The 71724-nt window shown below is 42.7% G+C and overlaps 6 protein-coding genes across 6 annotated transcripts; 5 read left to right on the top strand and 1 right to left on the bottom strand.

Annotated features, from left to right (window-relative positions):
* Nucleotides 1-4915: 4915 nt before the first annotated feature.
* On the bottom strand, nt 4916-5554 carry LOC110505326 (gamma-crystallin M3-like). The gene is made up of 2 exons (XM_021584505.2): nt 5300-5554; nt 4916-5197 (listed from the first exon to the last, which is right to left on the bottom strand). The coding sequence occupies exons 1-2, from the start codon at nt 5552-5554 to the stop codon at nt 4916-4918; spliced, it is 537 nt and encodes a 178-aa protein (XP_021440180.1).
* An 11248-nt stretch (nt 5555-16802) lies between these two features.
* On the top strand, nt 16803-18089 carry LOC110520254 (gamma-crystallin M3-like). The gene is made up of 3 exons (XM_021597431.3): nt 16803-16861; nt 17322-17564; nt 17695-18089. Exons 1-3 carry the CDS (start codon nt 16850-16852, stop codon nt 17995-17997), a joined length of 558 nt encoding a protein of 185 aa, XP_021453106.1. The 5' UTR covers nt 16803-16849; the 3' UTR covers nt 17998-18089.
* Nucleotides 18090-24235: 6146 nt separating this feature from the next.
* On the top strand, nt 24236-25143 carry LOC110520253 (gamma-crystallin M3-like). Its single transcript, XM_021597429.3, has 3 exons — nt 24236-24287; nt 24425-24667; nt 24791-25143. The coding sequence occupies exons 1-3, from the start codon at nt 24276-24278 to the stop codon at nt 25088-25090; spliced, it is 555 nt and encodes a 184-aa protein (XP_021453104.1). The 5' UTR covers nt 24236-24275; the 3' UTR covers nt 25091-25143.
* Nucleotides 25144-47483: 22340 nt separating this feature from the next.
* On the top strand, nt 47484-48647 carry LOC118936311 (gamma-crystallin M3-like). Its single transcript, XM_021597426.3, has 3 exons — nt 47484-47693; nt 47930-48172; nt 48293-48647. The coding sequence occupies exons 1-3, from the start codon at nt 47664-47666 to the stop codon at nt 48590-48592; spliced, it is 573 nt and encodes a 190-aa protein (XP_021453101.1). The 5' UTR covers nt 47484-47663; the 3' UTR covers nt 48593-48647.
* A 12495-nt stretch (nt 48648-61142) lies between these two features.
* LOC110520252 (gamma-crystallin M3-like) lies at nt 61143-62090 on the top strand. The gene is made up of 3 exons (XM_021597427.2): nt 61143-61222; nt 61360-61602; nt 61753-62090. Exons 1-3 carry the CDS (start codon nt 61193-61195, stop codon nt 62047-62049), a joined length of 570 nt encoding a protein of 189 aa, XP_021453102.1. The 5' UTR covers nt 61143-61192; the 3' UTR covers nt 62050-62090.
* Nucleotides 62091-67173: 5083 nt separating this feature from the next.
* Nucleotides 67174-68152, top strand: LOC110505323 (gamma-crystallin M3-like). Its single transcript, XM_021584491.3, has 3 exons — nt 67174-67257; nt 67480-67722; nt 67802-68152. Exons 1-3 carry the CDS (start codon nt 67246-67248, stop codon nt 68078-68080), a joined length of 534 nt encoding a protein of 177 aa, XP_021440166.1. The 5' UTR covers nt 67174-67245; the 3' UTR covers nt 68081-68152.
* The last annotated feature ends 3572 nt before the right edge of the window (nt 68153-71724 follow it).

The raw sequence follows: 71724 nt of genomic DNA, 5'->3' as shown, positions 1-71724 counted from the left end.
GACGACAAGGTCCACCCATGCGCGTATTTTTCTCATCGCCTGTCGCCGTTGGAACGTAACTATGATGTGGGTAACCGCGAACTGCTCGCCATCCGGTTAGCCCTAGGCGAATGGCGACAGTGGTTGGAGGGGGCGACCGTTCCTTTTGTCGTTTGGACTGACCATAGGAACCTTGAGTACATCCGTTCTGCCAAACGACTTAATGCGCGTCAGGCGCGTTGGGCGCTGTTTTTCGCTCGTTTCGAGTTCGTGATTTCTTATCGTCCGGGCTCTAAGAACACCAAGCCTGATGCTTTGTCTTGTCTCTTCAGTTCTTCAGTAGCCTCCACTGACCCCGAGGGGATTCTCCCTGAGGGGCGTGTTGTCGGGTTGACTGTCTGGGGAATTGAGAGGCAGGTAAAGCAAGCGCTCACTCACACTCCGTCGCCGCGCGCTTGTCCTAGGAACCTTCTTTTCGTTCCCGTTCCTACTCGTCTGGCCGTTCTTCAGTGGGCTCACTCTGCCAAGTTAGCCGGCCACCCTGGCGTTCGGGGTACGCTTGCTTCCATTCGCCAGCGTTTTTGGTGGCCCACCCGGGAGCATGACACGCGTCGTTTCGTGGCTGCTTGTTCGGTCTGCGCGCAGACTAAGTCCGGTAACTCTCCTCCTGCCGGCCGTCTCAGGCCGCTTCCTATTCCCTCTCGACCGTGGTCTCACATCGCCTTAGATTTTGTCACCGGACTGCCTTCGTCAGCGGGGAAGACTGTTATTCTTACGGTTGTCGATAGGTTCTCTAAGGCGGCTCATTTCATTCCCCTTGCTAAGCTTCCTTCTGCTAAAGAGACGGCACAAATCATCATCGAGAATGTTTTCAGAATTCATGGCCTTCCGTCAGACGTCGTTTCGGACAGAGGTCTGCAATTCACGTCTCAATTTTGGAGGGAGTTTTGCCGTTTGATTGGGGCTTCCGTCAGTCTCTCTTCCGGCTTTCACCCCCAGTCTAACGGTCAAGCAGAACGGGCCAATCAGACTATTGGTCGCATCTTACGCAGTCTTTCTTTTCGCAATCCTGCGTCTTGGTCAGAACAGCTCCCCTGGGCAGAATACGCCCACAACTCGCTTCCTTCGTCTGCGACCGGGCTATCTCCTTTTCAGAGTAGCCTCGGGTACCAGCCTCCGCTGTTCTCATCTCAGTTCGCCGAGTCCAGCGTCCCCTCCGCTCAGGCTTTTGTCCAACGTTGCGAGCGCACCTGGAAGAGGGTCAGGTCTGCACTTTGCCGTTATAGGACGCAGACTGTGAGGGCTGCTAATAAGCGTAGAACTAAGAGTCCTAGATATTGTCGCGGTCAGAGAGTTTGGCTCTCCACTCAGAACCTTCCCCTTAAGACGGCTTCTCGCAAGTTGACCCCGCGGTTCATTGGTCCGTTCCGTATTTCTCGGGTCATTAATCCTGTCGCAGTTCGACTTCTTCTTCCGCGATACCTTCGTCGCGTCCACCCGGTCTTCCATGTCTCCTGCATCAAGCCCGTCCTTCGCGCCCCCGCTCGTCTTCCCCCCCCCCCCCCATCCTTGTCGAGGGCGCACCCATCTACAGGGTCCGTAGAATTTTGGACATGCGTCCTCGGGGCCGTGGTCACCAGTACCTCGTAGATTGGGAGGGGTACGGTCCTGAGGAGAGGAGTTGGGTTCCCTCTCGGGACGTGCTGGACCGTGCGCTGATCGAGGATTTCCTCCGTTGCCGCCAGGTTTCCTCCTCGAGTGCGCCAGGAGGCGCTCGGTGAGTGGGGGGGTACTGTCATGTACTGTCATGTTGTGTCTTGTCTCTGTCCTTTCCCTTCACCCTGTCTCCCTCTGCTGGTCGTTGTTAGGTTACCTTTTCTCCCCCTCTTTCCCCCAGCTGTGCCTTGTCTCCTCCTAACCACCTCGTCACCCCTTTTCCCACCTGTTCCCTTTTTCCCTCTGATTAGGTCCCTATATCTCTCTCTGTTTCTGCTCCTGTCTTTGTCGGATTCTTGTTTGTTGTGTTTCATGCCTGAACCAGACTGTCGTCATGTTTGCTGTAACCTTGTCTTGTCCTGTCGGAATCTGCCGGTCCGTCTGAGCCTACCTATGTTTGGTAATTAAAGAAGCTCTGTTTAAGTTAATTCGCTTTTGGGTCCTCATTCACGCACCGTAACACTAGCCTACCTGGTTACATAAAGGTGAAAACATCAAACTATGAAATAACACATGGAATTATGTAGTAACCAAAAAAGTTTTAAACAAATCAAAATATATTTCAGATTTTAGAATCTTTAAAGTAGCCACCCTTGATCTTGATGACAGCTTTGCACATTGCTTTTCCAACAGTATTGAAGGAGTTCCCACATATGCTGAGCACTTGTTGGCTGCTTTTCCTTCACTCTGCGGTCCAACTCTTCCCAAATCATCTCAGTTGGGTCTAGGTCGGGGGATTGTAGAGGCCAGGTCATCTGATGCAGCACTCCATTGTAGTGGTTTCTTGGCAGAAATTTGACCATGAAGGGCTGATTCACACAGTCTCCTCTCAACAGTTGATCTTGAGATGTGTCTGTTACTTGAACTCTGTGAAGCATTTACTTGGGCTGCAATTTCGAGGGCTGGTAACTCTAATGAACTTATCCTCTGCAGCAGAGATAACTCAGGGTCTTCCTTTCCTGTGGTGATCCTCATGAGAGCCAGTTTCATCATAGCGCTTGATGGTTTTTGCAACTGCACTTGAAGAAACCTTTAAAGTTCTTGACATTTTTCTGATTGTCTTAAAGTTATGATGGACTGTCGTTTCTTGCTGCTTATTTGAGCTGTCCTTGCCATAATACGGACTTGGTCTTTTACCAAATAGGGCTATCTTCTGTATACCACCCCTACCTTGTCACAACACAAGTTATTGGCTCAAACACATTAGGAAGGAAAGAAATTCCACAAATTAACTTTTAACAAGGCACACCTGTTAATTGAAATGCATTCCAGGTGACTGCCTCATGAAGCTGGTTTAGAGAGTGCCAAGAGTGTGCAAAGCTGTCATCAAGACAAAATAAAATAAAGAAAAACTCTTGAATGAGTAGGTGTCCAAACTTTTGACTGGTACTTTCGAAGCCTTGTGGACCTAAACTTGCTAGTCCGGTACCACTTGCCATGCGGTAGCAGAGAGAACAGTCTTTGACTAGGGTGGCTGGAGTGTTTAACAATTTTAAGGGAGTTTTTGACAATTTTTAGGGCCTGCCTCTGACACCGCCTGGTATAGAGGTCCTGGATGGTAGGAAGCTTGGCCCTGGAGGAGTAGGTTTTGTCGTGCCCTCTTCACGACTGCCTTGGTGTGCTTGGACCATGTTAGTTTGTTGGTGATGTGGATACCAAGGAACTTGAAGCTCTCAACATGCTCCACTACAGCCCTGTCGATGAGAATGGGGGCTTGCTCGGTCCTCCTTTTCCTGTAGTCCATGATCATCTCCTTTGTCTTGATCACGTTGAGGGAGAGGTTGTTGTCCTTGCACCACACGGTCAGATCTCTGACCTCCTCCCTATAGTCTCATCGTTGTCGGTGATCAGAAGTAGCACTGGTGTGTCATCAGCAAGCTTAATGATGGTGTTGCAGTTGTGGGGGGCCTGTGCAGTTATGAGTGAACAAGGAGTACAGGAGGGGACTGAGCATGCAACTCTGAGGGGCCTGTCGTGGCAGAATCAGAAACCTTTAGGTAACATTTATAAATAAGATGTTTTATTAATTTTCATATGTAAACGTATATTTTAAACCATGTGAAAGGATGATTGAGGGGGAACCAATTATCTCTTGGCTCCACAATGTCTGTGTGCCAGTCACTCCCTACTTTCCCCATTGGGGAGAGGTTAGGCTTGTCTTCTTATGGGAATGTGTCTAACTATTTGCATGTCCCCTCTGAGGTTTCCCTTATCTTGATTTAGTATATGGCCTAGGAGGCTCACCGTCTCTGTGATCTTGTAAAGGAGGGGTGTATTTGATAAATGCTAGTGGATGAGGTTTTGTTTTTGGTCCTGAGTGGTACCAAGAGCGAGATAAGAACATAGTTTAGGAGACCAAAGCTGAACGATAATTTATAGCCAATGCTGTCTGGCTATGTGTGTCTTTGCTATAAAGGATCTCAGTTGCAATGTGTAAGCACCTTCAGAGAATTCATTTATAGACACTGAATTGATCTGAGAGTCACAGGGTTGTGATGGAGCTCATATAATTAAAGATGGACTTTATGATAACTCTGACTTGTGTGTGGGTTTTGCTCTCTCATGATTTGGTAATACATGAAATTTCCACTACAGGCCCCCGTGTTGAGGATCAGCGAGGCGGATGTATTGTTATCTACCCTTACCATCTGGGGTTGGCCCGTCAGGAAGCACAAGATCCAGTTGCAGAGGGAGGTGTTTAGTCTCAGCTTAGTCTTAGCTTAGTGATGAGCTTTGAGGGCACTATGGTAGCATTTTTGTAAAGCAACTTACATGATGAAAAAGTGGAGTGTTACAGTGAGTTAGCATTAACATTTAAATAACATTTAATTCACATTCAGATTATGTATCACTGTCTGAATAAGCATTGGATCAAAAGAAAACTTTAAAGATCCCTATCTTCCACGTCAAATAGGTACAGAGTTTTAGATGTACAGGTTTATTGTTTCTCCCTCATGTGACCAAATAGCATGTAAAGTAGTTACTTATGGACAGTCGATTTAGTGAGAGCACAGCTCTTTAGAGGAGAAAAATACCTATGGAAGTGCTGTAACTCCTATAAAATAGGTGTATGTGCACAGATCAACACTGTATAGTATGTCTTATGACATAATATATTATAAAATGAAAGTGATATTTCAAACTGAAGAGGGTGTATGTAATGAGTAAGACATACTGGTAGATACCGTTTAAAAAATGTTTTTATTGACAATCAGATGATTTAGCACATGTCAGTGATACGCCTCATGCTCATGAACCTCATGCCTTTGACACCCATGCCCATATCCCTAAAGCTCCTGTACTCTCCAGGCCTCATGTACATCATTCTTCCTCTGAAGTGGGGCTGCTCAAACATCAGCCAGTGTCCATCCATGACCTGGGCAGACTGGCAATCGGACATGCGGTAACGATCGTGGATGGAGTCACAATCGTCCATCAGCTCCATGTTCTGACCTCCAAAGTTCTCCTTCTCGTAGATTTTCATTCTGTAGGAGCCTCTGTGCTGTTGGTGGAGAATTTAAAACAATTTGTATTCATACCAAGGTCTGACATTTTAAGAAGCCTACTTTGTAATTTAAAGGAGGAAATGCTCTCTTTTCCTTACCATGGGGATCATACGGCTGGATCTGATGCAGTCACTCTGGCTCATGCCCATTAGGCGCTGGTTGTCAGGGTACTCTCCTCTTCTGACCAGCATCTGATGTCCCATGAAGTTGGGGCGCTCGTAGACCATGAAGCAGCCGCTCTCAACCCTGCAGGAGTTGCACCTGCTCAGGTGGGAAGATATGTCAGGGCAGTCCTGGCTGGTCTCATAGGAACGACCCTGGAAGTCCTTGTCCTCGTAGAAGATGATCTGCATGACAAGTTGTAAGAATGCGATACAACACCTATTGCAGCAGTAAGGTATAGTGAACACATATGTAAAGCACTCATTTAGTTAGAATGATTAAGAAAATAGTTGAAAATCCACCTACCCTGCCCATGGTCATGGTGGCTGTTGGTTTTTTAAGCTTGACTGTCAATGCTAGTGGCTCCCTTGTCCTTTTATACCTTGTTAGATATCCGCAGCATATGTGACCACATTGTGTTAAATTCCTGAGTCATCACCATGAAATGTAATGTAAACGAAAGCAGGTTCAATATTATTACTTTTAGTAGAACTTGCATAATGTTTCAATGAACTGTAGAAAATGAAACATGTCAATTACTTATGGCTTTGTTCATGGAACGTTAACTGTGCTTTATAATTCAAAACAATATGTACATGACCTAGAAGTAGAGATGGAGGTTGGCGCACCGCCAACTGTGCCAACTACAAAAGAAAACGGAGGTTCACTAGAACACTAAGTATGGGTCTGCCACTATTTTTTGTTATGTTGAAATCACTCTGTGATACCTGTGGTTGCAATCTCTGACACCTGTTGCTAAGGTTTTCAGTGTTTGGCCACAGAAAATGCACACAATTGTGATTATAACATCATTTTTGGTACTACATTGAGATCTTTAAACTTAAAATCGACCTAAAACTATAATTCAAAAAGGTTTGCAGTCATTCATACTGTATGTTGAAGTGTCTCAGCTAGGACTAGGTCTAAAGTACAAGAAGCCCTAGTCTAAGCTAGATCACTTGGAGTCAACAGTAATGTGTGGACTTCACTCAGAAGTAAATGCAAGCATTATGTACTCATTACGTAAATCTATTTAGTTCAAGAGACTGAGTTATTGTATTTCCTAAAATACCATCAACAGAAGCAAGGTTGGGAAGCTTTTAAGAAAGGATTTAAGGAAGTTTGTTTGGTATACAAGCCTACCCTAGTACCCTAGTACCCAATTATTCTATTAAATTCTAATTTGTGTTGTGCCTTTCTGCAAATATATAGCATCTGTCAATCCCTGACCTTAGATAGCCGTTTTATTTCTCTATTTGGTTAGGTCAGGGTGTGATGGGGGTGGGCATTCTATGTGTTGCGCTGTTAAGCGTCACGGTTGTTTCGTTTTTGTTGGCGACATTTCTAATAAAGAGGAATATGTACGCTCACCACGCTGCACCTTGGTCCGCTTCTTACGATCCCCGTGACCGCACCTTTGGAAAGTATTCAGAACCCTTGACTTTTCAAATAAAATCTGATCGTATTTGTCACATGCACAAAATAGAACAGGTGTAGTGAAATGCTTACAGTGAAATGCTTACTTACAAGCCCTTAACCAACAATGCAGTTTTATGAAATTCCACTTAAAAAAGTAAGAGCCAAGAAAAACAAATAACTAAATAACAATAGTGGGGCTATATTCAGGGAGTACCGGTACAGAGTCAATGTGTCAATGTGCAGGGGCACAGGTGTCAAATTAATTGTGGTAATTATGTACAGTTGAAGTTGGAGGTTTTACATACACCTTAGCAAAATACATTTCAACTCAGTTTTTCACAATTCCTGACATTTAATTATAGTAAAAATTCCCTGTTTTAGGTCAGTTAGGATAACCATTTTTTTGAAGAATGTCAAATGTCAAAATAATAGTAGAGAGAATGATTTATTTCAGCACACGCTTTTTCAGTTCTGCATATAAATGTTCTATAGGATTGAGGTCAGGGATTTGTGATGGCCACTCCAATACCTTGACATTATTGTCCTTCAGCCATTTTGCCACAACTTTGGAAGTATGCAATGGGTCAATGTTCATTTGGAAGACCCATTTGCGACCAAGCTTCAACCTTCCTGACGGATGTCTTGAGATGTTGCTTCAATATATTCACATACTTCTCCTCCCTCATGATGCCATCTATTTTGTGAAGTGCACCAGTCCCTCCTGCAGCAAAGCACCCCCACAACATGATGCTGCCACCCCCGTGCTTCACGGTTGGGATGGTGTTCTTCGGCTTGCAAGCCTACTCTTTTTCCTCCATACATAACGATGGTCATTATAGCCAAACAGTTCTAATTTTGTTTAATCAGACCAGAGGATATTTCTCCAAAAAGTACAATCTTTGTCCCCATGTGCAGTTGCAAACCGTAGTCTGGCTTTTTAATAGTGGTTTGGAGCAGTGGCTTCTTCCTTGCTCAGCGGCCTTTCAGGTTATGTCGATATATGACTCGTTTTACTGTGGATATAGATACTTTTGAACCTGTTTCCTTCAGCATCTTCACAAGGTCCTTTGCTGTTGTTCTAGGACTGATTTGCACTTTTCACACCAAAGTATGTCCATCTCTAGGAGACAGAACGCATCTCCTTCCTGAGCGGTATGACGGCTGCGTGGTCCCATGGTGTTTATATTTGCTTACTATTGTTTGTACAGATGAACGTGGTACCTTCAGGCGTTTGGAAATTTCTCCCAAGGATGAACAAGACTTGTGGAGGTCTACAATTTTTTTTCTGAGGTCTTGGCTGATTTAGTTTTATTTTCCCATGATGTCAAGCAAAGAGGCACTGAGTTTGAAGGTAGGCCTTGAAATACATCCACATATACACCTCCAATTGACTCAAGTGATGCCAATTATAATTATCAGAAGCTTCTAAAGCCATGACATCTTTTCTGGAATTTTCCAAGCTGTTTAAAGGCACAGTCAACTTAGTGCATGATAATTAAAATGTCTCAAACATACCAGTATTTCACCCCATTTTAAAGATACACTTGTAAATCCAGCCACAGTGTCCGATTTCAGAAAGGCTTTACGACGAAAGCACACCAAACGATTATGTTAGGTCAGTACCTAGTCACAGAAAAACACAGCCATACAGATATCCGCCATGTTGTGGAGTCAACAAAGTCAGAAATAGCATTATAAATAGTCACTTACCTTTGATGATCTTCATCAAAATGCACTCCCAGGAATCCCAGTTCCACAATAAATGTTTGATTTGTTTGATAAAGTCCATAATTTATATCCAAATACCTCCTTTTTTTGTGCGTTTAGCCCAGTAATCCAAATTCATGAGGCGTGAGCAGACAAAAAGTCAAAAAGTTCCATAACAGTCCGTAGAAACATGTCAAACAATGTATAGAATCAATCTTTAGGATGTTTTGATCATAAATCTTCAATAATGTTTCAACCGGAGAATTCCTTTGTCTGTAGAAATGCAATGGAATGCAAGCTAACTCTCTCTTGAACGCGCGTGGTCAGCTCAAGGCACTTCACAGTAGAAGCATCAAACAAGGTTCTAAAGACTGGTAACATCTAGTGGATGCCTTAGGAAGTGCAATATGACCCCATTTCCACTGTATCTTGGATAGGCAAAGAGTTGAAAAACTACAAACCTCAGATTTCCCACTTCCAGGTTGGATTTTTTCTCAAGTTTTTGCCTGCCATATGAGTTCTGTTATACTCACAGACATCATTCAAACCATTCAAAGTTTTAGCAACTTCAGAGTGTTTTCTATCCAAATCTACTAAATATATGCATATTCTAGCTTTTAGGACTGAATAGCAGGCAGTTTACTCTGGGCACCTTTTTATCCAAGCTACTCAATACCGCCCCCCTGTCCGAAAGAAGTTAAATGACTCCAAACAAAGTGCATGTAAACTTCCGACCTCACCTGTGCATGCTGGTAAGGGTTATTAAAGTGGCTATGCATAGATAATGACAGAGAATAGCAGCAGTGTATGGGAGGGGGTGTACAAATAGTCTGGGTAGCCATTTGATTAGCTGTTCAGGAGTCTTATGGCTTGGGGAGTAGAAGCTGTTAAGAAGCCTCTTGGACCTAGACTTGGTGCTCCGGTACCGCTTGCCGTGCAGTAGCAGAGAGAACACTCTATGACTAGGGTGGCTGGAGTTTTTGACAATTATTAGGGCCTTCCTCTGACATCGCCTGGTATAGAGGTCCTGGATGGCAGGAAGCTTGGCCCCGGTGATGTACTGGGCCATACGCACTACCCTCTGTAGTGCCTTGAGGTCGGAGGCCAAGCAGTTGCCATAGCAAGCAGTGATGCAACCCGTCAGAATGCTCTCGATGGTCTCTCCTGAAGGAGAATGGGTTTTGTTGTGGCCTCTTTACAACTTTCTTTTCCAAAATGTTGTTACGTTACATCCTTATTCTAAAATATATCAAATAAATTCACATCTTTAGCAATCTACACACAATACCCAATAAGGACAAAGCAAAAACAGGTTTTTAGACATTGTTATTGATTTATTAAAAATAAAAAACAGAAATATCATATTTACATAAGTATTCAGACCCTTTGCTATGAGACTCTGAAATTGAGCTCAGGTGCATCCTGTTTCTATTGATCATCCTTGAGATGTTTTGTACAACTTGGAGTCCACCTGTGGTAAATTAGATTGATTTGACATTATTTGGAAGGTCCCTCAGTCGAGCAGTGAAAAAATAACGACATTGAATATCCTTGTGAGCTTGGTGAACTTAATAATAACACTTTGGATGGTGTATCAATAACCCCGTCTTTACAAAGGTACAGGCGTCCTACCTAACTCAGTTGCCGGAGAGGATGGAAACCGCACAAGGATTTCACCATGAGACGAATGTGACTTTAAAACAGTTACAGAGTTTGATAGCTATAATAGGAGAAAACTGAGGATGGATCAACAATATTTTACTCCACAATTCTTACCTAATTGACAGAGTTAAAAGAAGGAAGCCTGTACAGAATAAAAATATTCCAAAACATGCATCCTGTTTGCAAGAAAGCACTAAAGTAATACTGCAAACAAATTGGCAAAGCAATTAACTTTTTGTCCTGAATACAACGTGTTGTGTTTGGGGTAAATCCAATAAAACACATTACTGAGTACCACTCGCCTTATTTTCAAGTATAATGATGGCTGCATCATGTTATGGGTATGCTTGTAATTGTTAAGGACTGAGGAGTTTTTCAACGTAAAAAATAAATGGAATGACACTTAGCACAGGCAAAATCCTAGAGAAAAACCTGGTTAAGTTTGCATTACACCAGACATTGGGAGATGAATTCACCTTTCAGCAGGACAATAACCTAAAACAGAAGGCAAAATATACACTGGAGATGCTTACCAAAACGACATTGAATGTTCCTAAGTGGCCTAGTTACAGTTTTAACTTAAATTGGCTTGAAAATCTGTGGCAAGACTTGAAAATGGCTGATCAACAACTGACTTGACAGAGCTTGAAGAATTTTAAATACAATAATAATGTGCAAATATTGTACAATTGAAGTGTGTAAAGCGCTTAGAGAGTTACCCAGAAAGACTCACAGCTGTAATCGCTGCCAAAGGTAATTCTAAGGTGTCAATACTTATGTTAATGAAATACTTCTGTATTTCAGTATTATAAAAAAATTATACGTGTACGCTGTTTACTTAAATGAATGTTCAACAAAAAAAAAAAAAATTGTCATGTGTTGCCGACTAGGACAGTTGAGGTCAGACACATTTGTGTTGGGCATTGTTCAAACCCTTTGCTACATCCCACTTCACTCCTACACTACTTTCACAGAGAGTATTTCTATTTCAATTTTTTATTTCCCCTTTATTTAACCAGGTAGGCAAGTTGAGAACAAGTTCCCATTTACAATTGTGACCTGGCCAAGATAAAGCAAAGAAGTTTGACACATACAACGACACAGAGTTACACATGGAGTAAAACAAACATACATTCAATAATACAGTAGAAAAATAAGTCTATATACAATGTGACCAAGTGAGGTGAGATAAGGGAGGTAAAGGCAAAAAAAGGCCATGGAATGGTTGATTTGCAGTGGAAGAATGTGCAAAGTAGAGATAGAAATAATGGGGTGCAAAGGAGCTAAATAAATACAGTAGGGAAAGAGGTAGTTGTTTGGGCTAAATTATAGATGGGCTATGTACGTATATATATATATATATATATATATATATATATATATATATATATATATATATATACAGTGCCTTGCGAAAGTATTCGGCCCCCTTGAACTTTGCGACCTTTTTCCACATTTCAGGCTTCAAACATAAAGATATAAAACTGTATTTTTTTGTGAAGAATCAACAACAAGTGGGACACAATCATGAAGTGGAACGACATTTATTGGATATTTCAAACTTTTTTAACAAATCAAAAACTGAAAAATTGAGCGTGCAAAATTATTCAGCCCCTTTACTTTCAGTGCAGCAAACTCTCTCCAGAAGTTCATTGAGGATCTCTGAATGATCCAATGTTGACCTAAAATGACTAATGATGATAAATACAATCCACCTGTGTGTAATCAAGTCTCCGTATAAATGCACCTGCACTGTGATAGTCTCAGAGGTCCGTTAAAAGCGCAGAGAGCATCATGAAGAACAAGGAACACACCAGGCAGGTCCGAGATACTGTTGTGAAGAAGTTTAAAGCCGGATTTGGATACAAAAAGATTTCCCAAGCTTTAAACATCCCAAGGAGCACTGTGCAAGCGATAATATTGAAATGGAAGGAGTATCAGACCACTGCAAATCTACCAAGACCTGGCCGTCCCTCTAAACTTTCAGCTCATACAAGGAGAAGACTGATCAGAGATGCAGCCAAGAGGCCCATGATCACTCTGGATGAACTGCAGAGATCTACAGCTGAGGTGGGAGACTCTGTCCATAGGACAACAATCAGTCGTATATTGCACAAATCTGGCCTTTATGGAAGAGTGGCAAGAAGAAAGCCATTTCTTAAAGATATCCATAAAAAGTGTTGTTTAAAGTTTGCCACAAGCCACCTGGGAGACACACCAAACATGTGGAAGAAGGTGCTCTGGTCAGATGAAACCAAAATTGAACTTTTTGGCAACAATGCAAAACGTTATGTTTGGCGTAAAAGCAACACAGCTGAACACACCATCCCCACTGTCAAACATGGTGGTGGCAGCATCATGGTTTGGGCCTGCTTTTCTTCAGCAGGGACAGGGAAGATGGTTAAAATTGATGGGAAGATGGATGGAGCCAAATACAGGACCATTCTGGAAGAAAACCTGATGGAGTCTGCAAAAGACCTGAGACTGGGACGGAGATTTGTCTTCCAACAAGACAATGATCCAAAACATAAAGCAAAATCTACAATGGAATGGTTCAAAAATAAACATATCCAGGTGTTAGAATGGCCAAGTCAAAGTCCAGACCTGAATCCAATCGAGAATCTGTGGAAAGAACTGAAAACTGCTGTTCACAAATGCTCTCCATCCAACCTTACTGAGCTCGAGCTGTTTTGCAAGGAGGAATGGGAAAAAATTTCAGTCTCTCGATGTGCAAAACTGATAGAGACATACCCCAAGCGACTTACAGCTGTAATCGCAGCAAAAGGTGGCGCTACAAAGTATTAACTTAAGGGGGCTGAATAATTTTGCACGCTCAATTTTTCAGTTTTTGATTTGTTAAAAAAGTTTGAAATATCCAATAAATGTCATTCCACTTCATGATTGTGTCCCACTTGTTGTTGATTCTTCACAAAAAAATACAGTTTTATATCTTTATGTTTGAAGCCTGAAATGTGGCAAAAGGTCGCAAAGTTCAAGGGGGCCGAATACTTTCGCAAGGCACTGTATATCAACGTGCTGTACAGAAACCCAACCTAAAACCCCAAACAGCAAGCAATGCAGGTGTAGAAGCACGGTGGCTAGGAAAAACTTCCTAGAAAGGCCAAAACCTAGGAAGAAACCTAGAGAAGAACCAGGCTATGAGGGGTGGCCAGTCCTCTTCTGGCTGTGCCGGGTGGAGATTATAACAGAACATGGCCAAGATGTTAAAATGTTCATAAATGACCAGCATGGTCAAATAATAATAATCACAGTAGTTGTCAAGGGTGCAGCAAGTCAGTTGGCTTTTCATAGCCGATCATTAAGAGTATCTTTACCATTCCTGTTGTCTCTAGAGAGTTGAAAACAGCAGGTCTGGGACAGGTAGCACGTCCGGTGAACAGGTCAGGATTCCTTAGCCGCAGGTATAACAGTTGAAACTGGAGCAGCAGCACGGCCAGGTGGACTGGGGACAGCAAGGAGTCATCATGCCAGGTAGTCCTGAGGCATGGTCCTAGGGCTCAGGTCCTCTGAGATAGAGAAAGAAAGAGACAAAGAGAGAATTAGAGAGAGCATACTTAAATTCACACAGGACACCAGATAAGACAGGAGAAGTACTCCAGATATAACAAACTGACCCTAGCCCCCCGACACATAAACTACTGCAGCAAAAATACTGGAGGCTGAGACAGGAGGGGTCAGGAGACACTGTGGCCCCATCCGATGATACCCCCGGACAGGGCCAAATAGGAAGGATATAACCCCACCCACTTTGACAAAGCACAGCCCCCACACCACTAGAGGGATATCTTCAACCAGAGACAAGGCCGAGTATAGCCCACAAAGATCTCCGCCACGGCACAACCCAAGGGGGGGGCGCCAACCTAGACAGGAAGATCACTTCAGTGACTCAACCCACTCAAGTGACGCACCCCTCTTAGGGACGGCATGAAAGAGCACCAGTAAGCCAGTGACTCAGCCCCTGTAATAGGGTTAGAGGCAGAGAATCCCAATGGAAAGAGGGGAAACGGCCAGGCAGAGACAGCAAGAGCGGTTCCTTGCTGCAGAGCCTTTCCGTTCACCTTCAGACTCCTGGGCCAGACTACACTCAATCATATGACCCACTGAAGAGATGAGTCTTCAGTAAAGACTTAACGGTTGAGACTGAGTTTGCGTCTCTCACATGGGTAGGCAGACCATTCCATAAAAATGGAGCTCTATAGGAGAAAGCCCTGCCTCCAGCTGTTTGCTTAGAAATTCTAGGGACAATTAGGAGGCCTGCGTCTTGTGACCGTAGCGTACGTGTAGGTACAGTATGTAGGACCAAATCAGAGAGATAGGTAGGAGCAAGCCCATGTAATGCTTTGTAGGTTAGTAGTAAAGCCCTTGCCTTAACAGGAAGCCAGTGTAGGGGGGCTAGCACTGGAGTGATATGATCAAATATTATGGTTCTAGTCAGGATTCTAGCAGCCGTATTTACCACTAACTGGTTTATTTAGTGCTTTATCCGGGTAGCCGGAAAGTAGAGCATTGCAGTAGTCTAACTTAGAAGTAACAAAAGCATGGATACATTTTTATGCATCATTTTTGGACAGAAAGTTTCTGATTTTTGCAATGTTACGTAGATGGAAAAAAGCTGTCCTTGAAACAGTCTTGATATGTTCGTCAAAAGAGAGATCAGGGTCCAGAGTAAGGCCGAGGTCCTTCACAGTTTTATTTGAGACGACTGTACAACCATTAAGATTAATTGTCAGAAGATCTCTTTGTTTATGCACAGTATTGTTTCTTATCGATGGTAGTTAAGATATCGTTTAGGGCCTTGAGCGTGGCTGAGGTGCACCCATGACCAGCTCTGAAACCAGATTGCATAGCGGAGAAGGTATGGTGGGATTCGAAATGGTCGGTAATCTGTTTGTTGACTTGGCTTTTGAAGACCTTAGAAAGGCAGGGTAGGATAGATATAGGTCTGTAGCAGTTTGGGTCAAGAGTGTCCCCCCCCTTTGAACAGGGGGATGACCGCAGCTCCTTTCCAATCTTTGGGAATCTTAGACGACACGAAAGAGAGGTTAAACAGGCTAGTAATAGGGGTGGCAACAATTTCGGCAGATAATTTTAGAAAGAAAGGGTCCAGATTGTCTAGCTTCATCTAGCTTCTTCACCTGTGGGATCGTCTGAGACCAGCCACCCGGACAACTGATGAAAATGTGGAATTGCTCAACTGAAGAGTTTCTGCACAAACTGTGAGAAACCATCACAGGGAAGCTCATCTGTGCGCTTGACATCCTACCAAGGGTCTTGACCTGACTACAGCTCAGCATCGTAACCTACTTCAGTGGGCAAATTGCTCACCTTTGATGGCCACTGGCACGCTGAAGAAGTGTGCTCTTCACGGATAAATCCCGCATTCAACAGTACCGGGCAGATGGCAGACAATGTGAATAATGCCATGTGGGCAAGTGGTTTGCTGATGTCAACATTGTGAACAGAGTGCCTCATGGTGGCGGTGGGGTTATGGTATGGGCAGGCATAAGCTATGGACAATGAAAACAATTGTATTTTATCTATGGCAATTTGAATGCACAGAGATACCGAGATGAGGTCCTGAGGCCCATTGTTGTGCCATTCATTTGCCGCCATCTCCTCATGTTTCAGCATGATACTGCAAGAACCTATGTTGTAAGTATCTGTACACAATTCCTGGAAGCTGAAAATGGCCCAGTTCTTCCATGGCCTGCATACCCTCCAGACATGTCACCCATTGGGCGTGTTTGGGATGCTCTGGATCAACATGTACCACAGCGTGTTCCAGTTCCTGACAATATCCAGCAACTTCGCACAGCCATTGAGGAGGGGTTGGATAACATTCCACAGGCCACAAACAACAGCCTGAGACAACAACTCTATGAGAAGGAGATGTATTGCGCTGCATGAGGCAAATGGTGGTCACACCAGATACTGACTGTTTTTTTAATCCACGCACCTACATTTTTTTTTAAAGGTATCTGTGATGTGACCAACAGATGCATATCTGTATTCCCAGTCATGTGAAATCTATAGATTAGGGCCTAATTTATTTATTTCAATTGACTGATTTCCTTATATGAACTGTAACTCAGTAAAATCTTTGAAGTTGTATTTGTATTTTTGCGTTTGTATTTTTGTATTTTTGTCCAGTGTTTAATCATCTTTAGGAGAGCCAATCCTTTTGCCAGCTATCTTTTTGAGAAAATAAAGTGTTACCTCTTAAACAAAATCTCCTTCTCTGAGCAATTTTATTAGTATAAAATAATAGTATTTTTCAATTTTTGGAAGCATACAATATAGCTCAGTATTTTAATTATTTATTTCATATGGTCTTTTTTGCTCATTCATATCAAGGGTGACAATAATTTTAGACCTGAATGTATGACAATGTGTTTTACATATACATGCAGGATGTTCAGAAGCTTCTGTTTTACTCTTTATGTGTAGAACACAATATGGCCACAACATGCATCTGTGACAGAAAAGCATACAGAGACAGAAATTAACCATTTAAAGTCCACATCGAGCAGTAGGCCCCTATGCTGTGTTGCTGTGTCAGGACTTTACACAATGAGAGGCCACAGATTCTTTTGGTTTTGGTCAGGTATAAAGGTAAGTGTTAAAACAGACAGGAATTCAGTGCAGTCACAGTGCAGTCCTGAAGAACAAACATCATTATGATGGGCAAGGTAGGCAAATTAAAATATTTTGCCCTCGGTTTCTTTTATCTACATTGCATACCTTATGTGATAGACTATTTGACATCTACAACAATTTCATAATGTCAGAAAGAGTTTCAGGTAAAATGTAGTTCAATGCAGATGTAGTTCATTATCATAGCTCAGTCGTGCATTATCAATTGTAGCTCCTCTGCTCTTTATGACAGTATTACTGACAAAATGTTTGTCATTCAAAGTTGTTGACTATTTGGGGCGGCAGGTAGCCTAGTGGTTAGAGCTTTGGGCCAGTAACCGAAAGGTTGGTGGATTGAATCTCTGAGCTGACGAGGTACAAATATGTTGTTCTGCCTCTGAACAAGGCAGTTAACCCACTGTTCCTAGGCAGTCATTGTAAATAAGAATTTGTTCTTAACTGACTTGCCTAGTTAAAAAAAATAATTTAATTTTTAAACATAAATTAAATTCCCAGATCATCTTCTACGAGGACAAGAACTTCCAGGGTGGTTCCTATGAGACCAGCTCCGATTGCCCTGAGCTGACCTCCTACCTAAGCAGGTGCCACTCCTGCAGAGTGGAGAGCGGCAACTTCATGGTGTACGATCGCCCCAACTTCATGGGAAACCAGTACTTCATGAGAAGGGGAGAGTACTCCGACTACATGAGCATGATGGGAATGAACGAGTGCATCAGGTCCTGCCGCATGATCCCCGTGGTAGGTTGATCATTTATATATCTAGTCTTTGAAAATAATGTTTTAATGGTAGTGTTCTACTACAACATGAGTTTGTTGATTATTTCACTAATCAATTAAGTAACCCTATACTGTACTTTCCTCTGTACAGCACTGTGGAAACTTTAGGATGAGGATCTACGAGAGGGAGAACTTCGGAGGTCAGATGCACGAGATGATGGACGACTGTGACTCCATCCAGGAGCGTTTCCGCATGTCTGACTGCCAGTCCTGCAACGTGATGGACGGCCACTGGCTGATGTACGAGCAGCCCCATTACAAAGGCAGGCAGATGTACATGAGGCCTGGAGAGTACAGGAGCTTCAGGGATATGGGCATGGGAATGGGAGGCATGAGCGGTGGCATGAGGTTCATGAGCATGAGACGTATCATGGACAACATGTCCATGATGTAAATGCTCCAATGTTGTATGAAAAATGTATTTTTGATTAGTCTCTGTAGGACAATTCATGGAAGCGAAAACAATAAAACTCTGAGTTTCAGTGATTTGTTATGAGTGACAGTATATTTATTTTAATTTAAATGCCACCGCACAATGTTTAAACATCAGAGTAATCTACTACAAAATACTACAAAATATATTGTTATACATAAAAAACTATATAATACATAAAAATAATAAGAAAATAGAATGAAAAAGGAGCATTTTTGTGATTTTTTTTTAAAGGCATACATTTTTCTTAAATTACTTATTCAAGTATCTGCAATATGGTTGCTTTTACAGCAAAAATGTCGGTAAATTGTATTCACACCGACAGAGTTACACCTATAGTAAAACAATTGTTTCTTAATGTTTTACATAAATTCAACAAACTCATATTTAAAACTAGCTAGATTCATCACCATACGATAGTTGCCTATGTTGCTTTTACCAAAATAGTTGGATGGTCAAGTACTATAGGAAGGCACAAAGACTATCTTAACATAAACAGAAAGTATGCATACATACTTGCAAGTAGGCTCTATTCAGAAAGCAGGGCTGTCAAAGTTCATGTGCTAATGAATGCAAATAATTAGAAGTTCTAAATATCCTAAAAAGTTTAACACAGTTAATCATGTTTCCTTATTTTGATCGTCACGTATCCCCACCACTCAAATACATGGATTAGACAGCTCTGAGAAACTATGTAACGGAACATTGTACTTTACTGAAACTGCAGTCGTTTCATATGTTCTTAGATGAAAAATAAAAAATATGTACTGTTTTACTGAAATAACCAACAACAATTAAATCGTGGCATGATGGCCATTCTAGAAGTGATGATATGTTGATTCTAGAAGGGATGATGACATCAGAACTGTTGAGCAGGTACACCACATAATATTGTTATTTTTAGTCATATCCATTTGCATGTCCTTTTTAATGTCAGTTAGACTAGCATGGGTGGAATTGGGAAGGGGACACACGGGAGTGGGAGTTCCGAAAAGTGGGTGATGAGAAGCTGTCAAACAATCTCACTGTAAAATATAAGCTTTTTCAACTTTAAAATATTTGTTTCAAGATTTACATAAAATGTTGGGTTGTATGAACTTGTATATTATAATGTTACAAATCTTTTGTTACCTTTTTTTCCAACTCAACTTGATTTACTGATTTGATCACTTTTGACAACCTTTTAAGAAAGCAGAGTATTTTATAAACTCAGCAAAAAAAGAAACGTCCTCTCACTGTCAGCACACTTAACATGTGTAAATATTTGTATGAACATAACAAGATTCAACAACTGAGACATAAACTGAACAAGTTCCACAGACATGTCACTAACAGAAATGGAAAAATGTGTCCTTGAACAAACGGGAGTCAAAATCAAAAGTAACAGTCAGTATCTGGTGTGGCCACCAGCTGCATTAATTACTGCAGTGCATCTCCTCCTCATGGACTGCACCAGATTTGCCAGTTCTTGCTGTGAGATGTTATCCCACTCTTCCACCAAGGCACCTGCAAGTTCCTGGGCATTTCTGGGGGGAATGGCCCTAGCCCTCACCCTCCGATCCAACAGGTCCCAGACGTGCTCAATGGGATTGAGATCCGGGCGCTTCGCTGGCCATGGCAAAACACTGACATTCCTGTCTTGCAGGAAATCATGCACAGAACGAGCAGTATGGCTCATGGTGACATTGTCATAATGGAGGGTCTTGTCAGGATGAGCCTGCAGGAGGGTACCACATGAGGGAGGAGGATGTCTTCCCTGTAACACACAGCTTTGAGATTACCTCCAATGACACAAGCTCAATCCGATGATACTGTGACACACCGCCCCAGACAATGACGGACCCGCTCCAGAGTACAGGTGTTGGTGTAACGCTCATTCCTTCAACGATAAACACGAATCCTACCATCACCCCTGGTGAGACAAAACCGTGACTCGTCAATGAAGAGCACGTTGTTGCCGGTGATGTCTGGTGAGGACTTACATACAAAAAAGGCTTACAAGCCCTCAGTCCAGCCTCTCTCTAGCCTATTGCGGACAGTCTGAGCACCGATGGAGGGATTGTGCGTTCCTGGTGTAACTCGGGCAGTTGTTGTTGCCATCCTGTACCTGTACCTGTTCGGATGTACAGATCCTGTGCAAATCAAATGTATTTATAAAGCCCTTCTTACATCAGCTGATATCTCAAAGTGCTGTCCAGAAACATAGCCTAAAACCCCAAGCAATGCAGGTGTAGAAGCACGGTGGCTAGGAAAAACTAACTAAAAAGACCAGAACCTAGGAAGAAACCAAGAGAGGAACCAGGCTATGAGGGGTGGCCAGCGGAGATTATAACAGAGTGGAGATTAACTTCAGTCAGGAAGTTAAAGCTTGGTCGCAAATGGGTCTTCCAAATGAACAATGACCCCAAGCATACTTCCAAAGTTGTGGCAAAATGGCTTAAGGACAACAAAGTGAAGGTGCTGGAGTGGCCATCACAAGCCCTGACCTAAATCCCATAGAACATTTGGGGGCAGAACTGAAAAACGTGTGCTTTACGAGGCCTAAAAACCTGACTCAGTTACACCTCTGTCAGAAGGAATGGGCCAAAATGTCACGTTCTGACCTTAGTTCTTTTGTTATGTCTTTGTTTTAGTATGGTCAGGGCGTGAGTTGGTGGGTAGTCTATGTTCTTTTTTCTATGTTGGGGTTTTGTGTTTGGCCTGGTATGGTTCTCAATCAGAGGCAGGTGTCGTCCGTTGTCTCTGATTGAGAATCATACTTAGGTAGCCTTTTCCCACCTGTGTTTTGTGGGTGATTATTTTCTGTTCTGTGTTTTGCTTCACCGTTCAGGACTATTCGTTTTGGTTCAGTATTCTTATTAAAACAATATGGACACTTACCACGCTGCGCATTGGTCCTCCTCTTCTTACACCCACGACGAGCGTTACACAAAATTCACCCAACTTATTGTGGGAAGCTTGTTGAAGGCTACCCAAAATGTTTGACCCAAGTTAAACAATTTAAAGGCAATGCTACCAAATATGAATTCAGTGTATGTAAACTTCTGACCCACTGGGAATGTGATGAAAGAAATTAAAGCTGAAATAAATCTCTCTTCTACTATTCTGACATTTCACATTCTTAAAATAAAGTGGTGATCCTAACTGACATAAGACAGGGAATGTTTACTAGGAATAAATGTTAGGAATTGTGGAAAAATGAGTTTAAATGTATTTGGCTAAGGTGTATGTTAACGTCTGACTTCAACTGTATGTACACACAGTACCAGTCAAAAGTTTGGACACACCAACTCATTAAAGGGTTTCTCATCGAGTCATCTGATGCAGCACTCTTCTTCTTGGTAAAATATCCCTTACACAGCCTGGAGGTGTGTTGGGTCATTGTCCTGTTGACAAACAAATAATAGTCCCACTAAGCACAAACCAGATGGGATGGCGTATCGTTGCAGAGTTCTGTGGTAGCCATGCTGGTTAAGTGTGCCTTGAATTCTAAATAACTAATCGACAGTGTCACCAGCATAGCAGCCCCACACCATCACACCTCCGAAATGTTTCACGGTTGGAACCAAAAAAAATCTAATTTCGATTTCCAGATTCTCTCCAGAGATGTTCAATCGGGTTCAAATCCGGGCTCTGGATGGGCCACTCAATGACATTCAGAGACTCGTCTTGAAGCCCCTCCTTTGTTGTCTTGTATATACATACAGTGTACATACATGTATACACTACGGGTTAAAAGTTTGAGAACAACCAACTCATTCAAGGGTTTTTCTTTAATTTGACTATTTTCTACATTGTAAAATAATAGTGAAGACATAAAAAGTATGAAACAACACATATGGAATCATGTATGTAATAACCAAAATAATGTTCAACAAATGAAACTATATTTTACATTTGAGATTTGTCAAATAGCCCCCCTTTGCCTTGATGACAGCTTTGCACACTCTTGGCATTCTCTCAACCAGCTTCACCTGGAATGCTTTTCCAACAGTCTTGAAGGAGTTCCCACATATGCTGAGCAATTGCTGGCAGATTTTTCTTCACTCTGCGGTCCGACTCATCCCATCCCATCTCAATTTGGTTGAGGTCAGGGGATTGTGTAGGCCAGGTCATCTGATGCAGCACTCCATCACTCTGCTTCTTGGTAAAATAGCCCTTACACAGTCTGGAGGTGTGTTGGGTCATTGTCTTGTTGAAAGACAAATGATAGTCCCACTAAACCCAAACCAGATGGGATGGTATATTGCTGCAGAATGCTGTGGTAGCCATGCTGGTTAAGTGTGCCTTGAATTCGAAATAAATCACAGACAGTGTCACCAGCAAAGCACCCCCACACCATAACACCTCCTCCTCCATGCTTTACTGAGGGAAATACACATGCGGAGATCATCCGCTCTCAAAGACACGGCGGTTGGAAACAAAAATCTCCAATTTGGACAGCACACCAAAGGACAAATTTCCACCGGTCCAAATTTCCATAAGTCCATTGCTCGTGTTTATTGGCCCAAGCAAGTCTCTTCTTATTATTGGTGTGCTTTAGTAATGGTTTCTTTGCAGCAATTCAACCATGAAAGCCTTATTTACACAGTCTCCTCTGAACAGTTTATGTTGAGATTACTTACAAGATTACAAGATTACTTGAACAGACACATGATCTGTGAAGGATTTATTTGGGCTGCAATTTCTGAGGCTGGTAACTCTATTGAACTTATTCCTGTGGCAGTCCTCATGAGAGCCAGTTTTATCATAGCGCTTGATGGATTTTGCGACTGCACATGAAGAAACTTTCAAAATTCTTGAAATGTTCTGCATTGACTGACCATGTCTTTTTCTTTTTTCTTTTTTTTTGAATTTTACCCCTTTTTCGTGGTATCCAATTGTTGTAGTAGCTACTATCTTGTCTCATCGGTTGAAAAGGTTGAAAGTCATGCGTCCTCCGATGCACAACCCAACCAAGCCGCACTGCTTCTTAACACAGCGCACATCCAACCCGGAAGCCAGCCATGCTCCGGAGGAAACACCCGACCACCTTGGTTAGCCACCCAGCCCGCCACAGGAGTCGCTGGTGCGCGATGAGACAAGGACACCCCTACTGACCAAGCCCTCCCTAACGCTAGGCCAATTGTGCGTCGCCCCACAGACCTCCCGGTCGGTTACGACAGAGCCTGGGCGCGAACCCAGGGACTCTGATGGCACAGCTGGCGTTGCAGTACAGCGCCCATAACCACTGCGCCACCCGGGAGTCCGACCTTCATGTCTTAAAGTAATGATGGACTGTCGTTTCTCTTTGCTTATTTGAGCTGTTCTTCGCATAATATGGACTTGGTATTTTACCAAATAGGGCTATCTTCTGTAAAACTTATCACAACACAACTGATTGGCTCAAACCCAGTTAGAAGGAAATAAATTCCACAAATTAACTTTTAACAAGGCACACCTGTTGAAATGCATTCCAGGTGACTGCCTCGTGAAGCTAGTTGAGAGAATGTCAAGAGTGTGCAAAGCTGTCATCAAGGCAAAGGGTGGCTATTTGAAGAATCTCAAATATAAAATATATTTTGATTTGTTTAACACTTTTTTGGTTACTACATGATTCCTTGTGTTATTTCATAGTTTTGATGTCTTCACTATTATTCTACAATGTAGAAAATAGTCAAAATAAAGAAAAACCCTTGAATGAGTAGGTGTTCTAAAACGTTTGACCGAGAGTGTATATATACATTAATCTATGTGATTGTAAAATATTTTCTTAACTATTAATATAATATATTTTCTTTTAATTTATTGAATGTACCAAATGACGTAAAGCTATTCACAGTCACCAACCAACCCATGAAACCAAAATTCAAGCTGTTTGGAAAGATTTATGGATTATGTCACGGCTATAGCATAAAAACAAACTCAAGCAAAATAACACTTTTATTGAACATGTTTCACTAAAATACCTAGTGTGTTCTGAAATATGTACAACAGACCATTGTATACTATTTCCAAAAGCTCAGTTGTATTTACTTCTCAATGCAAACCCCCATTCTAAAGTCTTCATGGGATCCAGTCACATGGAAATGTAGGGAAAGCACTTCAGCACTCTATAGGCCTCTAAACAGTGTTGCTGGGTCAGGGGTTTACACAATGGGGCCACAGATTCTTTGGGTTTGGTCAGGTATAAAAGTAAGGGTTAACACAGACAGGACATCAGTTTAGCAACAGCACAGCTCAAAGAAACAATCGCAACCATGATGGGCAAGGTAGGCATAGCGTTTTAGCCTACAGTTTTACGTTTATTGCTTGAATAATGGCTGGTTTAGTCAATTACAATCGCAATATCTTTCAATTTCCTTCTTCGGTAATAATTTTTACCAATGATTTATTTTTGCATTTTCAGATCATCTTCTACGAGGACAAGAACTTCCAGGGTCGTTCCTATGAGACCAGCCAGGACTGCCCTGACATGTCCTCCCACCTGAGCAGGTGCCACTCCTGCAGGGTTGAGAGTGGCTGCTTCATGGTCTACGACCGCCCCAACTTCATGGGAAACCAGTACTTCATGAGGAGGGGAGAGTACTCAGACTACCAGCGTATGATGGGAATGAACGACTGCATCAGGTCCAGCCGCATGATCCCCATGGTAGGTTGAAAATATTTAATCTTTAAAATAGGATAATCTTGCTCCTGAAAATATAACTCTCATATAACACAAGTTTACATTTGATTTATCTGATCAATGAAACCTGTTATTTCCTCCGTACAGCACCGCGGAAACTTCAGGATGAGGATCTACGAGAGGGAGAACTTCGGAGGTCAGATGCACGAGATGATGGACGACTGTGACTCCATCCAGGAGCGTTACCGCATGTCCGACTGCCAGTCCTGCAACGTGATGGATGGCCACTGGCTGATGTACGAGCAGCCCCATTACAAAGGCAGGCAGATGTACATGAGGCCTGGAGAGTACAGGAGCTTCAGGGATTTGGGCATGGGAATGGGAGGCATGAGCGGTGGCATGAGGTTCATGAGCATGAGGCGTATCATGGACAACATGACTATGTAATTTCCTCAATTGTTGTATGAAAATTGTTGATTAAACGTATTTACACTGCTAAATTGACTTATTTTTGTGATTATCTTACTGATAGCACTCCACGTTTAAGCATTTCACTATTTTAATCCCTGCATCTTTAACATTTCAAAGCATACAATAGATGTACTGTATGCTCGATGTACGATAATATCCAGTGATATCTCAGATCTAAATACATGTGTATTACTGTGCACTTTTATTGGAAGAATGCGAATACAAGTGTACATTGTTAAGCAAATTATTTTCACAACTCATTTATTTACTGTTGTATGTTATCATAATCAGCCATATAGGCAACAATCCACGATATATTTGTATCTATAGATGTAAGAAGTAAAGAATAGTAAGATGGCGCGGACAGAAATGGTCACTTACTTGCTCCAAATTGACTTTGCTATTTTGTGCCTTTTTTTGCTTCTCCGTATTTTTTTGTACACCATTATAATTTTGAACTACAACTCAACCTTGACTTCGACCTCGATTTCGGCTCCTACGTCCTACGACCCTACTCCATTGTTCGGGCTATTTCAGCGCTGCAAGATGAGATGAAGGAGGAGGGCTGGAGTCCTTGTTAGACTCAGAAGCAGAGAAAATCGTCCAGCACTCCTCTCTCTCTCACTCCCTCCCTTGACCTTGAAAAACTGTTCTGTGGGCACGTGCATTTGCTAGATCTGTCAATCCGGACTCGTGTGTCAAAGTGCTGAGGGTTTGATGTGTGGAGATTCTTTGCGATTGCAAAGAATTGGCTCTACTTTTTTAATTGACAATGCATATTTATGTTCAAGACGGCTATCTCAAAACAATACCTGGGAACATCTGCTGATGGAGACTATCTACTAGTTAAGTTCTAACTTTCTATCTTTCTTATTCACAACTAATCACAAGCTAACATTACTTCTCCTTCGCTAGCTAGCCAATTTAATCTGTATCACGGAAATTCACTGTTACAGCGTAACACAATCACATCAAGCAGTTGAAATGACAGCAAACTATGTGCATCTTCATTTGTTTTACCTTAGTTTCAATTGTGAATTCTTTAGATATATCCATTATAATAATGATCCTGATAAATTAATTTGCCTGGTTAAGAGAAACTGTCAGTCTCGGCATGTTTATATACATGGCACGATTGAGATGACAAACAAAAAAAACTGCAACATGTTGCATAGGTCGGGTAGGCTTATATTAACCCCCGCCTTACCAGGCCAAATGCTAGGCTAGTAGCATGGAGAATAAATATTGTCTAGATGCCTTTTTTTCCAGGGGAGAAGAAGTTTGCAAATTGACTGGCTAGGCTGTGGGACAGTGGAAGCACATTGATAAATCTAATGGAACTGTTAACAGGCATGCAGGGATTGGGGTGCTTTAACTCCCTGCTATCAACCAATCAGCATCCAGGATACAAAACAACCCGTTTTATAACTGTGCATATTGCTGTTATTATAAATAAAGATGAACAAGTGTTTGCCTTTGTTATATCTAATGAACTATGTTTTCTCATTCCATAAGGTTGAGGAGTTCCCAGTGTCAACTCTACAATAACATGAAAATGCAGGCCTCTGTAATGCATCCTATCGAAGTTAGACAGGCATGGTCTGTCCTGGGCATTGATCTCATATGCCCTTTTTGAGAAGAGAACTGTGGCTGGTAACCAGTATACACTAACCATGACTGACCTCTTCAGCAAATGGGAGATTGCTGAACTCTTGGAGGGCAAATCGTGAGCAGAGATCGCTTCAATAGTCACCAACAAACTTCTTGATTTTGGCCTTGTGGACAACATCATCACTGACTGGGAAGTGGAGTTTGCAAATTATATACATAGTCCTCGTACACCTGATTCATATTTAGTCGTTTATTTGCAAAGGTATTTAAATCCTTATAAACTCAAAACCCAAACAGGATGTTCAGACAAACATCAAGGTCCTTCTTCCTTTGGGTGTGTGTCCACTTAATGTTATATGTGACACATTGAAGACTAATTTGCATAAGTCATTGGAAATGGCTGGTGCATGACGTCTCATGAGATATGCATGCATTTAATGTTTTCGACAGGTCTTCAATGGTGCGTAAATGTAGATCAGAGTGTATGGTTCAAAGGGCTCCAAAGCATCTGGTCACAGGGTGTTACAGATACAAGTATCCTGTGTGTGTATCCTGTGTGTGTGTGTTTCTTTTCTCTCCTTCTCCCATCACAGGTGAAAATCATCACTCCCCAATCAGTCAACAATCAATCCTCAATCAGAAGACACACCTCCTCCTGTTTCCTACCCTATCACAGTTCCTTTCCCTTGGTTTAAAAACCCCATCAGTTGTTTGCTCTAGAGCTCAATCTCTCTGTAAATGCCATGTATGTAGATCGCTCTGTTTCACTCTCTCTTTGTGTCTTAACCTCTCCTTTTGTTTGAGCACCTCCATAGCACTTTGTCATCATCTGTGAGTATTGTCTTTGGTTATGGTGTTTGTTTGTTGCTGGTGGGAAAAGGGGGAAACAAGACAAGTCGCCCATGGGCATACACTACCCGTAGGCGAACTTTGTTAAATACACTAGTTAGAACTGGGCGGACCACCCACTGTATTTTTGGTTAGTTAGCTGTTAAAGTAGTCTAGCTTAGGGGTGTTTTTGAATACTTATTGTTTCCTTCCTTGGGTCCAGCTCAGCCCCTTTTCCTGCTCCCCCCATTACCGTGTGTTTATAAATAAACCTTGAGTTTGACGGTAGATTTCAGTTGTCCTGGTTATTTCGTTCACACTTTTACTTTGTCACAATTATAATTTGCATGAGTTATGTTACGCGTCTCATTACCATCCCCCCCCTAGACTGTCGGGCCAAAAGGGATTCGTAACACAGGGTCTAGACTTGCTGAGGTGCATCAACCCTCGCCATACTTCAATTCCAAAACACATGGGAAATTGTGGTTGTGGTAAATTAACCCTTTACACTTGTGGGAATTGGCCTATATGAATAGAGCTAAATGTGAATGTTTCTTACAGAAGAAATATGAAAAGCATACATTACCGTTCAAAAGTTTGGGGTCACTTAGAAATGTCCTTGTTTTTGAATGAAGAGCACATTTTTGGCCATTAAAATTACATCAAATTGATCAGAAATACAGTTGACATTTAATGCTGTAAATGACTATTGCAGCTGGAAACAGCTGACTTTTAATGGAATATCTACATAGGCCCATTATCAGCAACCATCACTCCTGTGTTCCAATGGCACGTTGTGTTAGCTAATCCAAGTTCCTCATTTGAACCTTTTTATGCGTACCAACACATGGGTGTGATCATTCTACAGTGGTCCCTGTAGCGTACAAACTGGTGTGATTAGAACGCTTATTTAGAATGTCCAGTTTCGTATGATTCAACTATCAGCATTTGAGCTGACCACACTGTTCTTTCAGAAACATTTTGCACTAACACAGTCCTTACAAGTCCAGAATGTGAGCAATTTATTTTTGGATGCAATGTTCAGACATTCACAGAAAAATGTAGGCTACATTTGTCCTAGCGCTAACTGAGGAAAGATTGAGAACACAAGCATTTTTATAACTCTTGGCTGACATAAACTACAATATGAATTAGCTAATAGCAATTACTATTTATAATTAATCACATTTTATTTTACCTTGATTGAACTAGGCAAGTCAGTTAAGAATAAAATCTGATTTACAATGACTGCCTAGGAACAATGGGTTAACTCAAACAAATCAAATGTATTTATAAAGCCCTTCTTACATGCAACTTTTCAGGGAAGTTAGGAACAAATATACACAGGCAGTTAGGAAAGCTAAGGCTAGCTTTTTCAAACAAATGTGCTTCCTGTAGTACTAACTCAAAAGTTTGGGGTCACTAAAGTCCATGGAAAATAAGAGCACCTCCTCCCAGCTGCCCACTGCTCTAAGGCTAGGAAACACTGTCACCACTGATAAATCCACTATAATTGAGAATTTCAATAAGCATTTCTCTATGGCTGGCCATGCTTTCCACCTGGCTACCCCAACCCCGGTCAACTGCCAAGGCACTCTCCACAGCAACCCGCCAAAGCCCATACCATTTCTCCTTTACCCAAATCCAGATAACTGATGTTCTGAAGGAGCTGCAACATCTGGACCCCTACAAATCAGCCGGGCTAGACAATCTGGACTCTCTTTCTAAAATGATCTGCCGAAATTGTTGCAACCCCTATTACTAGCCTGTTCAACCTCTCTTTCGTAACATCTGAGATTCCCAAAGATTGGAAAGCTGCCGCAGTCATCCCCCTCTTCAAAGGGGGTGACACTCTAGACCCAAACTGCTACAGACCTATATCTATCCTACCCTGTCTTTCTAAGGTCTTCAAAAGCCAAGTTAACAAACAGATTACCGACCATTTCGAATGGGCAGCCGTATTCATCGACCTGGCCAAGGCATTCGACTTTGTCAATCACCGTATTATCAGCAGACTCAACAGCCTTGGTTTCTCAAATGATTGCCTCACCTGGTTTACCAACTACTTCTCTGATAGAGTTCAGTGTATCAAAACGGAGGGCCTGTTGTACGGACCTCTGGCAGTCTCTATGGGGGTGCCACAGTTCTCAGGCCGACAATATTCTCTGTGTATATCAATGATGTCGCTCTTGCTGTGGGTGATTCTTTGATCCACCTCTACGCAGATGACACCATTCTGTATACATCTCGCCCTTCTTTGGACACTGTTAACAAACCAAATGAGCTTCAATGTCATACAACACTCCTTCCGTGGCGTCCAACTACTCTTAAATGCTAGTAAAACTAAAATGCATGCTCTTCAACCGATCGCTGCCAGCAGCCACTCGCCTGACTAGCATCACTACTCTGGATAGTTCTGACTTAGAATATGTCGACTATAAATACCTAGGTGTCTGGCTAGACTAAACTCTCCTTCCAGACTCACATTAAGCATCTCCAATCCAAGTTTAAATCTAGAATCGGCTTCCGATTTCACAACAAAGCCTCCTTCACTCATGCTGCCAAACATACCCTCGTAAAAAAACGGACTATCCTATCGATCCTTGACTTCGGCGACGTCATTTACAAAATAGCCTCCAACACTACTCAGCAAATTGGATGTAGTCTATCCACTGCCATCCGTCACCAATGCCCCATATACTACCCACAACTGTGACCTATATGCTCTCGTTGGCTGGTCCTCGCTACATATTTGTCGCCAAACCCACTGGCTCCAGGTCATCTATACGTTTTTGCTAGGTAAAGCTCCACCTTATCTCAGCTCACTGGTCACCATAGCAACACCCACCAGTAGCACGCAAATATCCCTGAAGATGGAGACTTATATCTCCCTCACTAACTTTAAGCGTCAGCTTTCAGAGCAGCTTACCGATCGTGGCAGCTGTACACAGCCCATCTGTAAATAGCCCATCCAACCACCTACCTACCTCATCCCCATAATTTTTAAAGTTTTTCTGCTCTTTTGCACACCAGTATTTCTACTTGCACATCCTCATCTGCACATATATCACTCCAGTGTAAATTGCTAAATTGTAATTACTTTGCCACTATTGGCCTGTTTATTGCCTTACCACCTTACTTCATTTGCACACACTGTATACAGAATTTTCTATTGTGTTATTAACTGTACGTTTGTTTATCCCATGTGTAACTCTGTGTTTTGTCGCTTTGCTTTATCTTGGCCAGGTTGCATTTGTAAATGAGAACATGTTCTCAACTGGCCTACCTGGTTAAATAAAGGTGAAATATATATATTTTTTAAATGGCCACATAGTTCACCGCCAACTAAGAGGTGAGATAATTACTGAACAAGGTATTTTTGGACGTACAGTTTATACAAATCACATACAGTTCCATTATGTAATTAGTGACAATATCTCACCCACCTACCCACTGCCTCATCATCCTCTCCCTTCCATCGTACTCAACCCTCCCTCATAGGTGAAGTAATGACCTACCAAAAGTACAGAGAGAACCTCATGAGAGAGCTGCTGGAGGAGCACCACACCCCTCGGCGCCCATCCCCTGGGGGTTGTCCTGCTGCGGACAATCCCCTACGCTTTACTGTACGGCATTTTCCCTGCCAAGTCCCTCAAACTGCTGCTCAAGGTAGTCACACATGGAGGCACTGCAAAGTCGTACGAGATCTTCAGTTTCTTGGCAATTTCTCGCATGGAATAGACTGACAAGTTTCAGAAGAAATGTCTTTGCTTCTGGCCAATTTGAACCTGTAATTGAACCCACAAATGCTGATTCTCCAGGTACTCAACTAGTCTAAAGAAGGCCAATTTAATTGCTTCTAAGAATCAGAACAGTTTTCAGCTGTGCTAACATAATTGCAAAAGGGTTTTCTAATGATCAATTAGCCTTTTAAAATGATAAACTTGGATTAGCTAACACAACGTGCCATTGGAAAACAGGAGTGATGGTTGCTGATAATGGGTCTCTGTACACCTATGTAGATATTCCATTAAAAAAATCAGCCGTTTTCAGCTACAATAGTCATTTACAACGTTAACAATGTCAACACTGCATCTCTGATCAATTTGCTGTTATTTTAATGGACAAAAAAAAGCAAGAAAACAAGGACATATCTAAGTGACCCCAAACTTTTGAAAGGTAGTGCATGCATAACCATGGTGGCAATTGAAAGGGAACAGTTTGGAGATGATGTATTACAGATGGCAGAACATGAGGTTCACGGTCTTGTGATGGAGACACAGGATCTCAGCATTGTGGCTTCTTCGTCAATACCATGCCGCGTCTCTGGCCAAGTATGTGTTGATGAAGATGGCATACGACAAGTATGTAATTGGAGTCCACCTCATAGCTGATGCATAATATTTGCAATTGGAAATAAAACTCATATTACAAAGGTTTACATATACAGTGCCTTGCGAAAGTATTTGGCCCCCTTGAACTTTGCGACCTTTTGCCACATTTCAGGCTTCAAACATAAAGATATAAAACTATTTTTTTGTGAAGAATCAACAACAAGTGGGACACAATCATGAAGTGGAACGACATTTATTGGATATTTCAAACTTTTTTAACAAATCAAAAACTGAAAAATTGGGCGTGCAAAATTATTCAGCCCCCTTAAGTTAATGACTCGATCCTGCAATGTTATTTTGCACAATTTAAGTATTTTCAAATAAACTTACTTTACAAAGTAAGATAAGAGTCATCTAAAACAATACTTATATGGTGAAATGGAGGCTAGCAAAAAGTAATTTGCATTTGTTAACAAATATTACATTTTCACAACTCATTTACTTGATTGCACAATCGGAGAGCCCAGCCAACAGCAAGTTGCAGTAATCCAGACGGGAGATGACAAGTACCTTGTCGTGACTTGACTTTAACATTATCTGAAGACTGTTATTTATCTAATTAACTACCTGTATATTTGTTACCCGATTAAATTAATCATGTAACAATTAACTCATTAGGATCTGGGGCAGCAAGAGATTGGTTCTTTAAAGAGTAACCATCTTACCTATCACATCAAATAAACAGTCAACGTATTAATCATAACCTTGTATCATATCACCATTCTGAACAGTCGTAACCTCCTTGTGTCACAACTGCTCCTGCTACGCCCTCTGTTTTTCATCAGGTATCATCTTGACCTGCAGTTACTCCCCCTGAACACTCTCTCCCTCTCCCTCTCTGTGTGATTGTGTGGTTGGAGACAGGTGTGCTGGAGTCAGAGCAGATCCCTATCAGCTGCAACTCATTCCATAATCAAGACCTCTACAAATACTCAGTCCTGCCACTTCCGCTCTGCCAGATTGTAATCTCTGCTCAGTCAGTTCATGATTCTAGCCATTTAGGATTATTCAAGCTCCTGTTACTCTCTTGTGACTGTTTCCCTGTCTGACACCATTTATCCTCTCATTACAGTTTACCGCTCTGGCTCCTGTTCCACATCTCACCACCCAACTACCTTGCTCTGGATTTTACTTACCACCACTACCTTGGATTCCCCTCGGGATCTGTTCACCCTGTTCTACTCAGCTAACTCCAACCTCAGTCTCCACATCTGTTTTTCCTGCAACTCATCCGAGCTCCCCAGATCTGCACTCCTTATCTCCCTGTGTAACAAATATTTTTGTTCATTCATCTTTGTTTCCTCATCTGAGTCTGCTCTTGGGTTCCCGTGTCGCTCCGCTTAACACCTTGCATCTGCAAAAACGCCAAGCCTTACTCATGATTCAGATCTACACATATGTTTAATAATTTTACTGGCTAATTAAATAGGAGCACAGGATAAACACACATACACGCTTTGTACTGATTGACTGGAAATGTAATACACTGAAAACAGGTCCTTAGAGCACTGGTCCTGGTCCTGGGGACCCAAAGTGGTGCACATTTTTGATTTTGCCCTAGCACTACACAGCTGATTCAATTGATCAACTCATCAAAAGGATTTGATTTGAATCAGGTGTGTAGTGCTAGGGCAAAAACAAGTGTGCACCCCTGTGGGACTCCAGGTTTGAGAACCACTGCCCTAGCGGAATGACATGAATACTTGTTGATGGAGAGAAGGACAGAGACACTTAACATTGCCTCATTCAGAAACTACTCTCACCTACAATAACCATATACTTTACACACGAAACTCCACCCGCTTTGAGCAAGAAATCATGAATGTATTTACCTGAAATGCCTTGGTTCGCCTGGGATCTCTTAGTGAACGGGGCAGCCTTGGAAAGGCGGCACGCTTGTAAGGATCTGATTGCCCGAAATGGTTCCAACAACTCTTCTGTTGTCCTTCTTCATAGTTGTCTGGTATCCTGTGACTTGTTGTGTAGGCCTGAACTCCAGCCACTTTAATAATGGAAATTGATGTAAAAAATGGATCACTAGCCACTTTAAACAATGCCACTTAATATGTTTACATACCCTACATTACTCATCTCATATGTATATACTGTACTCGATACCATCTACTGCATCTTGCCTATGCCGTTCTGTACATATTTTTTTATCCCTTTACACTTTTGTGTATAAGGTAGTAGTTGTGGAATTGTTAGATTATTCGTTGGTTATTACTGCATTGTCGGAACTAGAAGCACAAGCATTTCGCTACACTCGCATTAACATCTGCTAACCATGTGTATGTGACAAATCAGATTTGATTTGAACAGAACTACAGAGTTGATTTTCCCTCCATTCGCTCTTGAAGATGCTTCTTTGAAGATAGACTAGCCAGCCGTATCGATGGTTCCCCAATGGGTTGATGAGAGTAGCGTAATATTGTTTGAGCAGAGTAACAGGATGGTCCTTCTTCGAAAGCGATTTTAAGATACTTAGGACAGCTAATCAGACGTACCAGTGATTGTCCAGGAGGTGAGTTTGTCTCCACCTCGTATTGAGATTCAAAGTTCCAACCATTTTAAATGTGTAGATGCCGCTTCACACTTATGGTTCAATGTGTTAATTTCTTAACCCATCATGTATACCTTTTGCTTGAAAGAACCCCGGCCGGCTGGCACACCTCCTGACCGGGGATTACTCACTGTGCAAAGTTATGGAAAACAATCTCTTATAGCTTCTCAAATCACATACCTCAACAAAAACACTACATTTTTCATATTACACGCACAACCCATAGTGTAGAAACTTCAGCTATGTAGTGTGTACTTTGCACGTTACAGTATTTGCTTTATAACTAACAGATGCTGGGAGTTGAGAAGCAGGTGCATGTGGTGAGTTTAATAATATAATGAACAAACAAGACAAGAGTAGCATCTAGACAAAACACAGTCAATACTGCCTGGGGAGTGACAGATATATGGGGAGGTAATTAGTGATGTGATGGAGTCCAGGTGAGTCTCATAATGCTTGTCAGAGCCAGTGATTAGTAAACCGGCAACGTCGAGTGCCGTGGAACGGGAGTAGATGTGACAATACCTTTAATGACATCACAAAATAAAACAAAATGAGTGTTCTATAGAGCACCTCTGACCATTTCCAACATTCTAAATATTGTTCCAATATTCCATTTTGAATTTGTTAGAATTTCAGCTGGAAAAAAGTATTTTGAGACAAAGCACATTCCTTTGGTGAATTTTGGATCTTCTCCCTTGATTTACAACAGGATGTGAGTGTCAAACCCCACTAGTTCTATCCTACCCCCCTCTACGGGTGAAAGGGGGTCTAATTGAAGTCAGTCATTGCAAACCTGATCCGACCTATTTGGATTCTCTTGGTCAGTCCTGACAGAACTGGATTAGGACTTGTGTGAGCTAGGGTCATACTCTGCAGATGTTGTAGAGCATAAGCCTGCAGGAGCGAGTCACCGCATTGATGTTTGCAGAGAACAGGGTGTTGTCCAGTGTCACGGCAAGGTTATGGTGGCCAACATCAAGCCGAGATATCTGCCACGCACGCAGAGATGCGTGTCGCCATCTTGGTGTCAGGGGGAGGGGGTAGGAGAAAAATAGTTGTCATCCGCATAGCAATGATAGGCGAGACAATGTGAGGATATGACAGAGTCAAGTCACTTGGTGTATAGAGAGAAGAGGAGAGCACCTAGAACCAAGCCCTGGGGGACACCAGTAGTGGTGTCTGTGGTGCAAACACAGATTCTCTCCATGTCACCTGGTAGGAGCGGCCTGCCAAGTAGGATGTGAGCCAAGAAAGTACAGAACCTGAGACACCCAGCCCTGAGAGGGTGGAGAGGAGGATCTGATGGTTCCCGGTGTCGAAGGCAGTGGATAGGTCTAGGAGGATGAGAACAGAGGAGAGAGAGTCAGCTTTGGCAGTGCGGAGAGCATCCGTAACACAGAAAAGAGCAGTCTCGTTTGAGTAACCTGCCTTAAAGCCTGACTCGTTAGGGTCAATAAGATCGTTATTAGAGAGAACCAGAGAATTGATCAGAGACAACACCCTCACGTGCTTAGGAAAGAAAAGGGATACAGGTCTGTAGTTTAAGTCAGAGGGGACGCAACTAGTGGTCAGGGATGAGTTTAGTGAGGAATGGGAGAAGGTCTCCAGAAATGGTCTGGAGAAGGATAGGGTGGTTGAGCAGGCAGGTTGCTAGGCAGCCAGACCTCATTAGTCACAGGATTTAATCTGGCGGGGAGAAAGAGGTCAAGGAATATGGTAGTTCTGTGTGAGTGAGACCAGTGGACTCAATAGACTGAGTGAATGAGGAGCGGATGTCAACCTTTTCAGTGGTTGAGAAAGTTGTCTGCAGAGAGAAAGGAGGGGGTGGAGAAGAGAGTTTCCTAGGTTTAGAGGCAGAAGCTTGAAATTTAGAGTGATGTGGCTTCAGCAATGGATACAGAGGAAGAGAAAGTGAAAGGATGATTGGTCCTCCGGAAGTTTAGTTTTCCTCAATTTTTGCTCAGCTGCCAGCAGCCCTGTTCTGTAAGCTCGCAATGAGTCACTCAGCCACAGAGAAGGGCAGAGCCAGCCGGGTGGAAAGGGGAAAGTGCGAGTCATAGGATGCAGAAAGGGAGGAGTAGGATCAAAGAGGCAAAATCAGGAGAAAGGAGGGAGGAGGATTTAGTCAAAGGGAGAGATGATAGGATAGAAGAGTAGTGGGAGAGAGAGTGAAGATTGTGACGGTGCATGACCATCTGGGTAGGGGCTGAGTGGCTAGGGTTGGAGGAAAGGAAGGGTGGTTGCACTGAGATTAGTAGGCAAACAGCATCTAGTAAAGATTACATCAAGGGTATTGCCTGCCTTGTGAGTTGGAGGGGATTGAGAAAGAGTGAGGTCAAAAGAGGGAAGGAGGGGTAAGAGAGTTGGAGAGAAATTAAGTGAAGGCAGAGGTCAGGAGGTTAAAGTCACCCAGTACGAAAAGCAGTGAACCGTCATCAGGAAATTATCTTCAAGGTATCAAGCTCATTGAGAAACTCTCCAAGGGCACCTGGTGGGCGATAAATTACAATGTTAAGCTTGAGTGTTCAAGTGACATGGAATTCAAATGAGCAGATGGACAGGTGAAAGGGGGAGAAAAGAGAATCTCCAGTTAAGAGAAATTAGTAGACCTGTACCACCTCGACAATCATCAGATGAAGAGAGCAGCAGTGTTCTCTGGGGTGATCCATGTCTCTGTCAGGGCCCAAAAGTCAAGGGGCTGAAGAGCAGCATAGGCTGAAATGAATTTGGCTTTCTTGACTGCAGATCGGCAGTTCCAAACACTTCCAGAGACCCGGATTCCACATGGGTTGTGCGCACAGAGTACACCAAATTAGAAGGGTTGCAGCCAAGGGGTGGGGACCGTCTGTAATGCCTACAGGGAGAGGAGCAAACAAGTATAGAGCTACCCCACGCGTAGTTGCCAAAGCTACAAAAGAGCAAAATTAGATCAGAAAATAAGTAGATACTCAAGTGAGTGGTGTGGAGCCTTTCTCTATGAACTCTGCAGAACTTAGGAGAGCAGTCTTTGTTTCAGCGACGGTCTTAGTTTCACAGACATGACTGCTACTGGCATGACCGCTGCTTACAGCGGCTGCTGAGGAACCATGTGAGACTGAAGTACTAACACTAATTGTTAATTGCCTAGCAGAGGTAAAGTGCACACCTCCCTGTACTAATTGCTGATTGCCTATGAGAGGAAAAAACACTCACTCTCCTATACAGCCACTGATTATGAAATCAACAACAGTCCCAAGTTGCCCTTCCCCTTAATCCTGGTTGATGCGTCAACAATCATCTGCAAGTTATGAGCAGTCAGCAGCTCACACATCAAGTAGGCTACATGGAGCCTGGGAAGCAGGTTATATACTCAGAAAAGAGGTGAAACCACTCCCCCTCCAACACAGCCACTGATTACCAAAACAAATCACAAATTGCCCTGCCCCTTGATCCTGGTTGATGTGTCAAAAATAATTTGGAAGTTATGAGCAGTCAGCAGTTCACACACCAAGTGGCTACTGCGATGATTGGCAACACCTAAAGTAGATGGCCCTAGCTAGCAAAAATACAGTACTAGATAACAGATAAAGACAAAAAATATACATGTCACTTCTGGAGATATCAGAAGTCCTCTAACTATAGAATGATGCACACTGAGATGGCGCCTGATAAACTGGTTATATACACTCAGAAAAGAGGTGAAACCACTCCTCCTTCTCCAATACAGCCACTGATTACAAAAACAAGTCACAAATTGCCCTGCCCCTTGATCCTAGTTGATGTGTCAAAAATGATATGCAAGTTATGAGCAGTCAGCAGTTTTATACACCAAGTAGGCTACTGGGAAGACATGCAGTACTCAAACAGAAAGTACTAGTGACTCACTCATTATGGAAGTGGTCCAATGAAGCGGACGCTAAGCTACAAGATTGCTTCGCTAGCACAGACTTGAATATTGTTCAGGGGTTTATCAGAAGGGAAAAAAGCCATGGGTTACAGGTAGTATCCACACCGGTCTAAAGGCTAGAGTTACCGCATTTAAGGAACGGGATACGGACATGGACGCATATAAGAAAGCCCGCTACGATCTCCGACAGGCCATCAAACATGATAAATGTCAATATACTGTAGGACTAATATTGAATCCTACTGAACGGGCTCCAACGCTCATCGGATGTCACAGAGTTTGCAAACTATTACGGATTACAAAGGTGTTAGCAGTTGATGTTACTCTTCAATAACACAGACCCCAGAGCAGATCAAGGGGAGAAAAATAGGTTTATTCAAAGATGACAAATCATGGATGTTATGCTGAGAGGTACTCACACTTGAGAGGTGTTCACTCAAAGAGACAGGATGTAGTTTTACAACCCAACCCTAGCCTGTGGTTGACCAATTAGAATGCCTTGCAATAAAACTGGGCCAATGGCCAAATAACAAGTATCATGTTTTAGGCTCAATGCCTAGACAAATTCCTCCCATGTCTCTGACCCATTGATCATTAATTCCCTATTACAGAAAAAACACTATTTTCGTTGATCGTTACTTCCCTCTTGACCGTTAGTCCTCTGCGTTGTGTATTATCTTAAAATATTCTTACAAAAGGAAACCCAGTGACACAAACCTCCCAGATTAGCTGAACCCCTTCTATGCTCACATCGAGGCAAACAACACTGAACAAGGAATGAGACCCCTGTTGTCCTGGACGACTGTGTGAACATGCGCAGACCGGCTGGCAAGTGTCTTCACTGACATTTTCAACATCTCCTTGTTTCAGTCTGTAATCCCAACATGTTTCAAGCAGACCACCATTGCCCATGTTCCTAAGAACTCAACGGTAACCTGCCTAAACGACCATAATCCTGTAGCATTCACACCTGTAACCATAAAATGCATCGAAGGCTGGTCATGGCACACATCGATACCATCATCCCAGACACACTGTTCCCAATCCAATTTGCATACAGCCCCAACAGATCCACAACGACGCAATCTCTATTGCACTCCACACTGGTCTCTCCCACCAGGACAAAAGGAATACCTACCGTATGTGAAGATTCTGTTAATTGACAACAGCTCAAAGTTCAACACTACAGTCCCCACCAGATTAATCACCAAGCTCGAGACAATGGGACTGAACAACTCCATCTGCAACTTGATCCTGGACATTCTGACAGGCCACCCACAGGTAGTGAGGGTACGTAACATCAGCTAAGCTGAGCCTCAACACCGGAGCCCCTAAGTTGTGTGTGCTTAGTGCCTTCCTGTACTGCCTGTTCACCCATGACTGTGTGGCCACACACGACTCCAACACCATCAACAAGTTTGTGGACGACACGATGGTGTTAGGCCTTATCACCGACAACGATGAGACCTGGCAGTGTGGTGCCAGGACAACAATCTTTCCATCAATGTAAGCAAGACAGAGGACCTGATCATGGACAACAGGGAACGCAGCGTGGCGAGCACACCCCCATCCACATTGACAGAGCTGTACTGGAGCAGGTTGAAAGTTTCAAGTTCCTCTGTGTCCACATCCCCAAGGACTTAACATGATCGTCTCATACCAGCACAGGTGTGAAGAAGTCACGACAGCACCTCTTACCCCTCAGGTTGAAAATAAGTTTTACAGCTGCAACATTGAGAGCATGTTGACTGGCTGCATCACCACTTGCTATGGGAACTTGATACGATAATTATGTTCTCAATGTTCATAAACCAACTCAACTAAACTACTCAGTCTGCTAATCAGGATTTGAAAGATACTGAATGAAATTAAACAGACGTAGGCCCGGCTAAAATAGTCAAAAAGGTTTATTCACGAGAGCGCTGGTCTGTTGTTCAAAACCATTCATTTTATACTGGCTTCTTACGCCCACTTATGCACATATTCACACAAACATATGCACACATATTCACACTAACATTAGCACACAATGTCCTGCTACCCAGCCGACAAAGATTAGGGGAATCCGTGAGACTTTCTCCCCATCCTCCCATACCTCAAGATAGGGAGACCCTGGGAAGTACTCAGTGGCCCCAGCCAAGGTCGGCACTGAATCTTGCTCAGGCAGTCTGTTTTTAAGATACTAAAATAGACATAAACTACACACACGGATATATAATTCTACTGACTAAAACCACACACATCATTAGAATAATCTCATGATTCTAATCAATTTCATACAATCATATTCTAATCTTTCATATGAACATACAAATCGTATTATCAGATCTGCACCGCCATCGATCGCAAGGTGCTACAGAGGGTGGTGCAGACGGGGCCGATCCCCTTTGTCGGACCTCTATACCAGGTGGTGTCAGAGGAAGACCTGGAAAATTGTCAAAGACCCCAGCCATCCAAGCCATAGACTGTTCAAGGTGCTACCGCACGGCAAGCATTACTGAAGCACCAGGTCTGGGACCATAAGCCACCTGAACAGCTTCTACCCCAAAGCCATACGACTGCTGAACAGTTAATCAAATGACTACCCGGACCATTGCATTGACCCCTTTTGCAATGACTCTCTTACACTGACTATGCTAACTCACAGGACTATACAAACACACAATCACACATATTCCCCTCACACTCCAACACACTCTTACACACTCACCCACTTACACACACACACATATACAGTGCCTTGCGAAAGTATTCGGCCCCCTTGAACTTTGCGACCTTTTGCCACATTTCAGGCTTCAAACATAAAGATATAAAACTGTATTTTTTGTGAAGAATCAACAACAAGTGGGACACAATCATGAAGTGGAACGACATTTATTGGATATTTCAAACTTTTTTAACAAATCAAAAACTGAAAAATTGGGCGTGAAAAATTATTCAGCCCCTTTACTTTCAGTGCAGCAAACTCTCTCCAGAAGTTCAGTGAGGATCTCTGAATGATCCAATGTTGACCTAAATGACTAATGATGATAAATACAATCCACCTGTGTGTAATCAAGTCTCCGTATAAATGCACCTGCACTGTGATAGTCTCAGAGGTCCGTTAAAAGCGCAGGGAGCATCATGAAGAACAAGGAACACACCAGGCAGGTCCGAGATACTGTTGTGAAGAAGTTTAAAGCCGGATTTGGATACAAAAAGATTTCCCAAGCTTTAAACATCCCAAGGAGCACTGTGCAAGCGATAATATTGAAATGGAAGGAGTATCAGACCACTGCAAATCTACCAAGACCTGGCCGTCCCTCTAAACTTTCAGCTCATACAAGGAGAAGACTGATCAGAGATGCAGCCAAGAGGCCCATGATCACTCTGGATGAACTGCAGAGATCTACAGCTGAGGTGGGAGACTCTGTCCATAGGACAACAATCAGTCGTATATTGCACAAATCTGGCCTTTTTGGAAGAGTGGCAAGAAGAAAGCCATTTCTTAAAGATATCCATAAAAAGTGTTGTTTAAAGTTTGCCACAAGCCACCTGGGAGACACACCAAACTTGTGGAAGAAGGTGCTCTGGTCAGATGAAACCAAAATTGAACTTTTTGGCAACAATGCAAAACGTTTTGTTTGGCGTAAAAGCAACACAGCTCATCACCCTGAACACACCATCCCCACTGACAAACATGGTGGTGGCAGCATCATGGTTTGGGCCTGCTTTTCTTCAGCAGGGACAGGGAAGATGGTAAAAATTGATGGGAAGATGGATGGAGCCAAATACAGGACCATTCTGGAAGAAAACCTGATGGAGTCTGCAAAAGACCTGAGACTGGGACGGAGATTTGTCTTCCAACAAGACAATGATCCAAAACATAAAGCAAAATCTACAATGGAATGGTTCAAAAATAAACATATCCAGGTGTTAGAATGGCCAAGTAAAATCGAGAATCTGTGGAAAGAACTGAAAACTGCTGTTCACAAATGATCTCCATCCAACCTCACTGAGCTCGAGCTGTTTTGCAAGGAGGAATGGGAAAAAAATTCAGTCTCTCGATGTGCAAAACTGATAGAGACATCCCCCAAGCCACTTACAGCTGTAATCGCAGCAAAAGGTGGCGCTACAAAGTATTAACTTAAGGGGGCTGAATAATTTTGCACGCCCAATTTTTCAGTTTTTGATTTGTTAAAAAAGTTTGAAATATCCAATAAATGTCGTTCCACTTCATGATTGTGTCCCACTTGTTGTTGATTCTTCACAAAAAAATACAGTTTTATATCTTTATGTTTGAAGCCTGAAATGTGGCAAAAGGTCGCAAAGTTCAAGGGGGCCAAATACTTTCGCAAGGCACTGTATACACACACACATACACACACACACATATACACACAAAGCACACACACAGATGCATATTGATGCCACACACACACCATTTCACACTGTCCACATACGCTGCTGACACTCTATTTATTACAGTGCCTTCCCTTTTTCCTTATTTTGTTGTGTTACAGCCTGAATTTTGAATGGAATAAATTGAGATTTTGTGTCACTGATCTACACACAATACCCCATAATGGCAAAGTGGAATTTTGTTTGTAGAAAAATTGTTAAATAAAAAATGTAAAGCTGAAATATCTTCAGTCAATAAGTATTCAACCCCTTTGTTATGGCAAGCCTAAATAAGGAGTGTAAATGTGCTTAACAAATCGCATAATAAGTTGGATGGACTCATTCCGTGTTCAATAATAGTGGTTAACATGATTTTGGAATAACTACCCCATCTATGTACCCCACATGTACAATTATCTGTAAGGTCCCTCGTTGTAATAGTGAATTTCAAGCACATTTTCAACCACAAAGACATGAACATTTTCAATGCTTCCCAAAGAAGGACACCGATGGGGAGATGTGTAAAAATAAAAAAGTGGACCCTGAATATCCCTATGAGCATGGTGAAGTTATTAATTAGGCTGGTGGTGTATCAATACACCCAGTCACTACAAAGATACAGGCGTTCTTCCTAACTCAGTTGCCGGAGAGGAAGGAAACTGCTCAGGGATTACAGTGTCACGTTCTGACCTTTATTTTCCTTTGTTTTGTCTTTATTTAGTATGGTCAGGGCGTGAGTTGGGGTGGGCAGTCTATGTTTTGTGTTTCTATTTCTGTGTTCAGCCTAGTATGGTTCTCAATCAGAGGCAGGTGTCCTTAGTTGTCTCTGATTGAGAATCATACTTAGGTAGCCTGGGTTTCACTGTTGGTTTGTCGGTGTTTGTTTCCGTGTCTATGTTTTTCACCACACGGTACTGTTTCGGTTTTATTATTTCACGTATTCGTTTATTGTTTTTGTATTTCATAGTGTTCAGTGCTTTTGTTATTAAAATCGGCATGAACACTTACCCACGCCTCATCTTGGTCCGATCCTTACTCCTCTTCAGACGAAGAGGAGGAAATCCGCCGTTACATACAGTATTTAATGGTTGTTGTATGAGAACTGAGGATGGTTAAACAACATTGCAGTTACTCCACAATACTAACCCAATGACAGAGTGAAAAGAAAGCCTGTACAGAATAAAAATATATGGAAAAGGAATTACATTCTTGTCCTGAATACAAAGCATTAATTTTGGGGCAAATCCAACACAACACAACACATCACTGAGTACCACTCTTAATATTTTCAAGCGTGTTGGTGGCTGCATAATGTTATGGGTATGCTTGTCATTGGCAAGGATTAGAGAGTTTTCTGGGTTAAAAATAAATTAAATACAGCTGTAAGCACAGGCAAAATCTTAGAGGAAAACCTTTCAATCTGCCTTCCATCTGACACTGGGAGACAAATTCACCTTTCAGCAGGACAATAACCTAAGGCAACAGGCCAAATCTACACTGGAGTTGCTTACCAAGACAACATTGAATGTTCGAGTTACAGTTTTGAGTTAAATCGGCTTGAAACTCTATGGCAAGACTTGAAAATGCCTGTCTAGCAATGATCAACAATCAACTTCACAGAGCTTGAATAATTTATAAAAGATAATAGGCAAATATTGTACAATCCAGTTGTGAAAAGCTCTTAGAGACTTACAGTTCCCAGAAGTACTCACAGCTGTAATCGCCGCGATTCTATAAAGTATTGACTCAGGGTGTGAATAGTTATGTAAATGAGACATTTCTAAAAACGTGTTTTCACTTTGTCATTATGGGGTATTGTGTGCAGATGAGTGAGAGAAAAAAGTATATTCAATCCATTTTGAATTCAGGCTGTAACAGTCAACGGGTATGAAAGCTTTCTGAAGGCACAGTATTGATCCTGATTGCCTAGTCACTTGTACCCCTACCTACTTGTACATCAGTGGAAGCTCCTCAGGGGAGGAAGGGGAGGACCATCCTCCTCAGTGAATTTCAGAAGAAAAAAACTGAAACATTAAAATAAAAAATTATTGATTAAAACACATGGTCTACAGTAGCCTCAACAGCACTCTGTAGGGTAACATCATGGTAGCACCAGCTAGTTTCTGTCCTCCTCTGGGTACATTGACTTCACAAATGTATTGCCACCAGGGCCCGCCGGTGTAACTGCTAAACTGCTTGCTGGCTGACTGTACACTGTACTACAGGATTGTAGGGAGTTTACTAACGCGTTAGTTCTATTAGCTATGTTGACCAACGTTAGCTAATACAGTGACAATGTAGGCTGTGTGTAGCGGTTAGCGGTTATGATATGAAGGTTTGACTTGGAAAGGTTTTTTCGCCTGGTAACAGACAGCTGATGTGTTGTGCACTGAAGTCCACAAGCGTAAGGAAAGGGTGAGAGGAGGAGAGCGCATAGATACGAGAAGGAATATGTCATGCAAAGATCATGTGCTGTTTGTATGTGGTTGTTATGAAAGTGGGCTGTGTTTGCGTGTGATTAGGGGTGTATTCATTCTGCCGATTCTGTTGAAAAACGTTTCTTAAACGGAACTAAACGGGGATAAACGTACCTGAATTTGTCCAATAGAAACTCTTGTTTGCAACTGTTGGACTAATGATTACACCCTAGATCAGCTAGATGTACTGTAGGCAAGAGTGTGCAAGGCAGTATTGAATGTGTCACTGTCTGTCACCTTGATTACTCACGACCTGTATGCACCTACGTTGTAAACTTTAATTCATAGGCTAGGTTGTAGTAACCTTATGCTGTGTATAGGGAAAATCAGAGTATCGTGTAGTAGCCTTAACCTATCGATGTCACATTGAGCTGGGGGAATGGAATGAATGACAGTCATCCAGTATGCTGTAATAGAAATAAGGCCATGCTCATGAAAAATATATATTGTCCTCCCTCATCTTAAACGTCAACGACCGCCACTGATGTAAATATTACCACAACTACCTTGTACACCTGCACATTGACTCGGTACCAGTACTCCTTGTATATAGCCTAGTTATAGTTATTTAGTGTGTTACTATTTTCTACTTTATTTGCCATTTTCTTACTTTTTAAGTCTGCATTGTAGGGAAAGGGCTCGCAATTAAGCATTTCAAGGTAAAGTCTATACCTATTGTATTTGGAGAATGTGACAAATAAAACTGTATTTGAATCGAAGAACAAAATGGTGAGCTAAATCATGTCTGTCTGTGTGTGTGTGTGTGTGTGTGTGTGTGTGTGTGTGTGTGTGTGTGTGTGTTCAGATTGATTAATCTGAACTGAAATGTGTGTGTTTGGGGGGGGGGTTCTACTGAGTTATATGGATTTTTTAAGATCGTCATACCAAGGATAATTTAGCTATTTGATTTGGAATTTTAAGACCCCTTTAAGCATCAACAAAAATATGTAAAAAATATTTGATGAAAACAAACATGTGGCCTGCTATTAGCCCATACAAACTCATTGAATAACAGATTCACTACATGGAACAACAGATAGTCCCCCCAAAAAATCTAAAGGAAGTTTGTTCTGAAGTATCTGTCCTATATCTGAGAGATATAAGAAAGATAAGGAAACTTTAAGGAAACACCTTATTTTTGGCACTAAACAGACTCCATAAACTGGTACCGGGGGACCTTCAGACGAGTCTTGTGAGGCCTGTGGAGGTCATAGAGTCTCATCTTTCCATAGAGGGGTCATAATAGTTTTTAGGCCGAACTGTTCGGACGCTACAGACAATTTTGTGAGAAGACTGATTTTCGGAATGTCTCATGGTCTGACAAACACCACTTTAGCTCTGTCACCTTTCACTACAGATGCGGAAGAGTGACATACGTAGGGGATGTGGTTATTTCAGACACATCCAATGCAAAAAAAAACAGATATCTGTAGCTGAAACTGACAGGGTTGTATTGGGATTTCTTTATTGAGGTAATTAGATTTCCAGGGGGCCCGGACATCGACAGTAGGGGGTGTAAACCCTTTACAGACCCTTACCTAAGTGTTACCTAAATTACTTGTTATTTTTTGGTGTTACTTAAAGTGATGCCAGAAAGGTATGGTATAATTTCAGCCAGTAGCACACACGAGTCAAAACGTATCCCTGAAAATAGGGAACATCATCATCCATTACTTGAATTTTTGGGTGATGCAATATGTATATGTTAACAATTACAAAATTGTAAAATATAAGTAAGTGCTTAAGATCCCATTCAATCTCCTTAAAAGAGGAATTAAAAAATGTAAAGAATGTTTATTTATTTGAAGTATATTTTTTAAATACACAATGCTATTTAAAGTTGTAACCATTTCTCTAGTATCATGGTTATGAACCACAAAGGTTAGTTAAGTAACTACTCACAATTGATTATGTATTCACTGGTTAGGAATGTCTGTCTACGTTAAGTCAGCACTCTGAACAAAAGATGAGTAATAATACATAGTTTAACCTAAAAGATTTTCACTCTTTAATCCATATATGTGATTTCCTCTACTATAACATTGAGTCATTATACCAACATTTAAAAAATACATCTTTCAAACCTTTTCAAAAAAGTATTGCACAATGCATGGAGAACCTTCCATTTCAAGGCTGTTACTAACTGTTGTAAACTCTCAAACGGTTTTGTTACTTTGTTTGAGAAACAGTCGATTTCGAAATAGCCTTTCTAAAGACTGAGGGATCCAGTCCCTGAAATTGTGGACGTAAACTCAGTAGCCTCAGTAGGCCTCTAGAGCATGATGCTGATTCAGCGGTTTGAACAATGGAGCTAGGGATTCTTTAGGTTTGGTCAGGTATAAAAGAAAGGGTTAAACCAGGTAGAAAGTCAGTTCAGGAGCAGCAACCAGCAGCACAGTGAGCAAATATGTCCAACACCAGCATGAACATGGGCAGGGTAAGCACTGGCAAGATTTCTTAGAATAATTCGTACTTTTTTTTGTATAACAATCTATTTTCATCGATTGTTATACAAAAGGGCTATTGTGCTCTAGCACCCCAAACTACAACATGATAATTTTACTTATCCCAATAACCTGGTTACCAGTGGGACTAAATAGCGCTGCAAATTCCTCTAAATGTTTGTTTCATACAATTGTTTAATTCATAGAAGTGATTCTCTTTTATTTTAAGGCCACCTTCTATGAGGACAGGAACTTCCAGGGTCGCTCTTATGAGTGCAGCTCCGACTGCCCTGACATGTCCTCCTACATGAGCAGGTGCCAATCCTGCAGGGTTCAGAGCGGCTGCTTCATGGTGTACGAGCGCCCCAACTATATGGGAAACCAGTACTTCATGAGGAGGGGAGAGTACTCAGACTACCAGAGTATGATGGGAATGAGCGATGGTATCAGGTCCTGCCGCATGATCCCCATGGTAGGTTGAAAATGTAATCTTAAAATAGACTGATCTTGTCATTGAAAATACAATTCTCATATTACAAATGTTTATATGTAATGTATCTGATCAATGATACCTGTTATTTCCCACTAACAGCACCGTGGAAACTTCAGGATGAGGATCTATGAGAGGGAGAACTTCGGAGGTCAGATGCACGAGATGATGGACGACTGTGACTCCATCCAGGAGCGTTACCGCATGTCTGACTGCCAGTCCTGCAACGTGATGGACGGCCACTGGCTGATGTACGAGCAGCCCCACTTCAGAGGCAGGCAGATGTACATGAGGCCTGGAGAGTACAGGAGCTTCAGGGATATGGGCATGGGAATGGGAGGCATGAGCGGTGGCATGAGGTTTATGAGCATGAGGCGTATCATGGATAACATGACTATGTAATTTTCTCAAAGGTTGTACGGAAATGGTTGATTAAATTTATTTCAACATTTTAAAACTGCTACATTTTCTTATTTTTGTGATTGTTTTACTCCGAGCTCTCCATGTTTAAACATTTCATTATTTCACTCTCCTACATCTTTAACATTTCAAATTTCTGTTTAGATATCTGTTAGTTCACAATATATGTATGCTGATGTAAAATAATATCCCGTGATATTTAAAATCTTTAATTTAGAAAATATTACTTGATCCTGCCATATTATTTTGCAATGCACAATTTTAATGATTTTCAAAGAAACTCACTTAAAAAATGTAAAAAGATAGCAGAGTTATCTAAAATAATAATTATAGGGTTGGAGGAAGGTTAGCAACAATTAATTAGCATTTGTTACAAATCTCATATCTATAAAACCACGGTCAAGGAGTAATTAGACATGCAGCAAACAGGTATAAAAGTTGTACTAGGTAACAATGTGTACCTGAATAATTACCTAAATACATATGTATTAATGCCAATACAAGTGTACATTGTTAAGCAAATAATTTTTACAACTCATTCATTTACTATTGTATGTTATAATAATCTAAATTCAAAAAGGCACTCTCACATCTGAGCTGTCTTTGTTGCAGGTGCATGGTAACAGTTGAATAAGATGAGAAAAAATAAGAAACCCGCGCACTGTTATTGCTAGTATCACTGCTCTTTATTAAGCTTTAGGTATTGGCCTCAAGGCCTTCGTCAGAGCTTTTGTGTGTGTTCACAACCTGTACCACTATGTAGACACTACTTTACCCACATACGTTCAATGTATCAAATGGGGTTGGTGTTGATGGAAAATAAGCAAGTGTTACCAAATATAAAAATGTGCATTTCATTTTTTTAACCAGGTAGGCCAGTTGAGAACAAGTTCTCATTTACAACTGCGACCTGGCCAAGATAAAGCAAAGCAGTGTAACAAAACTGTCACGACTTCCGACGAAGTCGGTCCCTCTCCTTGTTCGGGCGGCGTTCGGCGGTAAACATCACTGGTCTTCTAGCCATCGCCGCTCCACCTTTCATTTTCCATTTGTTTTGTCTTGTTTTCCCGCACACCTAGTTCACATTCCCTCATCAGACTAAATGTATATTACCCTCTGTTTCCCCCATGTCTGTGTGTGGAATTGTTCTTTGTGTAGGGTGTTACACTACAGGCTGGCTTGCGCTAGGTTTGTTTCAAACCTAGGTTTGTTTGTTTTGTTCATGTTACCGTGGTTGTGCTTTGTGCTGCCTCGCCTGTGCCTTTGGGCCAGGGTGTATATTAAAGTTCTCCTGTTATCACCCATCTCTGCTCTCCTGTGCCTGACTTCCCGGCAACCAGTCACTTACCCCGTTACAAAAACCAACAAAACAGAGTTACACATGGGATGAACAAACGTGCAGTCAATAACACAGTAGAAAATCTGTATACAGTGTGTGCAAATGTAGTAGGGAGGTAAGGCAGTAAATAGGCCTCAGTGGTGAAGTAATTACAATTTAGCAATTAACACTGGAGTGATAGATGTGCAGATGAGGATGTGCAAGTAGAAATACTGGTGTAAAAAAACAAAAAACAAATATGGGGATGAGGCTTCTGATGTTAACATGCATGAACCCAAGGCATTTCCCGTTAAAGAAGTCAACAAATGAGAGCGCCTGAGGACACACAGGGCCTGGGTTAACCTCTACATCACCCAAGGAACAGAGGAGGAGTAGGATAAGGGTACAGCTAAAGGCTATAAGAACTGGTCGTCTAGTGCGTTCAGAACAGAGAGTAAAAGGAGCAGATCTCTGGGCGTGATAGGATAGATTCAGGGCATAATGCACAGACAAGGGCATGGTAGGGTGCGAGTACAGTGGAGGTAAACCTAGGCATTGAGTGGCAATGAGAGAGGCTGCATCTCTGGACTCACCAGTTAAGCTAGGTGCGGTCTCCGCATGTGTGAGGGATAGGGCAAGGGAGCTAACCGAGGCATGTAGAGCAGGACTAGGGGCTCCGCAGTAAAACAAAACAATGAGAGCTAACCTAAACAACAGTATACAAGACATATTGACATTAGAGGGAGGCATAAAGCAATCAGAAGTTTTGATTGGGAGGGCTAAGACAACAACGGGTAAACAGCTACGACAACAATAACGGGTAAATGACGATGAATGGGCAGAGGGTCAGTTAGCTACACACCTGAGTTTCAGGCTGGGGCCGACAGATAAACCAAATTAAGTACCTTGTTAATGAACCGTCCAGTAGGCATCAGCTGTGTAGCCGAGTGATCATAGGGTCCAATAAGCAGCAATGGACAAAACAGGGAGCCGCTCGGCAGTCGTCACTACGCTAGGCAAACATGAGACACAGCGCTCAGAGAGTTAGCGGGCCGGAGCTTGTAGCTGGGTCCTCACTGACATCCACGACGCAGAGGCCGGTTGAGAGCACATCGGCCCAAAATACGTCAGCAGACCAGTCGTGATGGATCGGGCTCCGTGTCAACAAAGGGTCCAGGCCAATTGGCAAGAGAGGTATTGTAGTTGGTGTACTTTGTTTGCTAGCCGGGGGAATGGGCCTAGCTTGAGGCTAACTGGTGCTTCTGGACAAGGGCGTTAGCCACGATAGCCACTCAATAGCAGCTAGCTGCGATGATCCGGTGTAATGGTCCAGAGCTTGCGGCAGGAATCCAGTGATGTAGTGGGGTAAAAAGCAGTCCGATATGCTCAGGGCTGATATCTCGCTGTGCAGACTGGCAGATACTATCCGGGCTATCTGTGCTAAAGCGGCTGGTGTCTGTGCTAAAGGTAAAGACTGCTAGTAACAATGACTAAATAGCTAGTAGCTAATTAGCTGGCTAGCTTCTGACTATAATTACTATAATTACATTGACGACATCGTCCCCACAGTGACTGTACGTATTTAACCAAACGTAATGGTTATGGACGCTTACAAGAAAGCCCGCTACTACCTCCAACAAGCCATCAAACATGAAAAAGGTCAATATAGGACTAAGATAGAATACTACTAGACCTGCAAACTGTGGCAGGGTTTGCAGACTATTATGGATTACAAAGGGAAACCGAGCCATGAGTTGCCCAGTGACGCAAACCTCTCAGACGAGCTGAATGCCTTCTATGCTTGCTTCAAGGCAAACAACACTGAGGCAGGAATGAGAGCCCCTGCAGTCCCTGATGACTGTGTGATCTCTCTCTCTGTGGCCGATGCGAGTAAGACTTTAGAACAGGTTAACACTCGCAAGGCTGCAGGGCCAGACTGAATACCAGGGCGTGTTCTCAGAGCATACGCAGACCAGCTGGCAAGTTTCTTCACAGACATTTTCAACATCTCCTTGTCCCTGTCTGTAATCTCAACATTTTTCATTTGCAACCATGAAATGCTTTGAAAGTCTGGTCATGGCACAGATCACACTATCATCCCAGACACCTTTCGCCTCTTGTCCTCTGTGTTCACCCACAAATATTTGAACATGCACAGCTCCATAATATTATTGTTGATTTTTTTAATGAAGAATTTAAAAAACTATGAACTGTTTCTGATTTTACAATTATCCTTGTATTAGTTCTTGCTAAGTAAATAACAGCATTTCCACATTCTCCTCTATGTATTTTGAATTACAGAAATCAGGTGTCAAAACCAGCCTTATAATGTTATCTAGCTAGTTTTAGAGTGAAGACATTGTCCGTGTTAGAGAGGATCAAAACCTTAATGTATCATTGGTAAATTGTGACTGACTGACTGACTGATCTACAAATAATAATTAGTCGTCATTTATGATGCAGGGTTCTTTGCAGATCAGTCAGTTGGCAGTCACCTGCACTGTTGGCTACTATGTCAAACAAGCCTAGTGGCCGGGGACTTCAATGCAGGGAAACTTAAATCGGTTTTACCTCATTTCTATCAGCATGTTAAATGTGCAACCAGAGGGGAAAAAAACTCTAGACCACCTTTACTCCACACACAGAGACACGTACAAAGCTCTCCCTCGCCTTCCATTTGGCAAATCTGACCATAATTCTATCCTCCTGATTCCTGCTTAAAAGCAAAAATTAAAGCAGGAAGCACCAGAAGCAATGGATTACAGGCAACATTCGCACTGAGCTAAAGGGTAGAGCTGCCACTTTCAAGGAGCCGGACAAATCCCGCCATGTCCTCTGACAAACCATCTAATAGGCAAATGTCAAAATAGGACTAAGATTGAATCGTACTACACCGGCTCCGACGCACGTTGGATGTGGCAGAGCTTGCAAACCATTACAGACTACAAAGGGAAGCACAGCCACGAGCTGCCCAGTGACACGAGCCTATCAGATGAGCTAAATTACTCTATTCTCGCTTCGAGGCAAGTAACACTGAAACATGCATGAGAGGATCAGCTGTTCCTGACAACTGTGTGATCACGCTCTCCATAGCCAATGTGAGTAAGACCTTTAAACTGTCAACATTCACAAGTCCGAGGGGCCAGACAGATTACCACGACGTGTACTCTGAGCATGCGCTGACCAACTGGCAAGTGTCTTCACTGACATGTTCAACCTCTCCCTGTCTGAGTCTGTAATACCAACATGTTTCAAGCAGACACCATAGTCCCTGCGCCCAAGAACACTAAGGTAACCTGCCTAAATGACTACCGACCCGTAGCACTCACGTCTGGAGCCTTGAAGTCCTTCGAAAGGTCATGGCTCACATCAACACCATTATCCCAGAAACCCTAGACCCACTCCAATTTGCATACCGCCAAACAGATCTACAGACCTGCCCTTTCCCACCTGGAGAAAAGGAACACCTATGTGAGAATGCTGTTAATTGACTACTGCTCAGTGTTCAACACCATAGTGCCCACAAAGCTCATCACTAAGCTAAGGACCTTGGGATAAAACACCTCCCACTGCAACTGGATCCTGTACACATCCGCCACGCTGATCCTTAACACGGGGGCCCCTCAGGGGTGCGTGTTCAGTCCCCTCCTGTACTCCCAGTTCACTCATGACCGCATGGCCAGGCACAACTCCATCATCAAGTTTGCCGATGACACAACAGTGGTAGGCCTGATCACCGGCAACGATGAGACAGCCTATAGGTAGGCGCTCAGAGACCTGGCCGTGTGGTGCCAGGACAACATCTCCCTCAATGTGATCAAGACAAAGGAGATGATTGTGGACTACAGGAAAAGGAGGACAGAGCACGTCCCCATTCTCATCGATGGGGATGTAGTGGAACAGGTTGAGAGCTTCAAGTTCCTTGGTGTCCACATCAAACTATCATGGTCCAAAAACACTAAGACAGTCGTGAAGTGGGCACGACAAAGCCTATTCCCCCTCAGGAGACTGAAAAGATTTGGCATGGCTCCTCAGATCCTCAAAAGGTTCTACAGCTGCACCATCTAGAGCAGATATTCCCAAACTGGGGTACAATGTTGTCGGGGGTACGCTAAATAAAAATTTAATTCACATTTATATAAAAAAATATATACATTAGTAAGGCCCATAGAGACACATACCAGCTCTACTGGTAGTACTGCTACTACCAGCAGTACTACACCTGCACCTGTTGATGACACAAGTCCAATGCCAGCACCAGTTATTCTACATTTGTTGTTAGCCAGCTAGCATGGACACTGAAAGTTGTGTATCTGATGCAGCCAAACAGCTACTGCTCACTTACCCGGGAAAGCACAGTACAACAGACAGGGACGTTCGACCATCGAAGAGGCACAAATATGATGAAAACTACATTGATTTGTGGTTCAATTATATTGGGAGTAGTGCCTTTCCTCAGCCACAGTGGGTGTGTATGTGCAATATACACACAGTATGTGCAACAGTGCAAAAGTACTATCTCACAACTCGATGAACCCTTCACTCTTGCACAGACATTTAGAAACAAAACATGCCAACTTGAAAAATAAGCCACAGGAGTTTTTTTGAGCAAGAATTAAGACAACTGTTAGGAAAATTATGATTAAATGACTGAACAAATAGTCTTATTTTAAATGAAAACTGTAACGGTTTTCTTCTATCTCCTCCTCTGATGAAGAGGTAGAACAAGGATCGGACCAAAATGCAGCGTGTAGATTGCGATCCATGTTTTAATGAACAAACGTAAAACACGAATCAATACAAACACTACAAAATAAAGAACGTGATGAACGTAACGAAAACCTAAACAGCCCTATCTGGTGAAAACACATAGACAGGAACAATCACCCACCAACACACAGTGAAACCCAGGCTACCTAAATATGGTTCCCAATCAGAGACAATGACGAACACCTGCCTCTGATTGAGAACCATATCAGGCCGAACATAGAACTGGACAAACTAGACATGTAACATAGAATGCCCACTCAGATCACACCCTGACCAACCAAAACATAGAAACATACAAAGTAAACTATGGTCAGGGTGTGACAGTACCCCCCCCCCCCCCCAAGGTGCGGACTCCGGCCGCAAAACCTGAACCTATAGGGGAGGGTCTGGGTGGGCATCTGTCCGCGGTGGCGGCTCTGGACGTGGACCCCACTCCATAGTCTTAGTCCACCTCCTTAGCGTCCCTAGATAGGTTACCCTCCTTTATGACCGCTCGGGACAGAGGGGCAGCTCGGAACAGAAGGACAGCTCGGGACAGAGGTAGCTCGGGACTGATGGGTAGCTCAGCACTGAGAGGAAGCTCAGCACTGAGAGGAAGCTCAGCACTGAGAGGAAGCTCAGGCAGGTAGTTGGATCCGGCAGATCCTGGCTGGCTGGCGGTTCTGGCAGATCCTGGCTGGCTGGCGGTTCTGGCAGATCCTGGCTGACTGGCGGTTCTGGAAGAGTCTGGTTGACTGGCGGATCTGGAAGAGTCTGGCTGACTGGCAGATCTGGAAGAGTCTGGTCGACTGGCAGATCTGGAAGAGTCTGGTCGACTGGCAGATCTGGAAGAGTCTGGTCGACTGGCAGATCTGGAAGAGTCTGGTTGACTGGCAGCTCTGGCTGCTCCATGCTGACTGGCTGCCCCATGCTGACTGGCAGCTCTGGCTGCTCCATGCTGACTGGCTGCTCCATGCTGACTGACAGCTCTGGCTGCTCCATGCTGACTGGCAGCTCTGGCTGCTCCATGCTGACTGGCAGCTCTGGCTGCTCCATGCTGACTGGCTGCTCCATGCTGACTGGCTGCTCCATGCTGACTGGCTGCTCTGGCTGCTCCATGCTGACTGGCGGCCCTGGCTGCTCCATGCTGACTGGCGGCCCTGGCTGCTCCATGCTGACTGGTGGCCCTGGCTGCTCCATGCTGACTGGCGGCCCTGGCTGCTCCATGCTGACTGGCGGCCCTGGCGGCTCCTTGCAGACTGGCAGCTCTGGCGGCTCCTTGCAGACTGGCAGCTCTGGCGGCTCCTTGCAAACTGGCAGCTTTGGCGGCATCCTGCAGACTGGCAGCTCTGGTGGCTCCTTGCAGACAGGCAGCTCCTTGCAGACAGGCAGCTCCTTGCAGACTGGCAGCTCCTTGCAGACTGGCAGCTCCTTGCAGACTGGCAGCTCCTTGCAGACTGGCAGTTCCGAACAGGCGGGAGACTCCGACAGCGCTGAAGAGGAGGAAGGCTCTGGCAGCGCTGGACAGGCGAGACGCACTGTAGGCCTGATGCGTGGTGCTGGCACTGGTGGTACTGGGCCGAGGACACGCACAGGAAGCCTGGTGCGGGGAGCTGCTACCGGAGGGCTGGGGTGTGGAGTTGGTACTGGAAAAACCGGACCGTGCAGGCGCACTGGAGCTCTTGAGCACCGAGCCTGCCCAACCTTACCTGGTTGAATGCTCACGGTCGCCCTGCCAGTGCGGCGAGGTGGAATAGCCCGCACTGGGCTATGCAGGCGAACCGGAGACACCGAGCGCAAGGCTGGTGCCATGTAAGCCGGCCCAAGGAGACGCACTGGGGACCAGCTACGTAGAGCCGGCTTCATGGCATTAGGCTCGACGCTCAATCTAGCCCGGCCGACACGCGGAGCTGGAATATACCGCACCGGGCTATGCACCCGCACTGGAGACACCGTGCTCACCACTGCATAACACGGTGCCTGTCCGGTCTCTCTAGCCCCCCGGTAAGCACAGGGAGTCTGCCCAGGTCTCCTACCTGGCGTAGCCATACTCCCTGTTAGCCCCCCCCCCAAGACATTTTTGGGGCTGCCTCTCAGGCTTCCATCCGCTACGTCGTGCTGCCTCCTCATATCTGAGCCTCTCAGCTTTCGCCGCCTCCAGTTCTTCCTTGGGGCGGCGATATTCTCCAGGCTGAGCCCAGGGTCCTTTACCGTCCAGTTCTTCCTCCCATGTCCATTTCTCCAGGTGGTGCAGCCTCTCCCACTGCAGCTGCTCCTGCTGCTGCTGCCTCTGTTCCTTCTCCTGCTGCACCTTGGTGCGGCTACACTCCCCTGGTTTAGCCCAGGGTCCTCTCCCGTCGAGGATTTCCTCCCATGTCCAGAAATCCTTAGTATGTATCTCCTCTTTTCGCTGCTGTTGCTGCCTGTTGACACGCTGCTTGGTCCGTTGGTGGTGGGTGATTCTGTAATGGTTTTCTTCTATCTCCTCCTCTGATGAAGAGGTAGAACAAGGATCGGACCAAAATGCAGCGTGTAGATTGCGATCCATGTTTTAATGAACAAACGTAAAACACGAATCAATACAAACACTACAAAATAAAGAACGTGATGAACGTAACGAAAACCTAAACAGCCCTATCTGGTGAAAACACATAGACAGGAACAATCACCCACCAACACACAGTGAAACCCAGGCTACCTAAATATGGTTCCCAATCAGAGACAATGACGAACACCTGCCTCTGATTGAGAACCATATCAGGCCGAACATAGAACTGGACAAACTAGACATGTAACATAGAATGCCCACTCAGATCACACCCTGACCAACCAAAACATAGAAACATACAAAGTAAACTATGGTTAGGGTGTGACAGTAACTAAGTAAACTTATACTCTGTTTTATTATATCTTATTAACAATATGAGTTCATAAGAAGGGATTGTGTGACATTGACAAGGAGTAATTAAAGTTAATGAACACCATTCCAACTAGGAAGAAAGGAATGGCTTGTGGATTAAGTAAACAGATAAAGTCAAAAACTGAAAAATTGGGCGTGCAAAATGATTCAGCCCCCTTAAGTTAATACTTTGTAGCGCCACCTTTTGCTGCGATTACAGCTGTAAGTCGCTTGGGGTATGTCTCTATCAGTTTTGCACATCGAGAGACTGACATTTTTTCCCATTCCTCCTTGCAAAACAGCTCGAGCTCAGTGAGGTTGGATGGAGAGTATTTGTGAACAGCAGTTTTCAGTTCTTTCCACAGATTCTCGATTGGATTCAGGTCTGGACTTTGACTTGGCCATTCTAACACCTGGATATGTTTATTTTTGAACCATTCCATTGTAGATTTGCTTTATGTTTTGGATCATTGTCTTGTTGGAAGACAAATCTCCGTCCCAATCTCAGGTCTTTTGCAGACTCCATCAGGTTTTCTTCCAGAATGGTCCTGTATTTGGCTCCATCCATCTTCCCATCAATTTTAACCATCTTCCCTGTCCCTGTTGTAGAAAAGCAGGCCCAAACCATGATGCTGCCACCACCACGTTTGACAGTGGGGATAGGGTGTTCAGGGTGATGAGCTGTGTTGCTTTTACGCCAAACATAACGTTTTGCATTGTTGCCAAAAAGTTCAATTTTGGTTTCATCTGACCAGAGCACCTTCTTCCACATGTTTGGTGTGTCTCCCAGGTGGCTTGTGGCAAACTTTAAACTACACTTTTTATGGATATCTTTAAGAAATGGCTTTCTTCTTGCCACTCTTCCATAAAGGCCAGATTTGTGCAATTGACGACTGATTGTTGTCCTATGGACAGAGTCTCCCACCTCAGCTGTAGATCTCTGCAGTTCATCCAGAGTGATCATGGGCCTCTTGGCTGCATCTCTGATCAGTCTTCTCCTTGTATGAGCTGAAAGTTTAGAGGGACGGCCAGGTCTTGGTAGATTTGCAGTGGTCTGATACTCCTTCCATTTCAATATTATCACTTGCACAGTGCTCCTTGGGATGTTTAAAGCTTGGGAAATCTTTTTGTATCCAAATCCGGCTTTAAACTTCTTCACAACAGTATTTCGGACCTGCCTGGTGTGTTCCTTGTTCTTCATGATGCTCTCTGCGCTTTTAACGGACCTCTGAGACTATCACAGTGCAGGTGCATTTATACGGAGACTTGATTACACACAGGTGGATTGTATTTATCATCATTAGTCATTTAGGTCAACATTGGATCATTCAGAGATCCTCACTGAACTTCTGGAGAGAGTTTGCTGCACTGAAAGTAAAGGGGCTGAATAATTTTGCACGCCCAATTTTTCAGTTTTTGATTTGTTAAAAAAGTTTGAAATATCCAATAAATGTTGTTCCACTTCATGATTGTGTCCCACTTGTTGTTGATTCTTCACAAAAAAATACAGTTTTATATCTTTATGTTTGAAGCCTGAAATGTGGCAAAAGGTTTAAGACTGAGACTCTCTCCAATACAACCCAACATTGCAGAGCTATGTGCATCCTTCAAGCACACCCTTTTCATTAACCTGTGGTGAGTTATTTACAAATTTTGATTAACAAGTAAGGTTTTTAATGTAAGATGGTTAAATAAAGAGCAAAGTTATTGATTATTATTATATTATTATTTTGTTATTTATAAGAGCTCTTTGTCACTTCCCACAAGCCGGGTTGTGACAAAAACTTACACTCATTCTTATGTTTAATAAATGTATCGTATAATGTGTGTGTGGCAGGCTTACAATGATGGCAAAAATTAGATTTGAGAGTGCACTGACCCTGATGCTAGAGATGGTACACAGCTGGAGGTTGAATGTTTGAAGGGGTACAGGACTATAAAAAGTTTGGGAACCACTGATCGAGAGCATCCTGACTGTTTTCATCATTGCTTGGTATGGCAACTGCTCGACCTCCGACCGCAAGGCACTACAGAAGGTAGGGTGTACGGCCCAGTACATCACTGGGGCCAGGCTTCCTGCAATCCAGGACCTCTATACCAGGCGGTGTCAGAGGAAGGCCCTAAAAATTGTCAAAGACTCCAGCCACCCTAGTCATAGACTGTTCTCTATGCTACCGCACGGCAAGTGGTACCGGAGTGCCAAGTCTAGGTCCAAAAGGCTTCTTAACAGCTTCTACCCCAAAGCCATAAGTCTCCTGAACAGCTAATCAAAGGGCTACCCAGACTATTTGCATTGATCCCTCCCCCTTTTACACTGCTGTTACTCCCAGTTTATTATCTATGCATAGTCACTTTAACTCTACCTACATATACATATTACCTCAATTACCTCGACTAACCTGTGCCCCCACACATTGACTCTGTACCGGTACCCCCTGTATATAGCCTCGCTTTTGTCATTTTACTGCTGCTGTTTAATTATTTGTTAGTTTTATTTTCTATTTTTTTACATATCTATGTTTTACTTAACTCAAATTTTTCTTAAAACTGCATGTAAAGTGTATTAGGCGCAGGTGACAAATAACATTTGAATTGATTTGAGGTGCATCTTGTTTCCATTGATCGTCCTTGAGATGTTTCTACAACTTGATTGGAGTCCACCTGTGGTAAATTCAATTGATTGGACATGATTTGGAAAGGCACACTCCTGTCTATATAAGGAATTGTCCGTCGAGCTCCGAGACAGGATTGTGTCAAAGCACAGATCTGGGGAATGTACCGAAAAATGTCTGCAGCATTGAAGGTCCCCAAGAACACAGTGGCCTCCATCATTCTAAAATGGAATAAGTTTGGAACCACCAAGACTCTTCCTAGAGCTGGCTGCCCAGCCAAACTAAGCAATCAGGGGAGAAGGGTCTTGGTCAGCGAGGTGACCAAGAACCCGAAGATCACTCTGCCAGAGCTCCAGAGTTCCTCTGTGGAAATAGGAGAACCTTCCAGAAAAACAACCATCCCTGCAGCACTCCACTATTCAGGCCTTTGTGGTAGAGTGGCGAGAAGGAAGCCACTCCTCAGTAAAATGCGCAAGACAGCCCGCTTGGAGTTGGCCAAAAAGGCACCTAAGGACTCTCAGACCATGAGAAACAAGATTCTCTAGTCTGATGAAATGTATATATAAATTTACATACAAAAAACTGTTTTTGCTTTGTCATTATGGGGTATTGTGTGTAGACTGATGAGGGTAAAAACTATTCAACCCATTTTAGAATAAGGCTGTAACGTAACAAAATGTGGAAAAAGTCAAGGGGTCTAAAAACTTTCCGAATACACTGTATGTTTGCAATGGGTGTCACTGCCACAGTCTATTGTTTCTATTAAAGGTTTTGTGGGACCTGTTCCACAATGAAAAAAGGCTTTTCAAGTCTTCTAGGGACCAAGTCACGTGGAAACATGACTATGGTACTTCAGCACTCTATAGGCCTCTATACTATGTTGCTGGGTCAGGGGTTTACACAATGGGGCACACAGATTCTTTGGGTTTGGTCAGGTATAAAAGTAAGGGTTAACACAGACAGGACATCAGTTTAGCAACAGCACAGCAACTCAGTGAACAACAATGACCACCACCGGCATGAACATGGGAAGAGTAAGCATTATTAGAAAATTATTTCGAATACATGAATCTCTATATTATCTTCTTTACATTCAAAACTAAAAGCTTCTTATGTTGCATTTATTGAAATATATATTGAGAAATAATAAATAAATACCTTGTGTTTTCAGGCCACCTTCTACGAGGACAGGAACTTCCAGGGCCGCTCTTATGAGTGCAGCTCTGACTGCCCTGACATGTCCTCCTACATGAGCAGGTGCCAATCCTGCAGGGTTCAGAGCGGCTGCTTCATGGTGTACGAGCGCCCCAACTATATGGGAAACCAGTACTTCATGAGGAGGGGAGAGTACTCAGACTATCAGAGTATGATGGGAATGAGCGATGGTATCAGGTCCTGTCGCATGATCCCCATGGTAAGCCGTATGATATTCAGGCTGCTGTGACAGTCCCACTAGAAGTAGTTGTGTGATAATAATCACACATGTCATATTGGCCATGTGAGCTTATCAACAGTCTGGTGGAATCAGTAATTATTTCAAATATTTTTATTTACCAAATAACAGCACCGTGGAAACTTCAGGATGAGGATCTACGAGAGGGAGAACTTCGGAGGTCAGATGCACGAGATGATGGACGACTGTGACTCCATCATGGATCGTTTCCGCATGTCTGACTGCCAGTCCTGCAACGTGATGGACGGCCACTGGCTGATGTACGAGCAGCCCCACTACAGAGGAAGGATGATGTACATGAGGCCTGGAGAGTACAGGAGCTTCAGGGATATGGGCATGGGAATGGGAGGCATGAGCCAGGGATCCATGAGGTTCATGAGCATGAGGCGTATCACTGATATGTGCTAGATATTTTGTGTTGACCAAATAAAAGTGATTGGTAATCCGTAGCAATTGAGTGTGCTGCATCATTTCAATAATTTGGTGTTTTGTAATTACATCTAGATATGGCATACCCACTGACGTTAAAGGCACATTCATCATCATCATTCAGACATATCTATTTCAAATAGTAGTTTTCCTGGCATTGTTACTAGAAAGATTTGAATAACATTTACAGTTGAAGTCGGAAGTTTACATACACATTAGCAAAATACATTTAAACTCTGTTTTTCACAATTCCTGACATTTAATCCTAGTAAAAAATTCCCTGTCTTAGGTCAGTTAGGATCACCACTTTATTTTAAGAATGTGAAATGTCAGAATAATAGTAGAGAGAATTATTTATTTCAGCTTTTTTTTCGTTCATCACATTCCCAGTGGGTCAGAAGTCTACATACACTCAATTAGTATTTGGTAGTATTGCCTTTAAATTGTTTAACTTGGGTCAAATGTTTTGGGTAGCCTTCCACAAGCTTCCCAAAATAAGTTGGGTGACTTTTGGCCCATTCCTCCAGACAGAGCTGGTGTAACTGAGTCAGGTTTGTAGGCCTCCTTGCATCGCACACACTTTTTCAGTTCTGCCCACAAATGTTCTATAGGATTGAGGTCAGGGCTTTGTGATGGCCACTCCAATACCTTGACTTTGTTGTCTTTAATCGATTTTTCCACAACTTTGAGTATGCTTGTGGTCATTGTCCATTTTGAAGACCCATTTACGACCAAGCTTTAACTTCCTGACTGATGTCTTGAGATGTTGCTTCAATATATCCACATAATTTTCCATCCTCATGATGCCATCTACTTTGTGAAGTGCACCAGACCCTTCTGCAGCAAAGCACCCCCACAACATGATGCTGCCACCCCATGCTTCATGGTTGGGATGGTGTTCTTCGACTTGCAAGCCTCCACTTTCTCTTCCAAACATAACGATGGTCATTATGCCCAAACAGTTCTATTTTTGTTTCATCAGACCAGAGGACATTTCTCCAAAAAGTACAATCTTTGACCCCATGTACAGTTGCAAACCGTAGTCTGGCTTTCTTATGGCGGTTTTGGAGCAGTGGCTACTTCCTTACTGAGCTGCCTTTCAGGTTGTCGATATCGAGCTCTTTTTACTCTGGATATAGATACTTTTGTACCTGTATCCTCCAGCATCCTCCAGCAAGGTCCTTTGCTGTTGTTCTGGGATTGATTGGCACTTTTCACACCAAAGTACATTAATCTCTAGGAGACAGAATGCGTTTACTTCCTGATCGGTATGACGTCTGAGAGGTCCCATGGTTTTTATATTTCTGTACTATTGTTTGTACAGGTGAATGTGGTACCTTCCGGTCATTTGGAAATTGCACCCAAGGATGAACCAGACTGGTGGAGGTCTACATTTTTTTTCCTGAGGTCTTGGCTGATTTCTTTAGATGTTCACATGTCAAGCAAAGAGGCACTGAGTTTGAAGGTTGGCCTTGAAATACATCCACAGGTACACCTCCAATTGACTGAAATTATGTCAATAAGCCTATCAGAAGCTTCTAAAGCCATCACATAATTTCTGGACTTTTCCAAGCTGTTTAAAGGCACAGTCAACTCAGTGTATGTAAACCTCTGACCCACTGGAATTGTGATACAGTGAATTATAAGTGAAATAATTTGACTGTAAACAACTGTTGGAAAAATTACTTGTGTCATGCACAAAGTAGATGTCCTAACCGACTTGCCAAAACTATAGTTTGTTAACAAGAAATTTGTGGAGTGGTTGAAAAACAAGTTTTAATGACTCCAACCTTAAGTGTATATAAACTTACAGTTGAAGTCAGAACTTGTACCCTATACCATAATGCCAACTAAATGCTGTTATGGGTATTTCAATTAGGCGATAAAGAAGGATTTTGATGTTAACTGTTACACACGCCTCTTGGAGCGTAGCAACACCCTGCTACACTCAACTCCCCGTGGAGTAAAAGAGGTATGTGACTGCAGGTGCGGGTAAGGATGACAGAGGCAGAATATATTACCATTAACAGGGAATTTATTTCTTCCTATACTCGGTAATTTGGGGAAAGGGGCTGGACGGAACCAAAGCAAAGAAAGTTAAAGAGCCCCCTCTCCTCCCTACTCACAATTTACCTAACTACCACCAGCTGGTGCACTAGCCAAAATACAGGGGATGGTCCGCCCAGGTCTTACCTAGTGTGCATAGACATAGTACATACTACTAGTATATGTATACCCGCAGGCCTCTTGCCTAAGCACTCCCAAGGTGCCTTCCCCTTCCCCCCTGGGAACAAATGAAACATAATAATACAAACTTAAAGTGAACAATTTCACTAATCAAAAACACAGTCCTATGGCATACACAAACATCAGCAGGACCAGCTACAAAATACTTAATAAATATTCATACAAACCAACAACAAAACATACAGAGAATCTCAATCTCTCGCTCTCTCTCTCGACAACCAACACAGGACATACCAAGAAGCTCTCTCCTAACATTAACAGGAATGCATTAGTCAACTTGTAGAGCGAACAAACTTAGCTAATCATACACATTGCGCTACTGCACAAACATCCAATCAACCTTTGTCTCCAACATGAGCCAGTCTCCAATAAACACTAAAACATATTTCTACAGTTTACTTAATCTTTACTTTACATCATTACACAACTTCAATTACAAAGGTGCCATGGTAATTGTCAATAAACAGAGTAAGATAGTGTAAATGGTCATTGCATATACAGCTTTTTTCCAAATAACCAGCAGAGAAAAATAGTCAAATCAAGACAAAATAATATATTTTCTTTTCTGTTTAATTTTTTATTTTTTAAATTATTATTATTACTTAAATTACCCTCCACAGCCATATTATTGGCATTGTGTGGCTCAGTTGGTAAGAGTGCGCGCTAGGTTCATTATTATTATTATTTTGATTATTATTATTATGAAAATATGTAATATTTGCAATATTGGCGTGATTTATATTGAGGCTCATGTTGCAAGTTGTAGGATAATAATTGTTTATGGAAAACTTCCCCTTCTGTAACATTTTCAATATAATCCTTGTTGTGCTTATATTTGTGTCCGCAATTTCCACATTTTGTTACGTTACAGCATTATTCTAAAACGGACTAAATAAATGTTTTCTTAAATGGAAGAAGTTTGGAACAACCAAGATTATTCCTAGTCTGAGCAATCGGTGGAGAGGGGCCTTGGTCTAGGAGATGACCAAGAACCCGATCGTTACTGTGACAGAGCTCCAGAGTTCCTCTGTGGAGATGGGAGAACCTTCCAGAAAGACAACCATCTCTGCAACACTCCACCAATCAGGCCTTTATAATGGCCAGACAGAAGTCCCTCCTCAGTAAAAGGCACATGACAAGAGTGTGCAAAGCTGTCATCAAGGCAAAGGGTGGCTACCTAGAAGCATCACAAATATAAAATACATTTTGATTTGTTTAACACTTTTTTGGTTACTACATGATTTCATATGTGTTATTTCATAGTTTTGATATCTTCACTATTATTCTACATGTCACGACTTCTGCTGAAGTCATTGCCTCTCCTTGTTCGGGCGGTGCTCGGCGGTTGACGTCACCGGTCTTCTAGCCATCATTGATACATTTTTCATTTTCCATTGGTTTTGTCTTGTCTTCCCACACACCTGTCTTCAATCCCATTCATTACCTGTTGTGTATTAAACCCTCTGTTTCCCCTCATGTCTTTGTCAGAGATTGTTTATTGTCAGTGTTGTGTTTATTGTATAGGTGCGCGACAGGTCCTCGTACCCATGTTTGTTTATATTCTATTCTTATTAGTGTTATGGAGCATGTTACGTGGACATTCATTAAAAGACTCCATTTTACACTCCGTTTGACTCTCCTGCGCCTGACTTCCCTGCCACCTATACACACGACTCTGACACTACAATGTAGAAAATAGTACAACTTTTGACTGGTACTGTATATACTGTGCATTGGCCAGGGACGCAGCCATGGGTGGGCCTGGGAGGGCATAGGCTCACCCACTTGGGAGCCATGTTCAACCAACCAATTCCCCACAAAAGGGCTTTATTACAGACAGAAATACTCCTCAGCCACCCCCACCAAATTCTCAAACTACGTTGGAGGTGGCTTTTTGTAGAGAGATTATCATTGCATCTCTGGCAACAGCTCTGTTGGACATTCCTGCAGTCAGCATCGCAATTGCATGCTCCTCAAACACGAGACATCTGTGGCATTGTGTTGAGTGACAACACTGCACATTTTAGAGTGGCCTTTTATTGTCCCCAGCACAAGATGAACCTGTGTAATGCTCGTGCTGTTTAATCAGTGTCTTGATGTGCAACACCTGTCAGGTGGATGGATTGTCTTGGCAAAGGAGAAATGCTAACCAACAGGGATGTGTAACGATCTTCGTCTTCATCGGATGAGGAGTAGGAAGGATCGGACCAAAACGCAGCTTGGTAAGTGTCCATGATTATTTATTAAAACCGAACACTAAAATACCAAATAAAGTGAACATAAGAAATGAAAATCGAAACAGTCCTGCAAGGTGAAAACACAAAACAGGAAACAACTACCCACAAACACCAGGTGGGAAAAGGCTACCTAAGTATGGTTCTCAATCAGAGACAACGATAGACAGCCTCCTCTGATTGGGAACCATACCAGGCCAAACACATAGAAATGAAAACAACAGAATGCCCACCCCAACTCACGCCCTGACCAAACCAAAATAGAGACATAAAAAAGGAACTACGGTCAGGGCGTGACAGGATGTAAATAAATTTGTGCGCAAAATTTGAGAGAAATGCGTTTCTTGTGCATATGGAACATTTCTGGGATATTTTATTTTAACTCATGAAACATGGGACCAAAACTTAATGTTGGGTTTATATTTTTGTTCAGTAATACTTCCAGGGACACTTTAATCTAAATGACCTTCAACATTGCTTTTAAGGCAGAAAATTCAAATTTTGCCCCCCGTTTGACTGAACATAATAACCCTTTCCCGTCTGTGGTGACAAAGAGTTGGAGCAACCATAGCAAAGCATGCAGCTGACTCATGTGTTTAATACAATGGAACCAGAGATTCGTTGGGTGTCACATCAGGTATAAAACAAGCTGCAGACTAGCACAGCTGTAGCATTGCTCAAAATAACCGTAAACATGCACGGAAAGGTGAGTTCACCAGTTCTTTTCAGTTTAGAGGTCAAATTATCTGATGCTGTATATACAGTAAGTTTATTAGCAATATGTACAGTATTTACAGTAATAACACCATACAAAGTGTAATAATGCAGTACAGTGTGCCATTGTATTGTAACCAACAAAAAAAGGGAAAGTTCTGAACACATTCTGGTCACGTATTGTTCTGGCTAATTGCAAGAGTATTTGTTGCAGATCATCTTCTTCGAGGACAAGAACTTCCAGGGTCGTTCCTATGAGACCAGTCAGGACTGCCCTGACATGTCCTCCCATCTGAACAGGTGCCACTCCTGCAGGGTTGAGAGTGGCTGCTTCATGGTCTACGATCGCCCCAACTTCATGGGAAACCAGTACTTCATGAGGAGGGGCGAGTACTCTGACTACCAGCGTATGATGGGAATGAACGACTGCATCAGGTCCAGCCGTAACGTCCCCATGGTATGAACCACTACGACACATCTCTCACAACAGTTTGTTTTTAATAAACTAATCCCATGTTCAAAATGTATGTTAACAGCACAGAGGAAACTACAAGATGAGGATCTACGAGAAGGAGAACTTTGGAGGTCAGATGCACGAGATGATGGACGACTGTGACTCCATCCAGGAGCGTTACCGCATGTCCGACTGCCAGTCCTGCAACGTGATGGACGGCCACTGGCTGATGTATGAGCAGCCCCACTACAAAGGCAGACAGATGTACATGAGGCCTGGAGAGCACAGAAATCTCAGGGAGATGCAGGGACACAATGGAATGAAGTTCAGTTCCATCAGAAGGATCACCGACTCCTGTTAAATTCACAGGACCACTTGTTCAATGAAACAGTTGATTTTATAATAAACATGTGTTTTTCTTATTTAATATCAAGTATTTTGTCTTGTTCTGCAAAAATCTAATGTTACCCAACACAACACATTTTCACCAGTCCAGTCCTGCTCTGTCATGATTCAAATATTTAAGTGTAATTTTCCATGAGTTGTTGAAACTCCATTGATCCTATTCTCTTTTTACTTTTGAATAAAAGCACCAAATTAGGCAGGCTACACCATAGTATCACTCTACTACTGGAGCCCAATTTAGTAGAACTAGAGTCCCATGATTAGATAAGAAAAAACAAAGAGTAGGTGAAAGTGTTGGAAGTGGTAATATAACAATCAATGCATAGCTTTTACCTAATTGTATTTTATTTATTTCACCTTTATTTAACCAGGTAGGCCAGTTGAGAATAAGTTATCATTTACAACTGCGACCTGGCCAAGATAAAGCAAAGCAGTGCGACACAAACAACTGAGTTACACATGGAATAAACAAATGTACAGTCAATAACACAATAGAAAAGTCTATAGACAGTGAAATCTAATGAATGTAGCTAAATGTTATTTTATATTTTTTTTTTAACTTTTTGTTGTGTTTTTGGTTGCATTTCCTTCCTTATTCCTATTTAAAAAGGTGAAATGACCAAGTACAGTGTCAGACCCAAACCATGACCCTGTAGGGACAGAACATGACGCGATGTCTGACCCAAATCATGACCCTGTAGGGACAGAACACGGCGCAGTGTCTGACCCAAAACACGACATTGTAGTGACAGAACATGACGCAGTGTCTGACCCAAAACATGACCCTGTAGGGACAGAACATTATTTATTTATTTATTTCACCTTTATTTAACCGGATAAACTAGTTGAGAACAAGTTCTCATTTACAACTGCAACCTGGCCAAGATAAAGCAAAGCAGTGCGACACAAACAACAACACAGAGTTACACATGGAATAAACAAAAGTACAGTAAATAACACAATAAAAACATTTTTTAAAATGTCTATATATAGTGTGTGCAAATGGTGTGAGGAGGTAAGGCAATAAATAGGCCATAGTAGCGAAGAAATTACAATTTAGCAAATTAACACTGGAGTGATAGATGTGCAAATGATGATGTGCAAGTAGAAATACTGGCGTGCAATAGAGCAAAAAAGTAAATAAAAACAATATGGGGATGAGGTAGGTAGATTGGATGGGCAATTTACAGATGGGCTGTGTACAGCTGCAGCGATCGGTAAGCTGCTCAGATAGCTGATGTTTAAAGTTAGTAAGGGAGATATGAGTCTCCAACTTCAGCGATTTTTGCAATTCGTTCCAGTCGTTGGCAGCAGAGAACTGGAAGGAATGGCGGCGAAATGTGGTGTTGGCTTTGGGGATGAACTGTGAGATATACCTTCTGGAGCGTGTGCGTGTGGAGCGTGTGCATGTGGGTGTTGTTATCGTGTCCAGTGAGCTGAGATAAGGCGGAGCGTTACCAAGGAAAGACTCATAGATGACCTGGAGCCAGTGGGTCTGGTGACGAATATGTAGCGAGGGCCAGCCGAATAGAGCATGCAGGTCACAGTGGTGGGTGGTACAGTGCCTTACGAAAGTATTCGGCCCCCTTGAACTTTGCGACCTTTTGCCACATTTCAGGCTTCAAACATAAAGATATAAAACTATTTTTTTGTGAAGAATCAACAACAAGTGGGACACAATCATGAAGTGGAACGACATTTATTGGATATTTCACTTTTTTAACAAATCAAAAACTGAAAAATTGGGCATGCAAAATTATTCAGCCCCTTTACTTTCAGTGCAGCAAACTCTCTCCAGAAGTTCAGTGAGGATCTCTGAATGATCCAATGTTGACCTAAATGACTAATGATGATAAATACAATCCACCTGTGTGTAATCAAGTCTCCGTATAAATGCACCTGCACTGTGATAGTCTCAGAGGTCCGTTAAAAGCGCAGAGAGCATCATGAAGAACAAGGAACACACCAGGCAGGTCCGAGATACTGTTGTGAAGAAGTTTAAAGCCGGATTTGGATACAAAAATATTTCCCAAGCTTTAAACATCCCAAGGAGCACTGTGCAAGCGATAATATTGAAATGGAAGGAGTATCAGACCACTGCAAATCTACCAAGACCTGGCCGTCCCTCTAAACTTTCAGCTCATACAAGGAGAAGACTGATCAGAGATGCAGCCAAGAGGCCCATGATCACTCTGGATGAACTGCAGAGATCTACAGCTGAGGTGGGAGACTCTGTCCATAGGACAACAATCAGTCGTATATTGCACAAATCTGGCCTTTTTGGAAGAGTGGCAAGAAGAAAGCCATTTCTTAAAGATATCCATAAAAAGTGTTGTTTAAAGTTTGCCACAAGCCACCTGGGAGACACACCCAACATGTGGAAGAAGGTGCACTGGTCAGATGAAACCAAAATTGAACTTTTTGGCAACAATGCAAAACGTTATGTTTGGCGTAAAAGCAACACAGCTGAACACACCATCCCCACTGTCAAACATGTTGGTGGCAGCATCATGGTTTGGGCCTGCTTTTCTTCAGCAGGGACAGGGAAGATGGTTAAAATTGATGGGAAGATGGATGGAGCCAAATACAGGACCATTCTGGAAGAAAACCTGATGGAGTCTGCAAAAGACCTGAGACTGGGACGGAGATTTGTCTTCCAACAAGATAATGATCCAAAACATAAAGCAAAATCTACAATGGAATGGTTCAAAAATAAACATATCCAGGTGTTAGAATGGCCAAGTCAAAGTCCAGACCTGAATCCAATCGAGAATCTGTGGAAAGAACTGAAAACTGCTGTTCACAAATGCTCTCCATCCAACCTTACTGAGCTCGAGCTGTTTTGCAAGGAGGAATGGGAAAAAATTTCAGTCTCTCGATGTGCAAAACTGATAGAGACATACCCCAAGCGACTTACAGCTGTAATCGCAGCAAAAGGTGGCGCTACAAAGTATTAACTTAAGGGGGCTGAATAATTTTGCACGCCCAATTTTTCAGTTTGTGATTTGTTAAAAAAGTTTGAAATATCCAATAAATGTCGTTCCACTTCATGATTGTGTCCCACTTGTTGCTGATTCTTCACAAAAAAATACAGTTTTATATCTTTATGTTTGAAGCCTGAAATGTGGCAAAAGGTCGCAAAGTTCAAAGGGGCCGAATACTTTTGCAAGGCACTGTATATGGGGCTTTGGTGACAAAACGGATGGCACTGTGATTGACTGCATCCAGTTTGCTGAGTAGTGTTGGAGGCTATTTTGTAAGTGACATTGCCGAAGTCGAGGAACCGTAGGATAGTCAGTTTACGAGGGTATGTTTGACAGCGTGAGTGAAGGAGGCTTTGTTGCGAAATAGGAAGCTGATTCTAGATTTCATTTTGGATTGATGTTTAATATGAGTCTGGAAGGAGAGTTTACAGTCTAGCGAGACACCTAGGTATTTGTAGTTGTCCATATATTTTAAGTCAGAACCGTCCAGAGTAGTTATGCTAGTCGGGCGGGCGGGTGCAGGCAGCGATCGGTTGAAAAGCATGCATTTAGTTTTACTAGCGTTTAAGAGCAGTTGGAGGCCACGGAAGGAGTGTTCTATGATAGCGAAGCTCAT

The sequence above is a fragment of the Oncorhynchus mykiss genome, chromosome 3 (assembly GCF_057628025.1).
Source record: "Oncorhynchus mykiss isolate SJ-2025 chromosome 3, ASM5762802v1, whole genome shotgun sequence".
Classification (NCBI taxonomy): Eukaryota; Metazoa; Chordata; class Actinopteri; order Salmoniformes; family Salmonidae; genus Oncorhynchus; species Oncorhynchus mykiss.
This window is presented reverse-complemented; position numbering and strand designations above follow the sequence as displayed.

Coding starts and splice junctions, on each gene's coding strand:
- LOC110505326 (XM_021584505.2), bottom strand. CDS start 5,554: ATGCAGATCATCTTCTACGAGGACAAGGACTTCCAGGGTCGTTCCTAT. Junction 5,198..5,299: donor CCAGCCGTATGATCCCCATG/GTAAGGAAAAGA, acceptor CTCCACCAACAG/CACAGAGGCTCCTACAGAAT.
- LOC110520254 (XM_021597431.3), top strand. Junction 17,565..17,694: donor CCTGCCGCATGATCCCCGTG/GTAGGTTGATCA, acceptor TCCTCTGTACAG/CACTGTGGAAACTTTAGGAT.
- LOC110520253 (XM_021597429.3), top strand. Junction 24,668..24,790: donor CCAGCCGCATGATCCCCATG/GTAGGTTGAAAA, acceptor TCCTCCGTACAG/CACCGCGGAAACTTCAGGAT.
- LOC118936311 (XM_021597426.3), top strand. CDS start 47,664: ATGTCCAACACCAGCATGAACATGGGCAGG. Junction 47,694..47,929: donor CCAGCATGAACATGGGCAGG/GTAAGCACTGGC, acceptor TTTTATTTTAAG/GCCACCTTCTATGAGGACAG. Junction 48,173..48,292: donor CCTGCCGCATGATCCCCATG/GTAGGTTGAAAA, acceptor TCCCACTAACAG/CACCGTGGAAACTTCAGGAT.
- LOC110520252 (XM_021597427.2), top strand. CDS start 61,193: ATGACCACCACCGGCATGAACATGGGAAGA. Junction 61,223..61,359: donor CCGGCATGAACATGGGAAGA/GTAAGCATTATT, acceptor TTGTGTTTTCAG/GCCACCTTCTACGAGGACAG. Junction 61,603..61,752: donor CCTGTCGCATGATCCCCATG/GTAAGCCGTATG, acceptor ACCAAATAACAG/CACCGTGGAAACTTCAGGAT.
- LOC110505323 (XM_021584491.3), top strand. Junction 67,723..67,801: donor CCAGCCGTAACGTCCCCATG/GTATGAACCACT, acceptor GTATGTTAACAG/CACAGAGGAAACTACAAGAT.